This window comes from Sus scrofa, unplaced genomic scaffold (genome assembly GCF_000003025.6).
Source record: "Sus scrofa isolate TJ Tabasco breed Duroc unplaced genomic scaffold, Sscrofa11.1 Contig1914, whole genome shotgun sequence".
NCBI lineage: Eukaryota > Metazoa > Chordata > Mammalia > Artiodactyla > Suidae > Sus > Sus scrofa.
In genome coordinates, this window is record NW_018084979.1 from 491,764 (window position 1) to 562,538 (window position 70,775).

General features: G+C 55.5%; 1 protein-coding gene and 1 long non-coding RNA gene across 2 annotated transcripts; one reads left to right on the forward strand and one right to left on the reverse strand.

Moving 5' to 3' along the window:
- The first annotated feature begins 12,317 nt into the window (after positions 1 to 12,317).
- On the forward strand, positions 12,318 to 14,424 carry DIO3 (iodothyronine deiodinase 3). Its single transcript, NM_001001625.2, is given in 1 exon segment — positions 12,318 to 14,424. A coding segment is annotated over 1 exon segment (918 nt). The 5' UTR covers positions 12,318 to 12,464; the 3' UTR covers positions 13,383 to 14,424.
- An 8,015-nt stretch (positions 14,425 to 22,439) lies between these two features.
- LOC110258359 lies at positions 22,440 to 43,733 on the reverse strand. Its single transcript, XR_002341113.1, has 2 exons — positions 43,071 to 43,733; positions 22,440 to 22,621 (listed from the first exon to the last, which is right to left on the reverse strand). It is a non-coding gene; the product is annotated as an uncharacterized LOC110258359 (long non-coding RNA).
- Between the last annotated feature and the right edge of the window lie 27,042 nt (positions 43,734 to 70,775).

Genomic DNA, 70,775 nt, shown 5'->3' on the forward strand with positions numbered 1-70,775 from the left:
GCCAGAAGCTGAAGCTCGGATTGGACCCCTAGCCTGGGAACCTCCATATGCCGCAGGTGTGGTCCTAAAAAGACAAAAAAAAAGAAATGAAAGAGAGAGAGAGAGAGGAAGGAAGGAAGAGCCATGTACCCAGCTCAAATTTGGAGCTTCTTTTACTTTCGGAAGAGGAGAGTGAGTACTGGGGGACCACTAGCCGTCTCTGCCGGTAGACCCCCATCGCCCCTCCCTCCCGGGAACTCGGCGACCCAAGGTCACAAATAAAAGGCAAAACACACTACAGGGGGGAGGGGGAGGTCCAGGAGGCCACGTCTGGGCCAGGCCTTGAAGGACAGCTAGGGTTTGGGACGATGAGCTGGAAGGAGTTCCAGAAAGGGAGGGGGTGGTACCAGCGGAGGAAGCGCGCGTGCAGAAACCGCGGCTAGTCGGGAAGCGCGGGAACTCGGAGGCAGAAGACAGGGCCCAGGTCCAGACACGGAGTCCGGCCGAGTGGCCTTGATTGGCGCCTCCTGGAGCGGTGATGGTCCCGGTTCGCAGGCCTGGCGTTCGTGGAGTCGAGGCTGCGATGCTTCCGTGGCCGGTGCACTGGGTCAGGGCCGGGCTGGGGCGGGAGATGAGCTGAAGAGGGAAGCGGAGGCCCCACTTGGAGGCCTGGAAGGCCAGGCCAGGCAGTTTGGACGGGACTCAGGAGCGGCGGGCAGAGCAGCAGGGCAGCAGCCTGAGAGGACAGCAGATTTTCAAGCACGGCTCTGGAAGATGGAGAGGAGGAGGTCAGAAGCGTAGAAGCCCAGCAGGAGGCAGCTGCAAAGTCCCCTCGGCCCCCCAGGTGCCACCCTGCCCAAGCCAGGGAACCCTTCAGTGCTGACCAGGCGTTTGGGAAGACTGCCTGGAGGAGGTGGCCTCGAAGCTCTGCCAGCCAAAGCAGGGAAGGGGGAGGGCTTGCCCTGGAAAGGACCAGCAAAGGAAGGGCAGAGGAGCTGAAGCCGGCCACACCCAGGGCAGCCAGGCCCGGCCCCGCCCCGCCCCCAGAGATGCCCCCACCCAACCCCTCGGAGCAACCTGGGAGCTGGCACTGAGCCTGGAGAGACACCCACATCCCAGCTGACTCTCCCAGCGACCAGCAAGGGAGAGATCCTGCTCCCATTGACGGAAGAGGAAACTGGAGCCCAGAGAGAGCCGACCCCTTCACCGAGGCCACACAGCTGTCATACCCAGAGTCCCCGGCACTCTGGAGCCTTCCTGGGTTCAATGCAACAACCTTCAGAAATCTTCGGACACTGGCGTCCTGGACTCAGGGAGGCTGTTCATCCTGAAAAAGGCCTGAAAATGAAGAACTGCTTTCTCCACGTCGCATCCTCAAAGCATCCCTTGGAAGGCGGGGCGAGAAGGACCCCACTGAACCGAAAGGCAGAGGCCAGAGAGGGCAAGTCCCATGCTCGGGTCACGCAGCGTCGCTGGCCCGCAGGATTTGCATCCAGCTCTCTCTGGCTCCGCGTCTGTTCCCAGGATCCTCGTCCCTCGCGGAGGCTCCCGCCCCTCCCCCGCCCCTGCTCCCCCGCTGTTTTCCTGGCTCTCTCTCAGGGAAGGGAGCGGGCTCGGAGTCTCTGTTTCCCTGGGAGAAATCCATTTTCAGAATCTGGAGGTGTTGAAATGTGTTTTTTCCTCTCCAAAGAGCCCTTCTTGAGGACAGAGGTACCCCGAGAATCCCTCCGGGGCCACCACCAGCCAGGCGGGGCTGCCCATCAGGAGGGCCTGGCCCCAGCAGGACACCAGGGTCTGGGGAGGTGACCAGTGCCTCCCGGTCAGTGGGCGGCTGGGCTGCCCAGGACATGTCCGAAACCTCCAGCCTGACCTCCGGACAGGCCCATGGGCTGGCCCGGGCTCTGGGCGCAAGGCGTCAGAGGGCGAGGGGTGGATTCCATCTCCCCCAGTCCACCCCCTCATCGTCAGCTGGGCGCGTGGTGGACACAGAAGTTCTTGCTGGGAAGGGCATTGCTGTCAGCATCTTCTAACCCACAGAGCTGGCCCCTGGGGAGCACACCGGCATAGGGGTGGAGGACCGAGGGACAGAGGGGCAGGTGTGGAGGGGATGCGGGGGCGTCAGGGAGGAGGGCAAGGGAGAGAGGAAGTGGGGTGAGGGAAGGCGGTTGGGGCCCTCTGTCCCAGCAAACACACACCTGCCGGAGCACTTCCCAGCCTGCAGCTCTCAAAATCCTCTCTAGAACAAGGATCTGGCCTCTCCCTCCCACCCACCCCCCGCCCAGGGCTCCCAGGCCCTCCCCCGAGGTCTCCCTGTCTGGCGCAGGCTTCACCTGCTGAGCACCTACCCCCAGCAGGGCCCAGTGGCAGGCCTGGGGCCTTGGGGAGCAGCCCCTAGAGCCCAATTCCTGAATCGTGGACTCCTGGGCTACCCAAGCTGCCCATGCCCACCCCGGCAACCCACCCCAAGGATACCAAGGGCATGAGAGTGGGCCTGCACGCTCAGGCGCATCCCCACAGGGCGGCCGTGTGTTTACTCTGCCCCCCCCTCCACCCCACAACCAAAGCCATCCCAACAAGTCACTCAGGAACCCCAGCAGAGCTGGTTCACCGTGGGTCCCAGAAGGGCCCTAGGAAGCCAGGTCCCTGTGGCCTGGCGTCTCATCCTCTGCCAGCAGCTTCGGCGTCTTGTCCTGCTGGCCAGAGGAAGCATCGGGTTTACACGGCTTTGTGAGGGCCTCGGTCTGAGGGCATGACCACGCCACCATCTCTGTGGTGCCAGCCCCTGGCCCACTTCCAAGCGGACCTGGAATTCCAGCCCTCGCTGCCCCCAGACCCTGCAGGACAGGGCTGGCAGGGCGGGGGGGTGTCTTCAGAACAGCTGAGCATGCGGCGCTGAATGAATGAGTGAGTGAGGGAGTGAATAAATGAACACACTACCCCACACACCCTCGGAGGACTCTGTGTGGACCCCGACTCTCAGCGTCCACACCACAGCTGAGCCCAGAGGTTCCACCATAAGACCAAGGCGGGGAAACGCACTTCACCCAGTACCCGGCACACAGCAGGGCCTTGATTAAAGTTCCCCAGCGTCTCTGCCCCTCTGACCACAGGCCGAGGAGCCGACGCAGCTGCTACTCTGCTCCTGAGAAACAGCTTAGATTTCCACGGTCCTCTGGTGACTCTCCTGCCCTACCAGGAACCATCCCCCAGGCAGGGAAGGGGGGCCAGGTACAGCCACGGAGGGAGGCCCACGGGCCCTTCTACCCATGGACCTGCCCAGCAGGCCAGATGACAGGCAAATGGCAGGGTCACCAGAGTCACAGAGGGAGATACACACCTCTGCACCCACCACCCGCAGCAAGGGGCCTGCAGAAGCTTCCGGAAAGAGACGAATATCAGAAAGGGGCTAGGCCTGCCTCCAAGACTCCCCCCATCTCTGTCTCTGTCTTGATGGTTCACCCTCGCCCTTAATATCTCTCTCTCCCCTTGCGACCCCTTGACCCCTGGCCCTGGGCTGGAAGTTCCTTTACAAATCACTGAGTCCAGGGAGCTCCCACTGTGGCTCAGCAGTAACAAACTGCTCAGTGGGTTAAGGATCCAGTGTTCCTAGGAGCGGTGGTGTCGGTCGCAGACACGGCCTGGACCCTGCATTGCTTGGCCGTGGCGCAGGCCAGCAGCTACAGCTCAGATTCAACCCCTCGCCTGGGAATTTCCATGTGTCGCAGGTGCGGCCCTAAAAAGAAAAAACAAACAAACAAACCTCTGAGTCCATCCCCCTGGCGAGGTGAGAACAGAAGACCCGCGGGATCAGGAAGGTACCGCAAGTCACAGGCAGGTTGGTGGCCAAGCAGGAAGCAGGGCTGTTCCCCCAGAGGACCTGCCAGGCGCATCGGCGAGCCCGCGGTGCCATGTGGACCACGGACAGCCGTCCTCTGAGAAGCGTGAGGCCTCTCCCTCCCTGTCCCTGAAGCTGGCCAGTCCTCCAGCCTCCAGGGTGGCTGTGGCACGGGAGGGGCGAGGGGGGACCCGAGACTCAAAAGAAATGTGTCTTCCCTCCAGCCTGGGCTTCCGAGTCAGACAGGCTGTACCCAGTCCAGCTCAGCCACCGGCTCCTGGGTGACCTTGGGCCAGGCTCCAGGAGGGCAAAGGTGAGGGGGCAACCACTGCCAGAGCCCTCAGCTCCAGTCCTGGCTCCACCCCGGGGGCAGATGGTCCTTCAGGCTACCCCGTGCCCAGTAGCTCTCAGCCCCACTCCCACCTGGGTGCTGGACCGACGGGATACGAGCAGACCCAGAACGCGCAGCGGCTTCCAATGGGCTCATGCACCAGGACTGCTTCCTCTCGTGCCTCTGACTCACCCATCCCTGTCCCCGTGGGATAGGTCCGCGGGAGTATGAGAGCAGAGCCGCCAGCCTAGGTGAGCGCACACCAGGCCTCACGCAGGCACGCCAGGGAGCACACCAAGATCAGCAGGGCTGCCACAGCCCACAGCACGTGTGGGACACTGCCCCTTGCTGTGGGGTTATTTACCACCCGCCATTGCGGTGGCCCTGTAGGGCCACAGAGCCTCACCTACCAGGAGTGCCACCTGCTCTGGGAGGCCCCAGGGCACCCCACAAGCTGCTGAGGCTCCGAGAGGCCAAGGGCTGGCTCAAGGTCATCCTTGAGTGGGTTCGCCTCCAAAAGCTCCCCTGGAACCTGCCCCGACAGGTGCTGGCCGGGCCGCAGGTAAGTCCGTCCCTGCCTGCCCTCAAGAGCCCGGGCTTGTGAGGGAGACGCAGGAGCCAGAGCTCCAGGTTTCAGCATATAAGGGGATAGGCAGCCGGACTGCACCCCGAAGGTAAGATTGGTTCTGCAGCCCCAGAACAGGGCAGCACCGGGGGGGCTTCTTGGCGGGGGGATCGGCAGGAACGAGGGAACTCTCTCCTGGTCCACTCTGGCCACACGGCCACCACCACTGCCTTTCACAGCGCAGCAAACCCTGCGACACCACCAGGGCCAGCAAACCGCCAGAGCTGACCTGCCACCAACCTCCTTCCATGAGACCCGTCAGACCCAAGCAAAGGAAAAGGCTTCAGCTACAGACAGCTGCTGCTTCTCCCGCCACGGTGGCTACGGCCTCCCAGGCTCTCCGGAACCCTGCAAGCAGAGGCCACCAGCACCCTGCCTCGTGGACGACCAACCACGGCTCAGAGAGGGTCGGGAATGCGCCCAGGGCCACACAGCCTCTAGGAGGCCGAAACAGAATGGGAACCAAGTCTGTGAGATTCTGCAGGTCAAGCACCCCCTCAGATAGAAAGCCTGGTCCTTACAGGATGGTCCCAGCCAGCAGGCATCCACACCCTGGCACAGCCCAAAGGCCCTGGGAACACCAGCCCCAGAGAGGTGTTTGCACTGAAACAGCTGCCAGAGAGCTTTAGGCTCTGTGTCTGCAGCTACAGAGCCTTTGGCCCTGTGGCCCTGGCTGTGCAGGCTGTCCCGCTCAGGACCCTTAGCCCAGCCCTCGGCCTGCTCCGTGCGGGGTCAGCTGGCTTCTGCCCCAAATGGATGCGCGGCGGCCTTTATCCCTCCCACCACTTTCCCTCCAGCGCAGCAGGGGCGTCCATCTTTCCCCCCGGACAGTGTGGACTTCCACAAGCCAAGGATGCTGAGGCTGACACCTCTGTCCCCAGTCCTCAGACCCACGGGCACCGCCAACTCAGGGCTGCCCGGAGGACCAGGGCAGACCTCCTCTTGCCAGGGCTCCCATGCAGTTGAGAGGCCAGGTCACCACATCCCCTGGTCCCCCCGACTCCCTCCCCCCCAGGGAGGCCCCTTCTGCCCCAGGGCACCTCACTGGACATCGCCCCTTAATTAGCAACTGGGAGCTCAGGAGCCAGATAGCAGCCACGTGTCCTCAGGCTAGCTGAGCCTCGGTTTTCTCATCCGTGAAATGGCGGTAATAAAAGTTCCTACCTCATTAAAAGGTGGCGCAGAGAGTTCAGGTAACTTGCCAGAGGTCGCACAGCTTGTAGAGTGACACACACACAGGGGCAGCTGTGCCACAGCTCTGCCTTCCCCGAGGCTTCGTGTGTCCCACCAGTTCCAGAAGGTCTCGCAGAAGAACAAGAGGCTTTTCCAGGAACACGCTTACCCCTCCCAGGGTCCTGGCCACCTGGCCAGGCCAGGGGGCTCCCGGAGGGCAGACGACGTGCCTGAGCCCCTGGGCACCCAGAACCCCCTGAGAGCCTGGTATGACCAGGGCTTGGGCAGGGGTGGGGCCTCCAAAAGAACAAACGATTCAGAAGATGCCCTCACACGAGGCAGCCAGGGCTGTGAGGAGCCATCACTTGTGAACCCACTGCTGCCCTCACCACCCTCTGGCCATCGCTGGGCCCTCGGCCGGGCCGGGCCGGGACCTCTCTCCGTCCTGAGCTCCTCTGTGCCACCAGCCACGAGCCTCGGGCATAGATTTGCACGCAGCCCTGGGCCATCTGCACCTCAGGGACCCCAGATTCAGACGGGAGCGGGGGGGCCGGGACCCACACGGCCACACGCATAGTCACACGTTTTGCACAGCTGGATGGTCATGTCTTTTGTCTTCTGGACGTTAGGAATCACAGCCGATCACGTTTTCCCACCAGGATGCTCGGGGCCAGATCCGGGATGGGTCCCGGCCCAGGCAGAGGGTGCTGGCTCCCCGGGGGTCTGGGTCCATCTTCTTGGTTTCACTTTTTCTTCTCACTCATGGCTCCCTCGCTCTTCCGACTTCCCACGTCAGCACGAGGGAGGGAATAAATAGACACACACACGCACACAGACACACACGAACACACAAGTACACCAGGCATTGCTGGACATAAATAATACGGTGAATGCAACACACTCGCGTCATCAGGGTCCCCTCGGCAGAGAAAGCTGACGCTCAGAGAAGCAAAGTGATTGGCGGCGCCGTCTGCAGGCTGGTCACACGTCACCTTTTCCCAGGGAGGGAAAGGCAATGGACAGGACGCACTGACCCCAGCCAGCTCCAGGGCCCAGAACAGCGCCTGCCCCCCGAGGGACCGGCCCAGTATCCGCACGCCCCTCCAGCTCCAGACAGGCCCCGGGCACCCGTGGGCAGCCTCCCATACCGGGTCTGGCTGAGCACCAGGGAGCAAGGAGGATGCCCCTTTGTGTCTGCGCTCAGGGCAGGAACAAGTCAGAGCCCAGGCGGGGTTTGAGAGGCAGGGAAAGACCAAAGGTAAGACCCCAGAGCCGTGGCCAGAATGTGGCAGGTGAAAGAAAGGTGGGAAGCAGGTAATGAGGACACGAGGCCAGAGGCACGTTCTGGCCTCGAGAGGGGGGTCTCACCAGCCCCAGAGCAGCATGCACAGCAGGGCCTATAGGACTCCCTAGAACCTTCTGGAATGGTGGAGGAATAGCCCTGGGAAGGCATTGGAGAGCAGCCACCCTAAACCCTGGCAGGGAAGATGAGGCCCGAGGGAGGGGCAGGACATGCCCAGGTCACATGGCAAGGAGCCAGGGTGTCACCTCTGGGCCTCCTCTCCTTGGCTGGGCGCCCCAGGCCTCCTCCAGCCCTGGAATGCTGCCACCACTCCTGCTCCGTCCAGGCCGCGGGGCCCCAACACGCTCTCCTGGCCTGGCTCCCAGGCTGCCCAACCACCCCAAAGCCCCATCATCCACTCCAGGGAGGGTGCCCAGCTGGGGTGGGCCACGTGACGACGGTGGACACCCGCTGTGTGAAGGCTGCCCCGAAGACCGGAGCAGACCTGCTGAGGGTCCATCCGCTCAACAGAGCCAAGCCAGGGTCAAGAGGGAGCAGGTCAGAGGAGAGATGCGGAAAAAAGAAATCATTCCTTTTTTTCTTTCTTTTTTTTTTTTTTTTTTTTTTTGGTTTGCTTTTCAGGGCCACACCTCCGACACATGGAAGTTCCCAGGCTAGGGGTCGAGTCAGAGCTACAGCTGCCTGCCTACACCACAGCCACAGCAACACGGGATCCAAGCCATGTCTGCCACCTACACCACAGCTCACAGCAACACCAGATCCTTAACCCACTGAGCGAGACCAGGGATCAAACCCACGTCCTCACAGATATTAGTCAGGTTCTTAACCCACTGAGCTACGATGGGGACTCCCAAAGAAATCATTCTTGAAACAAGAAAAGGGTGGGCACCTCCCAGAGAGGGCCCAGGTAGCTGCTTCTCCTGGGAAGGGACACAGACTGGCCAACAGCCAGGGGATGGGTGGATCCATCAGATGCCACACCCAAGGTCTGCCCACCACCCCAGGTCCTCCAAGTCCTCCCTTGGCCTGGCCGCCAACACGCCCTCCCTGCTCACGGCTGCCTGCCAGCGTACAAGGGGGCAGATTGAAATATCCTGCCATTCACCTGGAACGAGTTTTCCATAGTCCACACTGCACTCATGGCCTCATCTCACAAAGGTTTATGGGGCTCCCCCAGGGTGCTGGTACAGGCTGGTCGTGGCAGGGGATCCCAGTGGGGCCAGCCTGGGAGAAGCGGGGCCAGAGCAGCAGCCAACATAGAAACACATCCCTGCTGAGGCTGCAGCCACAGGACGCGAGAGGGCACAGGCGGCCGGAAGGAGGGCTCTGCTCCCTGGCGGGACCGGCCGCTGCACCCAGGCCAAGGTGAAGGCAGAGGAGCAGAAGAAGTAACAGTCACCAGGTGAGGGAGAAGGGCAGAGGGAACACCACGAGCGGAGGCTCAGAGGCAGGACTGTGCCTGGAGTTGTCCCGAGTATCAAGAAGCCAGTGGAGGGGTCGGAAAGACAGTCAGTAGCCAAGGCAAGCAGAGGCCCAGGGAACCAGGTCCCTAGGAGGCTGGCCCAGGGCACAGCCAGGACCCACCTGTCGCTCTCCGACACTCTTTAACAGGTATCCTAGTTACCCCTTCTTCTCCCTGAAATGCCAGGAGGCCCTCCTGCAAGGTGGTCCCTCCTGTAGGGTGGCCCCGATGGGGAGTCTCAGCATTAATCTCTCTGGCACTAGAAGTTTCTTTCCCTGGAGGGAGCCAGAGGCTGTGCCCACTGCTCTCCTGCCCACCAAGCCCCACACAGGGCAATGTCAGGGAGGGTCTGAGCCAAGCCCCCCCTTTCTAGGGACACAGCCCCAGGAGCATGGGCTGCCAAGGCCCCAGCCACCTGCCTCTCTCCCAGCCCCTGTCCAAGTCGCTCCTGGACACCAAATGGACCCAGTTCAATTCGTCCTTCCCTTTCTTTCCCCTGCCCGCCCCCTGCTGAGCCGTGGGAGGGCAGCCAGTAAGGAGGCAGGCCTAGCACAGCCCAGTGGCATGGGCACAGCCCCAGCTCCCAAGGCCCAGTGCTCCCCAAGCCCCAGCGGGGGGTCTTGGCCTTGGGCAAGGACAGGTCAGGACAGGATGCAAAGCTGGTAGGAGAGGCCAGGTGGAAGGTAAGTGAGGTTCAGCCCTGGGGAGGGGGGCAGAGGCTGCTCGAGAGGAAAGAGGGGTTAGGAGAGGGAAGGGAGGGACAGAGCACCGGAGGGAGAATCACCACGCCACCGCCGCTGCCACCACCACCACCACCGGGGTCTGCGGAGGGAGAATCACCACGCCACCGCCGCTGCCACCACCACCACCACCACCACCGGGGTCTGCGTCCCAAGAACCAGTCCCGCCCACACTTTGCATCTGTCCTCACCTGCAGGGGTCTGTGGGAGCCAGGCCGTCCTGAGTGCCTCGTCCAATGTTGTGGAATTCCAAGCCGTGGGGTGTAGCCTGTCAGCCCAAGGAACAGAAGCACATGCACCAGAGCAGCTGACAGCCCTGGGGGCGAGCACTGCTCTCCTGAGCCTCCCTGGGGCCGGAGGGCAGGCGGGTCAGCAGTGCGGCTGGGCTGCCCAGAGGGGCCGGAGGGACCAGTTTCCCCTCGGCCCCAGGCCCCTCTTTCCAGACACCAGCACCATCACCACCGCTGCCGCCTCTAGATCCCAGGCAGCTGGAAAGGCTCTCCCAGGCCCGGCTTTCCCATTTTCTGAGACTAAATGCGGGGAGGGGGCGGGAGGTCTGGCCTTGTCCCAGGCCGATACAGGTGGGGGCAGGGCACAGGTCCAAGGACCCCCTCCCCCTCCAGAAACCAAAGAATCAGGGCTTGACAGTTGGTCCAACCAAAGTGGGGACTCCTTCTGGCGGGGCCCAAGAGGGGCAACCTCAGGCCTTCAAAACGCCCCTCAGAGACGAACCACGTAGAAGGCACCTCTCCACTCCCCTCCCCCAAGAATACAAGGCAAGGAAACAACCGCTGCTAACTCAGAGACGCGCTGTGGGGGCGGGGAGCTGGAAAAGGGGACCCCCCCCCCCCGCCAGCCAGGTTTGGTTCTGGCGCGTTCCCTAACCCACCTGAGGACCCTCACCCACGGCGGTGAGGGCGGCGTGTCCGCGCTGAGAAGAGTGAGGGTGAGGCTGCCTTTCCTCTGGGTGGGAAGCTCCTGGGCTCCGCAGCCCCCACCGCCACGGCCCCAGGCAGCAGAAATCGCCTGGCCGGGAGAAAGGAAAACGGGTCTACCTGCACGCCCCCGGCCTTCCTTCCACTCGGGGTCTTGACCTGCTGGAGCCGCCGTCCCAGGTGGGAGCTCTCGGGGCGGAAGGTCCCTCCAGGGCCGCGAAAACCGGAGCGGGAGATTTCTGCCCGAGCCGGGCATCCACCCCCGCGCCCGCGGGGCCCGCCGGGTCCCGGGTGGGGGCTTCTTGCCCGGAGGTTGAGTCCTCCCGACTTGCTCCCCCGCCGCCGCCGAGAGCGGCGCCCTCGCCCGGATCCGACCCAGCGAGCTCCCACCTCCGCCCGGGGCGCCAGCGCCTTCTCCGTCCCGGGAAGAAGTTGGGCGGCTGGTCCCCGGGGCGGGTGGCGCACGGGACGCAGGCGGCGGTGGCGCTGGACTCGGGCTCAGCCCCTGCCGCCCTAGACAAGTCCCCGCGACCGCGAGGGCGCCCCGGGCGTCTCGACTCCCCGGGGCACAAATAGCGCGCGACCAGGTCCGGCTTCGGCCCACCTTGCCCCCCGGGTGGCGGGTTTTTGTCTGGGGCGTCTCCCGGCTTCGGGGACCCCAGGTCAAGGCACTCCCCGCCCCGCCGCCCCAAGCCGCCGGCCCCAGGCCGCGCGCGGCGACGGATCAGAAGATCTCGGACGCGGCCGCAGGACCGACCAGAGCCCCACAGAGTTGAGGACTTGCCCCGCACCCCTAAAAGCCTGCACACATCCCCCGTTGAGAGTACGCACTTCTCGCGTCCGAGCGCCTCCGCGGTGAGTCGAGCCGCAGCGCTCCGGGTCGGCGAAGGTGGCTCGGCTCGGGCGCTCCAGTCTCGACGTTCCCGGGGCAGAGAGCAACGTCCGGGGACGCACGGGACGGGTGCGCCTGGCGGCCGGGGCTGCGCCGGGCGAGGCGAGCGGCGAGAGGGGAGCGCTCCGGCGTTCAGGCAACAGCTACCCCTAGTGGGAGAGCCGCCCGGGGCCGCCGCCGCCCCGCGCCCGCCGCCCCGCGCCCGGCGCCCGCGGCGCCCAGTACCCGCAGCGCTCCGGGTCGGCTGGGGCGCAGGCACCGCGCGGCTCTCCCCGGCCCTCCGCGTCGCCGGCGCCAGACGCTCACCGGCCCGCGGGCCCTGCCCCCCCCGCACCTCCCCGCTGGGCCCCGGAGGCCGCTGACCCGAGAACCGCGGCGCCGAGCCGGGCGAGATGGGACGGGGCGGGCGCGGCCGGGACTGCGCGCTGCGGCCTGGGGCGGCGGCGGGGGACACCGAGCGCGGTGTGCGTGGCGGGGCGGTGCGGGGGGCGGCCGTGTGCGAGGCGCGAGTGTGAGCGCGCGCGGGAGGCGAGCGGGCGGGCGGGCTCCGGGAGGCGAGCGGCGCCCGCGGGCGAACGCGGCAGGCGGCGGGGGCCCAAAGTTGCCTCCTCGCGGGCCCGCGCCCCCGGCGGGAGGGAGCCGGGGCCAGCGAAGCGGCGGCCGCGGACCCGGGCTCCCGCGGCACCTGGGCAGCGGCCCCGCAAGAGCAGCAGCGGCGGGGGCGGCGTTGGCGGCGGCGCGCGGGAAGCGAACCGGAGCTGCGGCGCGGCGCGGCGCGGCGGCCGCCGGGGAGCTCAGCTCAGGTGCGCGGCAAGAGGGGCGCGGGCCGGGGCCAGGCCGCTGGGACCGGGGCGGCGCGGCGCTTGCGCTAGCCGGAGGTCCTCCGCCGCGGACGCCGGGGGCCCCCGCTCCAGCCGCCCGTCCGGGGCCGCCGCCGAGGCCCGGGTCTCCGGCCCCGAGAGCGGGCTCCCGGGCCGCGCCCCGCCCCCGCCGGCCCCCCGGCCGGGCCGCCCCGCCCTCCGGCCGCCGGTGCCCGCCCTCGGCCCACGATCTCTAAGGCCTCGGCGGAGCCGCCGGGTGATCCCCCCCGGCCTCGAGTTGCAAGGGGGCGGGCTCGGGCCGGAGGTGGAGTCTCCCGCCAATTGAAGCCTCGGCTATAAAGCGAGCTCCCCGCACAGCCGAAGCCCAGATGCCTGGCCAGGCCGGCCGGCGGCGGTTGGTGGGGGGGGGCTGTAGAGGGTCCCAGGGGCCCCTGGGGGGCGCCGCCACCATGCTCCGCTCCCTGCTGCTTCACTCTCTGAGGCTCTGCGCCCAGACCGCCTCGTGCCTCGTGCTCTTCCCGCGTTTCCTCGGCACGGCCTGCATGCTCTGGTTGCTCGACTTCCTGTGCATCCGCAAGCATTTACTGGGCCGCCGGCGTCGGGGTGAGCCTGAAACTGAAGTGGAGCTCAACAGTGATGGCGACGAGGTGCCCCCCGACGACCCGCCTATCTGCGTGTCTGACGACAACCGCCTGTGCACCCTGGCGTCGCTGAGGGCGGTGTGGCACGGCCAGAAGCTGGATTTCTTCAAGCAGGCTCACGAAGGCGGGCCAGCGCCCAACTCCGAGGTGGTCTTGCCCGACGGCTTCCAGAACCAGCACATCCTCGATTACGCTCGAGGAAACCGCCCGCTGGTGCTCAATTTCGGAAGCTGCACCTGACCACCGTTCATGGCGCGAATGAGCGCCTTCCAGCGCCTGGTCACCAAGTACCAGCGCGACGTCGACTTCCTCATCATCTACATTGAGGAAGCGCACCCCTCCGACGGCTGGGTCACCACAGACTCTCCCTACAGCATCCCGCAGCACCGAAGCCTGGAGGACCGAGTCAGCGCGGCGCGAGTGCTGCAGCAGGGTGCGCCCGAATGCTCTCTCGTCCTAGACACCATGGCCAACTCCAGCAGCTCCGCCTATGGCGCCTACTTCGAGCGCCTCTATGTCATCCAGAGTGGCACCATTATGTACCAGGGCGGCCGCGGCCCCGATGGCTACCAGGTCTCCGAGCTGCGTACCTGGCTGGAGCGCTACGATCAGCAGCTGCACGGCCCTCAGCCCCGTCGAGTGTAAACAACTGCTGGACAGTTGACTGAACTTGGTGGGCTCTGCCTTCGAGCTTTCTAAGCCCACGTGCAAACGCCCCAAACGAAGTCAGGCTTGGCGAGGGCCCAGTGACACAGCTGTGCTGAGCCATGGATCGCAGGCAGAGTCTGCCCCCTCGGCCAAGCCACCTGAAGATTCTCCTCCGCCTCCCCGGGGCTCTGCTTCAGTGACTGTCCCTCACCTGTGTTGCCTGGCTCACTCTAAGTCCCCTTCTGGCTGCAGAGGCAGCGCCACCCTTGCTTGTGTGCCCTGGACTTGTCCTTGCACAGGCCCCTGCCACGCGCTCTCCCCAGCGTGCCCTTAGCCAGGCGCATTGGCCCCGCGCAGAGAGACTTTGGCCGCAGCCGCGCGCCCTGGGCGCAGCTAGGTTACAGCACCGCGTCTGGCTCACCCTAGTTGCCTGGCACCCACACCTGTCGCTCGTCCGGAGGCGATGCCCTGCTGCTTTTGTGTCTACTTCTTGTCCCTGAGTTGGGGGAGGAGGCTTGGAATGGGGAAGGGTGGGTGGGCAGGGTTACGTTCCCCCCCCTCATTTGGGATGCTCACGAGCCCCACTGCTGATGACGAGCTGTCTCTAACTGGTCTTGACCACGAGCCGGTTCTGAATTGCAGGAGACTCGAAGCAGCGCCCAAACCGAGAGGGGAAAGTGCTCTGGGTTTCCTTAATGAAACCACATCAACGGGGTGGGAGAGGGAGGTTGGGGGACTGTTGGGGGACAGAGGGAGACAGCTTGGGAGGTATTGGCGAGGTTCGCAGCGCCCCGGGGAGAAGGAAGGGGCTAGGGCTCCAGGGACAGGGGGTTTGGGTGGTGGAGCCCGGAGAGGAGAGATGGGGGGAAGAGCCTGGGAACCCGGAGTGAGGGGTCTCTCAGGCAGAGCTGCCGATTGCGGGGCCGGAAGGTGGGGGGCCCCTGATTTGAAGGCCGTTTAGTGAGTGTTTTGCTGGAAATATTCCCTGTGTATAAACTTCTTTTACACTACAATAATAAAGGCTTGAAGTAAATTGCTTTCGGGTTGCCTTTGGTCCCTTTATTTTTTTCTTCCCTCTGAATAGCGGCAGGAATTAACCACAAATCTCTCCCTCGCGTCCCCATAGTGACCCTGGGGGTGGGGGTGGGGGCGGTGGAGAGAAGGAGCCTAGCTAGCAGGGGCGCGGGAGGGAAGGAAGAGGGGAGGGGGGTCTGTGGCCGTGCCCAGGATGTCCACGAGCACGCACGCACCCGGGGTGGGGAACGTGGGGTCGCCAGAAGAGCGAAGCGGAGCCCTGCGGGGTCCTGGAGAGAGGCGGGAGAGGCAGCGGGGCCCGCACTTGCCGCCGCGCGCGCGCGCGCGCACAGACACACACGCACACGGTTACAGCTGCCCGGGCGGCCGCCCATCCAACTTCTCCCAGCGATTGTCAGCGGAGGGGAGGGGGCGATGCGGGGGAGGGCCAGGGGGCTTTGGACCCGGGTGTCTGGGCTCCCGCCCACCTCGGGCGCCTCAGCACACCTGGCTCCTCCCCAACCCCATTCCAGCACCTTGCTCCTCCCTCGCCCCCTTCCCGAACCTGCAAAATTGTCTCCTCCCACCCCCCAACCCCCGCTTGGTGGCTGGGGTCCCCGGGAGGCGCTACTAGAAAAGCGCAAGGTGGCGGAGGGAGGGGCGAGGGGGGAGGGACAGCCGGCCTGCAGCGCCATCACACTCGCAGCAGCTCCTGCTGCGGGGCGGGGGTGGCACGGAGTGCGGCCCCCGCCCAGGACACCCCCTCCTCTTGCCTCTCCTCCGCTTCCCCAAGTTCGAGCCAAACCTCATCACCACCCCCAACGTGCTCGGGGCTGGGAAGCGGAGGAGAGCGAGGTGGATGAGCCGAGAGAGACCAGAAACAGGGGGGCGGCCGTTGCCGGACCTGGGCTGGGAGAAGAGGGGTCCTGGTGTTTGGTACCCATCCCCGGCCCGCAGTCCAGGCCAGGCGCTCCCTCGCGATCCGCGCCCTCTTTTTCTCCTGCTGATTCCCTAGGTGAGGACCGCCCCGGGAGCGCGAGATCAGCTCCCATCTCCCTCTGCTAGTGACACCTTGAGCAGAGAGGGGGTGGGGGGAGACCGAGAAAGAAGCGCCGAGGCGGAAGTCCGTGCATCAGGAGGCTGGGGAGCCCGGCAGCCGAACTTCCCCGGCCTGGGAACCCGGGGCCGGACGAGACCCCGGATGGGGGTGGGAGGGGTGGGGGCGGTGTCGGCGAGCGCCGGGGTGTGAGGGCGCGTGCACTGGAGGGGGCTGGTCTGCCGGGATGAGTCTGGGCACCAGCAGGCTGGTTGGAGGAGAGAGGCCCTGCTCCACCAACGCCGCCTCCGATTCCACGCCCAGCCCCCACGCCGCTCCTGCGTGAAACTTTTTGGAACTGACACCCTGAGCTGGGGATTTTTTTTTTTTTTTGCTTTAAAAGTATTTAAATTGAAAAAATTACTTTTAAGAAGAAAAAAAAAATTGGCACAGATGGTATTTCTGCATCTCTTCCCATCCCCCCCCCTCCCGCGCGCTTCTTCTCACCCCGAAACCCCCAAGAGTACTGAGCCAGCAGCGGGGATGCGGCCGGGCGCCCAGGAGGGCGCCGCCAGAGCTCTGGCCCGCGCTGCTCTGCTCGGCTGGGGGCTTGGTGGCGGGGAGGAAACAGAGGCAGGCCCGGGGCAGCGGGACGCCGCCGCGGGGGAGGGAGGGCACTGCACGCTCCGGCCACAGCCGGACCTGGTCCTCCCGTTGGGGATCTCTTTGGACGCGCTGAGCGCCCTGCCCTCCCCGCAGAGCTTGCCCCCTGGGAGCCTCCTCCGGCTGCCCGGCCCGAAACTCGGAGAGCTCGGCGCTGGGCCGTGCGGCTCCCGCCCCAGCCGGCGCAGCCGGGCGCTCCCTGCTCCAGGGGAGCTCAGCCCTCCTCCACCCCTTCCTCCTTGCTCTTCTCCGGCCTGTCTCCCGTCCTCCCTTTCACCTTTCCTTTTCCTTCTCGCTCTTCCTGTGCTCTCTTTCTCTTGTTGCTTTCTCCCCCTCCCCCTTTTCCTTTCAAACCGCCCCTTCTTGTAAAAAGAATGCATGCTCATTGCGGGGAAGCAGAAAAGTCCGAGAAGAAAATAAAATCACCCCAAGGTAACCTCAGGGTGCCTGCGCTTTCTAACTTGCCTTTCCCATGTACCCAACTTGTAAAACGAGCAGGACCCGCCTTTTACAGGCTGGCATTAAATGTGACTCCCCCGCACCCCTCTTTCCAAGCACCCCCTATTTCCATGTCAATACATATCGAATGACTCCGGGCCACGTCTTCCAACAGAAGGCCAGGGACGGCTCCATGGGTGCCCCAGGGGCAGTGGATGCTTCACTGTTATAAACGTTCTTGTCACTCTTCAGGGAGCACCCTGTGCCCACAACTCTGTGCCCCTTTCCCCTGCGGGCACATTTTTTTAGAGAGAGATTTACTACATCAAGACACATGCACGTCTCTAAGCTGTGTCTGTTTCACCACACTTTGCCAAACTGCCCTCCAGAAAAGCTATTTGATGTTATTGTTTTGTATTTTCCCAGTGCTTTCTCTCTTCCTTATATTTAACTGAAAAAGATGAAGATAACACACAAATGCATTTTCGATATTAAATTTTAAATACAGGAGAGCATAGATAGCAGACATCCCACCCCCTGCTTAGAGCAGGGGTTTTCAAACGGCCCTTCCGATCCCAGTGGAGGGTCATGGAATCCACTTAACAGATCAAGTCAAGCATTTTGTAGAACTGAAATGGAATAACACAATATAAACACCAATGTACATGTTGCCTAGTGAAACCATAGTTTCCTGAAACCTTTGTTTATTTGCGCGCATGTGTGTGTGCGCGCGCACGCACACACGCGTGTGCTGGTGCCCAAGCAAGTGGCTGATGTGAAACAGCGTTCTCCTGAGGGATCCAAAATGTTTGGAAATGTGTGAAAGCTACCACCGCGTGTCCGCAGCCTTTCCTGGTCCAGACAGTCCCTGGGGGCTCTTTCCTTCCACACGGATTTTTACCTATCGATAACCCTCCCTGAGCACGTTCTCAGATTGCGTTTCCCATCATGGGGGTGGCACTGCAGTGTCTGATGATCCCCCGCCCCCGCCCCCAGACACTTTTCATGCCACTCCCTATCCTGGCATCCTCCACCCATCCATACAGCTAGTCTGAGCAGCTCTGTGCCTGCAGGCAACTTTGTGCCAGGCACCTTCTGGGTGTCGGAGCCCCCACCCCCTGGAGGAACTCATCTCCCCTCTCCAGGGATGCTCAGAGCAGAGGGGGGGTGCAACACAGCCTTTCTAATTACCATCAGCAGCAGCCTCATCATCTCAAGGTACATGTCATCTTAGCACGAGGTTTAGCCTTAAGCAGGGAGGGGGCATGAAAAGAGTTTCTACAGAAGGGCTTATTTGCCCTCTTGAAGGCACAGGCGCCTCCCCCAGGGAGACAGGGAAGGAAGGGCCTCCTTGGCAGAGGGCACTGCCAGTACAGGTTGTATTCAGAAAACAAGGAGCCTCCAGGGCGGCTGCAAAGCAAGAGGGTGGTGAGGAGGTGGTGGAGGAAGACAGGCAGACAGGAGTGCTGAGCCTGGCTTGGGAGCCCTGGGTACCAGCCTGTGGTCTCCGCTGAGCCTCATGGGTGGGAGCCTCGAACTGGAAAGGGGGGAGCTCGGGGGGAGGGGGGAAGGAGGATGGGATGCCTGGGGTCGGGGTGACTAGGCATGTCCACCCACCCACAATGACAGAAGGGTACAGGCGCGCTTTCAGGGGGCAAGCTGGCATCTTCGCCTTTGGCCCAGTGACTGTCCCCTGGGTATCTACCTGAAGGAAATCATCAGTTGGGCAAAGGGACAGGTAGGTAGGTAGGTACCTGTTTATGCGATGCAGAGAAGTAACATTCTCAACTGTGAGACTACCCCCACGTGGCACAGTGGGAAGTGACATCTGAGTGCTTGAGCCAGGCGGCCAGGCGCTGGGCACAGTGCTTCCTGGGTCCTCCTAACACCCCTCTTAGATGGGGATGCTCATTGGCCCCATTCCCATGATGAAGACACTGAGACTTGGCGCCGTGGCTAAGCTGGGCCGAGGGGCTGTGGGCTGAGCTGTGTCCTCCTCCAAAATGCGTATGTTGCTGTCGTAACCCCTCGTCCCTCAGAATGTGGCCTTGTGGGAGATGGGATCTTGAAAGAGGTAATAAGTCGGTACAAGGTCAGAGGGTGGACCCTAATCCAATGTGACTGGTGTCCCTAAATGAAGAGATAAGGACACAGGCACAAGGGAAGGCCAGGTGAGGACAGAGGAGGAGACGGCGGCCTCCAAGCCAAGGAGAGGCCTCAGGAGAAACCAACTCAGCAGATACCTCAACCTCAGCCTCCCAGCCTCCAGAACTGTGAGAACCAGTTCCCCTTGCTTAAGCCACCTGCTGTGCGGTACTTTGTGACAGCAGCGCTACCAAGGGATATACAAGGTCACGGGCTAGAAAGTAGCAAAACCTAGAGGCAGGGAGGTGAGGGCAGAGGGAGGTTCTGGCTGGAGCAGGTGCATTCTGGACCAGAAAGCCTCCCTGACCCTAGAGTCCGGGGTTTACCATCAGGCCACACAGCGTCCCTCTCACGGTGGCCAAAATGATCAGGGCCCTTGAGTCTCCCCCACACAGGCCATTTCATCCTTCTGTTCTTACAGGAACGAGCAGCTCCTAGGCCAGTGGGTCTGAACTGGGCCGTGAGCGCGCGTGCTCTTTTTTAATATCTGCAAAGAAACACGCATGCAGCTCTGGAAAAATCTACCCCGAGGAATTCACAGTAGCTGTCTCTGTGTGGGCGGGATTATGAGTGTTTTCTTACTTTCTTCTTGTTGCTTGTCTGGAGCCTGTGATTTTTCTGTAGTGAACGTATATTGCTCTTATGACAGAAAAATAAGACGAAAAGCCGCAGAACCAGCGGCTGTGGCAAGTAGCAAAAACTGGAGGCAGGGAGTGAGGGCAGAGGGAGGTTCTAGCTGGAGCAGGTGCATTCTGGACCAGATCCAGGGGTGGGAGGTGGGGCCATTGGGGGTGGCACTGTGATAAGAGATGCTGGGAAGGGAGAAAGGGGATGGGGCTGCAGAAGAGAAGAAAGGACACCAATTCAGTGTGATTTGCAGATAAACAACGAGTATCTTTGTAGTATAAGGATGACCCAAATCGTGCATGAATATACTCATACTAAGAAAACATTATTCATTGTTTATCTGAAATTCAAATTTAACTGGACCTCCAGAGTTGTTTGCTTTTCTAAATTTGGCAATCCTAAGAGAGGGGGTGGCCCAGGGGCGGCCCCAGAGCTCTAAGGACCACAGGTGGGAAAGGTGAAGCCAGAGTCTCTAAGACCTTGAGTTCCATCTTCCAGAGGCAGTTGGGTTTCTGTGGCCAGACAGAGGCCCCCAGACTTCCCTGAGACAATCCGGTGACCTGGAGCCAAGGAAGAAGCAACCATCAGCCCTACCAGCTGCAGGATTTGCAGGGCCCAGTGCAGAGTAAAAATGCAAATGCCTTGGTTTGAAAAGCAGGGGGCGCGAGTTCCCCGGTGGCTCAGCAAGTCAAGGATTCAGCTCGTGTCACTGCTGCAGCATGGGTCGCTGCTGTGGCTCAGGTTCAGTCCCTGGCCCGGAAACGTCTGCATGTTACAGGCGCAACCAAAAATAAAAAAAAAAATTTTTTTTAATTTTTTTAAAAGCAGGGGGCAGGAGTTCCCACTGTGGCACAGTGGGTTAAGAATCCTACTGCAGCAGCTTAGGTCACTTCAGAGGTATAAATTCAATCCCCAGCCCAGCTCAGTGGGTGCTGGAGTTCCCATGGTGGCTCAGCAGGTTAAGAACCCGACATAGTGTCTGTGAGGATGCAGGTTCGATCCCAAGTCACGCTCAGTGGGTTACGGATCCAGTGTTGCCATGAGCTGCAACGCAGGTCACAAATGCAGCTTGAATCCAGTGTTGCTGTGGCTGTGGGTAGGCCAGCAGCTACAGCTCTGATTTGACCCCTAGCCCAGGAACTTCCGTGTGCCTCAGGTGGTTCTGTTAAAAAAAAAAAAAAAAAAAAAAAAAAAAAAAAAACAAGATCCAGTGTTTCCACAGCTGCAGGGTAGGTCACAGCTGTGGCTCAGGTTCAACCCCTGGCCCAGGAACTTCCATATGCTAGAGGTATGGCCATAAAATTATTAAAAATAAATACATGTTTTAAAAAGCAGGGTGCAGGAGTTCCCGTGGTGGCACAGAGGAAAAGAATCCAACTAGGAACCATGAGGTTGTGGGTTCAATCCCCGGCCTTGCTCAGTGGGTTAAGGATTTGGCGTTGCCATGAGCTGTGGTGTAGGTCGCAGACATGGCTTGGATCTGGCGTGGCTGTGGCTGTGGCTGTGGTGGAGGCTGGCAGCTACAGCTCCGATTCAACCCCTGGCCTGGGAACCTCCACATGCCGCTGGTGCAGCCTTTTTCTAAAAAGACCAAAAAAATTTTTTTTTAATTTTTAAAAATAAAATAAAAAACAGGGTGCAAAGTGCCAGCAATAGTACAAAACATAACACTTTTCCTTTCTTCCCAGTTACCTCAACTTGTGGTGTTTGTCATTTAATGTCATTATAAATAAAGAACGATTAGCATTCTGAATTATGTGTTTGTCTGGGTTCTCCGGAGAAACAGAGCCGACGGAACGGAGAGGGGGAGTTTCTGTAAGGAACTGGCTCGTGTGCAGATGGAGGCCGAGAAGGCCAAGATGTGCTGTGGGCAAACCAGAGACCCAGGAGAACCAGGGGCATATGTTTCCACGTGCAAACACCCGAGACCCAGAGAGCTGATGGTCAGAGGCCCAGACTGAGTCTGAGTCCGAAGGCTGAAGAAGACCGACATCCAGCCCTGAGACTGGCAGGCAGAGAGCCAAGCCTCTCCCTCCGTTTGACCCTGGCCAGGCCCTCAACTGATTGCACGAGGCCCACCCACATCAGGGAGGGCATCTGCCTTAGTCAGACCCCAAGGTTAAGCTCATCCAGAAGCATCCCCCAGACTCACCCAGAATCAGGTCTGACCAAATGCCCAGACACCCCACAGCCCACTTGCCCTGACTCGTAAAGTGGACCACTTCGAATTATGAGCATGAATTTGACCAGGCATCTTTCCAGGTTTAAATGCAAGTGTAAGTGCCTTTCAGCCACAGGCGGGATCGCTGAAAGGACGCAATCTGTACTTCCTAGCTCGCACCCACCCCTATATTTCATTCTCACCAACATAGCGGGAACACTGCACAAAACTGGCTCGGCCGTTTTCATCTCACTTCGTGGTGCAGGTTTGACGCCACTGACGCTGGGGCCAAGGAAGGCGGGGCGAGGGGGAAGCAGCTGTGGGGACCCCCTCATCCCCTCTCCTGCGAATCACCATTTTCAGGGCAAGCAGTCCAACGGCGTCCAAACGCACGTCCACACCTCAGGCTCACGCAGAGTCCCGCTCAGCTCCCACGTGATTCGGAGCCACTGATGTCCTCTGCTCCCAGCATCGTGAACGCGCGCAGGGCACCGCGCGGCGCAGTCTCCCGCCGCCTCCGCTCCGCGCATGCTCCCTTGTCCCCTTCGACCTCACTTGCAAAACGTAAGGCAAAGCCGAAAATTACTAAGAATTTCAATCTGAACCATTTTTTAGATTCCACGTGTGAGTAATATCGCATGGTATTTGTCTTTCCCTGTGTGACCCACTTAGTATAAAAATCTCCAAGTCCATCCCTGTTGTGGCAAATGGCATTACTTCCTTCTATTTTATGGCTGAGTAGTATGTCATTTTGTATCTATTTATCTCCATTTAGAGAGAGAGAGAGAGATGCCACATCTTCTTTGTCCGTTCCTCTCTGCTGATGGACACTTAGGTGGCTCCCAGGTCTTGGCTGTTAGAAACAGTGCTGCCATTAACACAGGGGTGCATGTATCTTTTCAAATGAGAGTTTCCGTCTTTTCTGGATATATGCCCAGGAGTGGGATTGCTGGATCAGATGGCAACTCTATTTTTAGGTTTTGAAGGACCCGCCACACTCTCCTCCATGGCGGCTGCACCAATGTACATTCCCACCCGCAGTGTAGGAGGCTTCCCTTTTCTCCGCACCCTCTCCAGCATTTGCTACGCGTAGACTTTTGAAGGATGGCCATCCTGCCTGGTGCGAGGTACCTCATTGTAGGTATCACCTATCTGCAAAACAGAAACAGACTCATAGAAAATAAACTCATGGTTTCCAAAGGGAAAAGGAAAGGGGGGAGGATAAATGGGGAGTTTGGAATCACCAGATACACACAACTACATGGAAAATAGAGAAACAAGGACTTACTGTAGAGCTCAGGGAACTGTGGTCAATATCTTACAATAACCTATAATGGAAAAGAACTGGAAAAAAGAATAACTATATTTCACTCTGCTGTGCACCTGAACCTAACACAACATTGGAAATCAACTATACTTCAATTTTTTCTTTTGATACTCGAAGCATATGGACGTTGCCAGGCTAGGGGTCGAATCAGAGCTGCAGCTCCCAGCCTACGCCACAGCCATGGCAACACTGGATCCGAGCTGCACCTGCAAACCACGCTGCGGCTTGACGCAACGCCAGATCCTTCACCCACTGAGCAAGAACAAAGAGTCAACGTGGGTCCTCACAGAGACAACATCGGGTCCATACCCCCCTGGGCCACAACAGGAACCCCCTATACTTCAATTTTTTTTAAAAGAATGTCAAGGCCGTGACTGCCAAACACTGAATCCAGCAGGGGTCCTGTATGGTTGCCCAGGAGGCAAACCCAGGAAGCTGACCCCGACGTCAGGCCCAAGGGCCCCGAGACCACTTGGGCCAGCCTCCTTGTCACAGCCCAGCCCAGGCCAGCACACCCACACAGGCATGCACTCAGACACGAGCCCTGGGTCCCGGGAGTGGGGTTGGCGCCTCTGCTCAGCAAGGCAGACCAACTTCCGGGTGCTCCCAGTTCTCTGGGGAGCAGCTCGGCGATGTCAGGTGATGTCCTCAGTACGTACACTTTTGGCCCCCAAAGCCCTGGCCTGGCTCTTCCCCCTGCACTTGGGTGCCTCTCGGGGGACAATTCCCACTGGCTGTGTGCTCGCCCTGGGCCAGCAGCGTGAGGCTGGAAAGTGAATGCTTGCCATCATGTGGGCTAGGACCCTGCTGGCTCAGGGAGGCGGCAGCCCGAGGCCCAGCCCTTTGGGTGCATGGGGAGGTGCCAGACAGAGGGAGGAATGCGTGCAAAGGCCAGGAAGCGCCACAGCCCGTCTGGCAGCCAGAGATGCAGTGCAGGTGTGTGTGAGCCTCAGCCCTCACTCTCCAGACCCTCAGGAGCCCCCAGCGCCCATCAGGCCCGACCACAGCACCAGGGAGGCCTGGTCCCACTCTCCCAGAGCAATCAGGCTAGTTGGAGAAATAGAAACCAACAGGAGAGAAAGCCAGGGCGGTGGGCAGCCCAAGGCAGGAAGTCCAGGAGAGCTGCCTGGAGGAGGTGTACCAGGTGTACCAGGAAGGACTGAGAGCCCGGCTGGGAGCTCAGGGCCTCAGGGATGGAAAGAATGATGTGTGTGGAGCCTTGGCAGTGAGAACATTCCAGCAGGTTTGGACAAGGGCAATAAAGTCCATGAGGCCAGGAAGGGGCGGGCTGGGGTCAAAGTGAAACTGGAAGCTAATGCTTTCCCGGGAGAGGCAGGAAAGCGCCCTGCTGGGAGCGAGGGGAGGGGCAAGCCTCGGTCCAGGTCCAGGGCTAGTGGCTGCTATCTTTGGAAATACATCCTGGCACAGCCAGGGTAAGAGGACGGAGCAACGAAGAAAATGATCACAAAAAAGTTAGACAACAGCTGGGGACAGACAGACAGACCGCAGAACAGAGACCTCAGACCTCAGGGAGACGCTGGTGCCCATGTGGGAAGGCGACACAGGACAGGGAAGTCTACAGTCAGTGGCTGGGGCCAGCGAGCCGGAAATTACATGGTATCCTTGCCCCACACTTACTCAGAAAGAAGTTGCCGGTGGGGTAGAGAAAGCACACAGGGGAGTTCCCATCCTGGCTCAGGGGTAATGAACCCAACTAGGATCCATGAGAATGCAGGTTCCATCCCTGGCCTCGCTCAGTGGCTTGAGGATCCTGCATTGCCATGAGCTGTGGTGTAGGTCACAGCTGTGGTGTAGGCGCTCAGATCCCACGTTGCTGTGGCTGTGGTGTAGACTGGCAGCTGCAGCTCCTGTTCTACCCCTGGCCCAGGAACTTCCAAATGCTGCACGTGAGGCTCAGGAAGGAAGGGAGGGGAGGAGGGAGGAAGGAAAGAAGGAGGGAAACAGGGAGTTCCCTGGTAGCTTAGCGGGTTAAAGATCCTGCATCTTCACTGCTGTGGCCCAGGAAATTTTGCATGCCATGGGAGCCGCCAACAAAAGAAAAAGAAAAAAAGAAAATAAACAGTCACAACTTTTGGAAGAATATGTCTCTGCCATAATGAGATACCACCTCACACCCATTAGCATGGCTGTTATTTTTTTAAAAAAAGAAGAAAGTAGCAAGTGTTGGTGAGGATGCGGGGAAACTGGAATCCTCGTGCTCTGCTGGAGGGAAGCAAATGGAGCAGCCACGGTGGGAAACAGTTTGGCACGGCCTCCAAAAAGGAAATGCAAAATTATTCGATGCTGCAGTTCCGCTTCCGGGTACACATTCGAGAGAACTGAAAGTGGGGATCGGAAGATATTAACACACGCACGTCCACAGCAGCGCTACTCACAGCAGCCGAAAGGTGGAAGCAACCTAGAGCCGCCGGATGGAGGGATGAATAAACAAATTGTGGTCAAGGAGTTCCCGTCGTGGCTCAGCGTTAACGAACCCGACCAGGATCCATGACGATGTGTGTTCGATCCCTAGCCTCGATCAGTGGGTTAAGGATCTGGCATTGCCGTGGCTGTGGTGTAGGCCAGCAGCTGCAGCTCCAATTCGACCCCAAGCCTGGGAACCTCCATATGCCGTGGGTGTGGCCCTAAAAAATACCTTAAAAAAAAGAAGAAGAAAAAAAAAAGTGATCTATACTAAAACGGAATATTACTCCGCCTCCAGAAGGAAGGCTATTCTGCCCCCGGCCACAGCGTGGGTGGACCTCGGGGACCTCATGCTGAGTGAAATCAGCCAGGCACAAAAGGACAAACGTTTATGATTCCGCTCACATGAGATCCCTAGAGAAGCCAGAATCGGAGACAGAAAAGAAAATGCTGGGTCCAGGGCTGGGGGAAGGGACGCACTGCCGCTGCAGCCCACTGGCCCGCAGCCGGCCTGGGTTTGCCACCTTCCGACTCCCCCCTGTGGGCTCCGCGGACGGGTTTGGCCAACAGGAGGCCCCCGCAGGAGTCCGGAGGGTGGAAGAGGCTGAGGGGCATCACAGCCGCCCTGGGTGGGCCTTTTCTCCATCAGCTCTCCCTCTCCCCACAACCTCAAGGCTTAGGGGTGGCAGTGGCTCCCCCAGTGGCCAGCCTGGGTACCACATGCTCCGTTCCTTGTTGGTTTCTTTGCACCTGGGTAGAGTCCTCTTATCCAGCTCTCCACAAATCCTGCATTTGAGGGTGTAGCTGCTTCCTGCTGGCTCCCTAGCTGCTTTTTTTTAAAAAGGGCAAAGCGGAGACTGAAGCGTATTTGTGGCACAGAGAGCCATCAGAAGAACTTAGACCATGAACTTCCACACACAGGACAGAGAGCGTAAACCAGGAATTGCCCAAAGTGGACAGGAGGACAGCAGAGCCCACAGGAAGCCACCCACCTCCCGTGGTGTCCACATCCTAACCCCAGACCCTGTGAATAATCCCCCTTACGTGGTGACCGGGACTCCGCAGGGGTGACAAAGTTAAGGACCTCGAGGTTGGGAAGGTGATCCTGGAACCAGTGGCATTACGAGGTCCCCACAAACGGATGGGAAGAGAGAGAGATTGGAAGCTGCGGTGCTGCTGGCTTGGAAGAGGGAGGAAGGGCCGTGAGCAAGGATGCATTGTCTCCAGAAACTTGCAAAGAAAAAGGGGGAGAAAAGGACTCTCCCCTCCGTCTCCAGAAGGAGCACAGCCCTGCCAGCAGCTTGACTTCAGCCCAGTGAGACCCAAGTCAGACTCCAGAACTGTCAGGAAACGAAGCTGCTTGATGTTAGGCCACTAGCTGGTGGTACGACGTCGCAGCAGCAAAAGGAAAGCGCTGCACCTTCGCTGGGAATCAGGGAAGTCAAGGCCAGCGACAAAGCCCAGGCACTGCCCTCCTACATGGGCACACATCAGGGCACCCATACGGAGAACCTGGGGTCGCCCTCTCCCCTGGTGGGCGGATCCAGCAGGAGGGTGCGGGAGAAACTGACAGCTTCACATGAACTGGAGGCACTCGCACCCAGGACCCAGGGAAGCCGCCTGGAGCCCTACAGCCAGGTCCGCAGAGGCGGCCCCAGGACACCCCTGCTGCGGCCCCTCCCACTCTGGCTCCCTCCACCTCTCACTGGCTTTAACCAGCAGCAGGGACAGGCCTGGACCGGAGGGAGACCTGGGGGCCCAGGGCCACCAGGTTGGGGGCAAGCTACCCGGCAGAGAGGGAGAGAGGCCTGACCAACCCAGTGGCCCAGCCACTATCAGGCTACGGGAGGGACACTAAGCCAGACCAGCAGAAGGACCGCCGGGCAGGGCCCAGTCTACCCTGCCCCGACCCCCACCTCGGAGGCAGAGAAATAAGAAACCACACCTAGACGTAGAGAGCAGACGTGTGGCTGCTAAGGGGGAGGGGGAGGGAGCGGGGTAGGGAAGTTCGGGGTTAGCAGATGTGAACTGTCACATTTAGAAGGGACAAGCAATGAGGTCCTGCGGTGTAGCACAGGGAACTGTATCCAGTCACTTGCGATAGAACATGAAAGATAATATGAGAAAAAGGATGTGTATATATTTGTCTAACTGGGTCACTCTGCTGTACAGCAGAAACTGACAGAACATTGTAAATCGACTAGAATAAAAAAATTTTCAAAGAAAGAAAACCCTTGTTTTAAGCACTACAGCTGGGTGCCCTCCTGGCACTATTAGGTAAAGAGACTACCTGGATGGGGACCTCCCCCCACCCCACAAGCACCGGGTGGTCCCCCAGCTGATAATGATGCTCAGGGCTAGTGGGTTACGGAGAAACGGAGCCCTGACCGCAGCTGGAAGGAGCCAGCCTGGCGCACACGTCTCCCCAGGGGCAAACCTCAGGAACACAGTGCGGCTCCATGCTTCCAGAATACCTGAAGAGGTAAATCCAGAGACGGAAAGCAGATTAGATGAGTGGCTGTCGGGGAGCGGGGGAGGGGGGTTATGGGAGGGAGGCTAACAGGTCTAGGGTCTCCTTTGGGGGTGATGAAATGTTTGAGAACTAGAGACAGTGTCTGCAGGACTCTGTGACAGCGCTAAATGCCGCTCAAGTGTGCACTTTAGAAGGGTTCATTTCTATCACGTGAATTTTACCCCAATTAAAAAAAATTATGTGGCGTGAAAAAAGCACGTTGCAGAAGGACGTGCACAAGACCACACCGGGTGTGTGAGAAGTGCCCAGATCTTCTGCGGTACACTTAGGGCCGTGCACACCTGCTCACAGTGGGGAGGCAGAAACGGACCAGAGAGATGGACGTGAAGCTGAAAAGGGGGCGTCCTCTGGGGGCGTGAGCGTTGGAGGAGCACAGGCCATATTGCATGTTGATTTCCCGTTAAAAAATCAAAAACAAATGTTGCTATGCGTTGAATCTGAGTAGTGGCCATGGTTGTGGTTATATTTTTCTCTTTTCCTGTAGGCTTGAAATATTTCGTCATTGAACTTGAGAAGCAGAGCGCACCCCTCCTCCCCCTCTGACCATACTTCACCTCCCAAAAAAGTGCAATGAGAAGCACAACCTCAGCATCCTGGAGGCTCTGACGGGGTCCCGGGGCCTCTGGGGGAAAGCGTTGACTGGCTGCCGGATCCTGGCCCCGAACCGCTGGCCACCTCCCGAGAGAATCTTTGCAGCAACAACTGAAGCCTTGACTGCCACTCCCACTTCGCAGATGGGGAGACGGAGGCACGGAAGTGACATTACCCGGCGCAGCAAGAGACACAACGGGGACCCGCCTCCGGCCGTGGGGCTCCCAGGGATGAGCCGAACTGCACTGAACGCTTAGCCTGACGAAGGTCCTGGGACACGGTCTCCGTCAAGTCCCAGTGACAGCGGGCTGGGCTGCCCCCGCAAGCCCGAGGGCCAGCACTTCCTTTCTAGAATGTGAACCACTCTCCCCAAACCCACCACCACGGGCCTGGTTTCTACAGCTTCCGGCCCCCGTCCTCGGATGAGCCAATGGAAAGGGCAATTGGAGGTAAGTCCCCACAACCACGGGGGGCCCCCGGGCAGGGGGGCTCCATGGCCACCCTTGTCACTCATCCCACGCACATGTGGGTAAGGAGGAGTTTCAAGCCACTTCTCTGAAGCCAGGTGGAAGGCCTCTGCATTGCTACAGCCGCCCGGGGCCGGGGGGGTCCACCCAGAGAAAAGGCTTCTGGGGCTCAGGACCCCAGCAGGGATGCGCTAGGGGTGAGGCCCCCGGGACAGCTGCACAAGCTCTGAATGAGAAGTACAGGCGCACCAGGTTGCAATCTCCCAGACCTCGGTTCTCCTCCTCCGTGAAGTGGGGTGGTAGTGCCCACCCCACTGCGTGTGTCAGGATTGCACAAGCTTGGTGCCCGTCAAAGGCCTGAGGCTCAGGGAGTGCTGGCTGGTGGTGACATTTCTAGACTTGGCAACAAGTAAGCAAAGAGAGGCTTGGGCTGGCGCCTCAGCCTCCTGCCGCCACTGACATCAGCGTGGCGAGCTCCTGCCTTTCCTGGACTCAGTGCCCCCACCTGCACAAGGGGTGGAACAGACACCCTGGGGCCAGAGGAAGTGACATCCCTCCCCCTGGATTGGGTGCCCCAGGACCCCCGCAGAACCCCCCAGCTGGAAACACATGCTCTTGGTGGAGAGCCTGATGCCTGGGCAGCTCCTGGAGAGCTGGGTCCCGGAGCACAAGTTTCCTTGTTTAGGAGAAGCGCCACAGATCCCCGAGCCAGGGCCCAGGCAACCCGAGGGCTGGCCCCCATCAGCAAATATCCACAGAGCCCCGAGGAGCAGGCCTTCTGCAGCGGGGCCTTAGCCCCGAGGCTCAGGCTGCCAGGGAGCAGCAGAGAGGGGATTTGAACTTGGGGCTGTGGGCCGCCCAAGGCCAGCCTCTCTCTCCGCTTTGAGTCACCACAGCACACAGGCTGCCCTGTGACTGATGACCAGTGTAACCAGGGTGGTTTTCCTTCCTGTGCCTCCGTTTCCTGAGATTCCCCAGGATTTTTCTTCTCGTAAAAAGTGTATCTTATGCGTAAAAAAGTGTTTTCTTTCTTTCTTTTGTTGCTGTTTTATTTGTTTTATTTTTTAGGGCCACATTTGCATCATATGGAAGTTCCCAGGCTAGGGGTCGAATGAGAGCTGCAGCTGCCAGGCTGCACCACAGCCACAGCGACACCAGATCCGAGCCCCATCTGCTACCTACACTGCAGCTCGCAGCACCACCGGATCCTTAACCCACGGACCGAGGCCAGGGATTGAATCTGCATCTCACGGACACTATATAGGGTTCTTAACCTGCTGAGCCACAACAGGAACTCCAAAAAGTATGGTCTTTGTTAAAATAAGAATAATGATAATAATAGCACCTACCTCGTGGGGTTATTGTGAGCACTGATGGAGCTGAGGCGGACTGACAGTGCCTGGGCACCGCAATGGCTGTAGCTATTGTCCCGCTATTAGGGTCCCTGCTCACTCAGGGCCCCCTCCCCCCCACTTCGAATAAATCTCATCTCTCCTCAGGGAGATCTGATTTGAACAATATGGCCCAGGTCTAAAAGCTTCCGGATTTCAGAAGTGTGTGCGATTGCCATGACACCCCTAGAAAATAAATCATCTGCAGAAGGAGTCTTTCTCTTTTTTTATCACCTCCCATTCTTTCAGAAACTGCACAGGCCACTTGAGAAGGAAAAGCAGCCCCTGGGTATCAGCAAATAATTCCTCGAGTTATAAATAGCCTTGATGCCTGAGCAGAAAGCGGCTCTGCGAGAAATGTATGTAAGCCCCACCGCTCGCAAAGGCTGCCCCAGTCTGAGAGCTGAGCGGCAGGGTCACGCAGAGGCTGGGATGCAGCCCGGGTTCCTGGACCCCCACGCCAACCCCCACCCATGCGGCTCCCATCACAGAGAACAGATCTGCGGTGGCCAAGGGGGAGGGAGTGGGATGGACGGGCAGCCGGGGGTTAGCAGAGGCAAAGCAGTATACACACGACAGATAAACCACCAGGTCCTGCTGTGTGGCACAGGGACTACATTCAGGGCCCTGTGACGAGCCATCACGGAAAAATATAAAAAAGAATGTGTGAGATAAATGTGGAATGGTATATACATCCCTGGATGTGTGCGTATGTACACACGCAGGTGAGATTATGCAAATGTGCAGGTATAACTGAATCCCTTTGCTGTACACCTGAAACTAACACAACGCGGTCCATCAACTACACTTCGATTTCCAAAAAATAGATGGGATGTTTTAAGGCAGGGGGGCAGCTCAGGGGCTGCCACCTCACCCAGGGGCTGCATCCCTCCAGAGGGCTGGCACACGGCGAGCCTGATGATGGGAGTGGGGGTGACATTCCTCAGAATTTGGGGCTTTCAAGGACCCATCACGGGGGTTCTGACCCCTTGCCGATGGGCGTAAAAGGCTTTTCTTTACGTACCAGCTTTGTTTCCACGTGCCTGTCTTCGTGGAGACAGGTACCCCTCATCAGTAAACAAACAAGCCTGGGAGTTTCTCCGGCACGGAGACACTCCGAGACACAGTGGGGCGAGGAGTCTGGCGGGAGGGCCTGGAGCAACTGTGACTCAGGGAGGAGAGAGTCTGGCAGGAAGGCCTGGGGCGACTCCTGCAGCAGCAGTTTTCTCGGTCTGTCCACCCTTTGCCTCGTTGGTAAACCGCTCAGGGTCAGCCCGGTCCTGCTCACATTTCCAGGGTGTCTGTCCCTGGCCAAATCCAGCTGGAGGGGCTGGCAGGCACGGCTGCCTTAGAAGGGGACATGCAGAGAAGCCTCTGTCAGAGAGGTCTTCACCCGGAGCCCAGGTGGGCCAGCCCTGGGGGCTTTGCCCCAAGGGACAGTCAGGGAACACCTCTTGGAGATGTAGAAGGACTAGAGAGGACGGGAAACAGGCTGCAGTTCATGGGGGGGGGTACATTTGGGGGGGCAGGAGATGGGGAGCATATCTGAGTTGTTCAGAGATCAGTTCAAATCTAGGCTCCCCTACTTGTGGCTGTGTGGCCTCAGGAAAATGACTTAACCTCTCTGTGCTTTGACTTCTCTGAGAATTGGGGTTGGAAGCAGCACCTGGCTGCCAGGTTATAGGCCTGTGTGGCACATGGGGCTTGTGTAACCTGTGCCCACTAAAGGCTGCCAGCTGTCACCATGGTGGAGGGCCTGCCTTGGCCTCTTAGCAAGATGTTCCAACATCTCAATGGGGTTTTAGCAAAACCCACTAGAAGATTCCGGGCTGCAGAGAAGAGCAGTGCTGGGAGTCTGGAAGGTATCAGCCTGGGGGCCCCGTGTGCCTTGGCGAAGCCTGGAAGTTTGGGGAAACTGAGTCAGGGAAAGCCAGGGTTCCAAGACCTCTGTGAGATGAGCTGGGATTCACAGGCCCTGAGGAGAGAGGGCCTAGGACCCAGCGATCCTGGCACTGACTGAGCCGTGGGGGTGGGGCAGCAGAAGCAGGCCCTCACAGGACTGCCAGACAGCTGAAGGCAGAGGCTTCTGGAACCAAGGGCTGCCACCCCACCTGCACCCCCAAACTCACCCTCGTCCTTGTCCCAAACAGCCCTGCTCTGTGGCCTAGGGGACTTTCAGCTGTGTACAGCATGGCTTCTTGTTCTCAAGAAGTTCAGAAACAGGAGTTCCCATTGTGTCTCAGTGGCTTGAGGACTAGTATCCATGAGGATGAGGGTTCAATCCCCAGCCTTGCTCAAGTAGGTTAAGGATCCAGCATTGCCATGAGCCGTGGTGTAGGTCACAAATGTGGCTCGGATCCCCTGCTGTTGTGACTGTGGTGTAGGCCGGCAGCTATAACTCCGATTGGACCCCTAGCCTGGGAACCTCCATATGCTACGAGTTTGGCCCTAATAAATAAATTAATTAATTAATTAAAAAAGAAAGAAAGAAGTTCAGAAACAGCCCCCAGCTGCCTGCAGGGTGCAGAGAACTCTGGTTTTTTGTTTGCTTTTTGCTTGCTTGCTTGCGTTTTTAGGGCCACACCTGAGGGATATGGAGGTTCCCAGGCTAGGGGTCGAATCAAAGCTACAGCTGCCAGCCTACACCACAGTCACAGCAACGCAGGATCCAAGCCGATGCAGCGACCTACACCACAGTTCATGCAACACCAGATCCTTAACCCACTGAGCAAGGCCAGGGATCAAACCCGCAACCTCATGGTTCCTAGCCAGATGCATTTCCGCTGCAACACGATGGGAACTCCCCAGAACCCTGGTTCTTGAGACGTGAGTGGACCTGAGCCCTGAAGGGAGTCTGTTTGGTGTGGAGCTGACACACGGGAGGCTGTGAGGGCGCCGTGGTCCACGGGGCTTCTGAGGCTTCACCCCTGCTCGAGGTGTGCCTTCTCACCGCCAGGCATGGAGACACACACACACACACACACACATAAATAAGCAGGTGTGCGCACACAGGAGAATCTACCCCAAGATCCAGGGGCACACACGTGCACACACACCCTCATGCACACATGTGCACATGTCTGCACACACAGCCCCAGGCTCCCACGCTCAGTGTCCTCCAAGGATGACAGGCCTGGAAGGTCACCAGCACCCGACCCCAACAGGGGAGGCAGCCCCCACCACATGCTCAGCTGATGCACTGAGCCACCCCCAGGAACTATTTGCACAACACACGGGGCACCCCCTGGGGGTGTGAGGTGCTAAGACCCTGGGGACCCCGGAGCCCTGTTTCCTAAGGTCATAACCGCAGAGTCCAATCACACTTCAAACAGCCTCCCTGGGAGTTTCCTGAGTCTGCCTGTGTTTTTCAATCCTGAATCTCATAAATAACCCCTTGATTTCCCTCCCTCATCCTGGAATTTACTCCTGGGAGAACTCCCCGCTGGATTAGGAGCCTGGACCTGGGTGGGCAGGGGCCAATCTGCCCAGGCCCTGCTCCCCCTCCCTCACCTGCCCTCCGAAACAGAGCCTGGGAGTATCTGGGTGAGGTTCCTGGGCCCTGAGCCAGCAAACCAAACCCTCACCTGGCCCCCTTTGAGAGTTGCTAGGGTTCGGGATGTAGGTGAGGGGACGTGCCTTCCTTGACTAGAGGCCAAGTGTCGGGCTTCCTTGGAAGAAACACAGCCAGGTCTGAATACCTGCTTCCCCAAATCAGACAGCCTGGCTCAGGAACTTCCTCTCATCTGTCCCACCATCCAAAATCCACCATTTATTCACCCTCTCACCCATCCACCCATCCATCCATCCATCCATCCATCTGTCCATCCACCCACCCATCCATCCATCCATCCATCCATCTGTCCATCCAGACATCCATCTACCCACCCATCCATCCATTTGTCCATCCGTCCATCTGTCTATCCATTCACCCATCCACCCACCCACCCATCCAGCCATCCAGCCACCCATCTGTCCATCCATCCATCCACCCACTCAATTCAAGGATTCAGTTGGCTGGAGTGGGGAAGACAATCAACTCCACAAGTATTTCAGTGACCCCCTGTTGTGGGTTGGGCCCTGGAACTGAAGTCCTTAGCAAGACCAGTGTGGTACCCCTCCCTCCCAAGCCACGGATGTCACCCAGACTCTTCGACTCCCCTGGGCTTCAATTTTCCAGATCCCTGGAGAGGGGTGGGCTGCACTTCCAGCATCTGAGCAGTTCTACAAGAGTCAGCAAAGAACTGGGATTCCTCTTACATAAGTACAATTGGTATATCTTGGGGACCCCATTGGCACAGCCAAACCCCTCCACACACAGCCCTGGTTCCCAGAGAAGAACCATTTCACAACTTCCCGAAACGCGACAGAGCCGTCAAAGGGTGGTGACCTCGCTGGTAAGTTGTGAAACACACAGCTCGGTTATGTTTGATGCCGCAGAGAACATGACAGCTGTTATCACTGAGAGCAGTTTGGGCCTCAAGTCACAGCTGACTCCCATTCAGATGGGTTTTGGGACAGCCAGGTGCGGTGGGGGGTGCCCCAGGATGAGGGGTGGGCACTGCAGGAGCGGAGGTGGGGGACCCAGGACCTTTACCTCTCCCTGCTCTCCCCCTAGTGTCCCACGCAGGCTGAACGGAGCCCCAGAGAGAGGAGGGAGAGAGGAAATATCTTCTGGAAGGACTGGAGGGAGGAGAGAGTTTCCCAGAAGCCCCGAGCAGGACCAGTCGCCCGCAGGGTGGTCAGGGGGTGGTGATGATTTAGTCCGTGGAGGGTGGGCCAGCTGGGGGGTGGCCATTACAGACACCTTCGAGAAATCTACAGCTACCTCCCCCCAAAATCCCATATTTTAATTGACCCTTTGGAAGAGGACATAAAGGTTTTCCTTTTTCCCCTCCCCACCTTTATGAATGAACCCCTTTTCCTGGAGGAAAAGCAGGCAGTGTGGCTCAAGGAGGCTGATCCCAGACAAGGCCCATGACCCAAGCCCAGCCTTCCTTCCATTCTTCCCACGGATTTGCTATATGGACCTGTGGGAAGTCTCGCTTCTTTAGCTATAATCTCAAACTGTAACAAAAAATATATATATATAGAATTTTAAGGCCTTCTTGTCCCCTCTGTGCAGAGAGCCAACACTGGGGATGGAAAGAGAGAGAAACTGAGCCCAGTGACACAGGTCGAGCTCCTGGATTCAGCTGTTCCTGAAGCCAGACTGATCATGGACTTTCCTGTTTGGGAAGCCACTTTTTTTGTTGTTATTGTTTAAACTAGTATGAGCTGTGTTTCTGTTGTTGGCAATAAGAGTCTGTCTTATACGTTATGGCTGTGCTTATTCAGACGTAAGGCACTTACTGGGTCCCTGTCACATTCCAAGGTCCATGCTGGGCACGGAGACAGAGGCCAGTGAGACCCCCTTTGCCTCATGCCAACCGTTACACTCCTTTTCCTCTCACAGAGTGGGGGGCAGCTAACAGCTCTGGCACTGCTCTTATGCTAAGAAATAATCTTGACACATTTCATCCGTTTTCTCATTATTTGCTATGGCGCCAAAGCCAGTGAGCTTGCTGTCCAGTGGGGTGAGCAAGCACCCAAACCAGCAGCAGCAAAGCCTCATTCACAGCAAGCCGTACTCACAGCATCCCTGTAGGACCAGCCAGTGAGAAGGGCTCAGCTAGTAGACCGGTGTGGATGGATGGCCAGGAGGTGCCCAGGGCATCAAAGTGCAAAGAGAAAACAGAACCAGAAATGGCAATGAAGGAGCTCCCCTCGTGGCACAGCGGAAACAATCCAACTAGGAACCATAAGGTTGCGGGTTGGATCTCTGGCCTCCCTCAGTGGGTTAAGGATCCAGCGTTGCTGTGAGCTGTGGTGTAAGCCAGCGGCTACAGCTCTGATTGGACCCCGAGCGTGGGAACCTCCATATGCCGCGGGTGCAGCCCTAGAAAAGACAAAAAAAGAAATGGAAATGAATATCAAAGGAACAACAAAGTTGCATAAAATCCATGACCAGTATTACAAAATCTGTACCATCTCAGCTCTCTCGATACACATATGCCTGGGTGTGAAGTGTGTGTACCCGGAGAAAAAAGATGAAGAGGAAACACGAGGAAGCATCAACTGGAAAAACTGCAGAAAATTTTACTTTCTGCACTCTGTATTTTCCAAATTTTCTATGAGAAAGAAAGTGCTTTTTAATTTCCCTCTTTTTTTTTTTTTTTTTTTTTTTTTTTTTGGCTGTACCCACAGCATGCAAAACTTCCCAGGCCAGGGATCAAAACCGCACCACAGCTTTCACTACCAGAGCCACAGCAGTGACAAGCCAGATCCTTACCCCGCTGCACCACCAGGGAACTCCAGAGAACCAGTGCTTTTTTAAAAAATTAAAAATAAAGCAGCATAACTACATACAATAGCCAAGACTTGGAAACAACCTAATGCCCACTGACAGAGGAGTGGATAAAGAAGATGTGGTCCATATACACAATGGAATATTACTCAGCCACTAAAAGGAAAGAAATAAGAGCATTTGCAGCCACATGGATGGACCTAAAAATGATCCTGCTAAGTGAAGTCAGCCAGACGGTGAGACACCAACATCAAATTTTTGGAAATGCCATAAAATTTGGTTGTAATGATCATTGTATAAATATAAACATAATTGGGTAATTGAAAAATGCTATAATAAAAACAATTTTTTTAAAAGCAAAAATAAATAAATAAATAAATAAAGCAGCATAGCATGGGGCCCACAGTATGGGAGCAACCTGGGCAACACGCCCCCAGGTCACCTCTTATCCACAACAACAACTGACGTCACAAGCCCCACACAGGCCTCATCTCGCCTACTCTGGGGCCCCTGAAGGCACCTCCCCTCAGTACAGAGCCCCCCCACTCCACATTGTCTCTTCCTGGCCCTGCCCTGCCCTTTCTCCCAGGAAACCCACTTGGCATCTTGTGTGCCAACTGGAGTTCAGGGCAGTTAACACCCTGGGGGTGACCTCTGACCACAACAGGTCAAAGCCAGGACTTGCTCCCCTTGCTGGGGGCCCACAACCATAAGGTGTTGGCACAGTTTCCTGGAGGACCCCATGGGCCCTAGCAGCCAGCCCCCAAGTGGGGGTCCCCTCCCTCCTGTTTGACCCCCACCCCACTCCCATCCCTGGCCCTTCCCCTGTAAAGCCTGGTACCCAAGCCCTGCCTCAGGCTCTGTGCTGGGGCCCTGCTCCAAGCATGGATCCCACCACCCCATCCTAAGCTGTGTCAAGGAGTCTCTCCCCCTGGCTGTGCCCAGGCCATCCCTGGTCCCTGGAAGGAACCCATGCCCATTTCTCCTCTGCAGCTGCAGAAGGGCCTGGAACAAGTTCAAAAGGGAAAGGCCCTCCCATCCTCCTAGGAGTCATCTTGTGCCCAGCACATGTGATGGGGTGACTTTTAGCCACCGGCTTCCACCAAGCTGGGGGGACCATGAATGGGGCCTCTGGGTCCACAGGCCCATTCAGGCCAAGAAGAAGCATCTGAGCTAATGCATCAAAGTGAGTAGAAACCTTCAGAGCAAAAGCCTCGGGGGTGGAGGAGGGTGGCATGGGCCTGCCTTAGCCCCACTGGGCCCATTCCAGGAGCCACTGGCCTGGGACCTGCAGGTGGGGAAAGGGGCTGAGGGAGATAAGGTGACAGTCTGAAGATGGGGTCAGTGATGGGGCCAGTGATGGAGCCAAAGACTTTGAGCATTTTCTTGCCAGCACCTGGAGCTCCAAACAGGCCTATTCTCATTCTGTGAAGACTGTCTTTGGTAATTTGATAGGGATTGCATCGAATCTATAGACAGCCTTGGCTAGTATAGTCATTTTGACAATATTGATTCTTACAATCCAAGAGCCTGGCGTATCTTTCCATCTGTTTGTGTCATCTTTGATTTCCTTCATTTAATGTTTTATAGTGTTATAGTGTTCAGAGTATAGGTTTTTGTCTCTTTGGGTAGGTTTATTCCTAGGTATTTTACTCTTTTTGATGCGATTGTAAATGGATCGGTTTCTCTGATTTCTCTTTCTGATTGTTTATTAGTATATAGAAATACAGTTGATTTCAATGCAATCCCTATCAAATTGCCAAAGACATTCTTCACAGAACTAGAACGGAATATTTTAAAATTTGTGTGGAAACACAAGAGACCCCGAATAGCCAAAACAATATTGAAAAAGAAAAAAAATCGAAAATGGAAGAATTAAGCTTCCTAACCTTAGACAATACTGCAAAGCCACAGTCATCAAAGCAGTATGGAGAGTTTCTGTTGTGGCACAGCAGAAACGAATCTGACTAGTATCCATGAGGATGTGGGTTTGATCCCTGGCCTCATTCAGTGGGTCCAAGATCCAGCGTTGCCATGAGCTGCGGTGTAGGTCTCAGAGCAGCTCGGATTTGACATTGCTGTGGCTGTGGTGTAGACTGGCAGCTGCAGCTCCAATTCAACCCCTAGCCTGGGAACCTCCAAATGATGCAGGTATGGCCCTAAAGAGAAAAAAAAAATCACAGTATGGTACTGGCACAAAAACAGAAATATAGACCAATAGAATAGGATAGAAGGCCCAGATATAAACCCAAGTACCTATGGTCAACTAATCTATGACAAAGGAGGACAGACTATACAGTAGAAGAAAGATAGTTTCTTCAAGAAATGCTTCTGGGAAAACTGGAAAGCTACATGTAAAAGAATGAAAGTAGAACACTATCTAACCTCATATACAAAACTAAACTCAAAATGGATTAAAGACCTAAATATAAGGCCAGACACTGTAAAAGTCCTAGAGGAGAAGGCTCTTTCACACAAGTCACAGCAACATCTTGTTTGATCCACCTCCTAGAATAATGACAATAAAGACACAAACCAAGGGGATCTAATCAAACTCGAAAGTTTTTGCACAGCAAAGGAAACCATTAAAAAAACAAAAAGCCAACCCACAGAATGGGAGAAAATCTTTGCCAGTGATGCAACGGACAAGGGCCCAATCTCCAAAATATACAAACAACTCATGCAACTCAATAACAAAAAAAAAAACAAAAAACAAAAAAAAATTGAAAAATGGGCAGAAGACCTAAATAGACACTTCTCCAAAGAAGACATATGGATGGCCAACAGGCATAAGAAAAAGTGCTCAGTATCACTAAATGTTAGAGAAATGCAAATCAAAACTGCAATGAGACACCACCTCACACCAGTCAGAATGGCCCTCATTAACAATCCAACAAATAGCAAATGTCGGAGAGGGTGTGGAGAAAAGGGAACCCTCCTCTACTGTTGGTGGGAAGGTAAATTGGTAAAACTACTGTGGAAAACAGTATGGAAGTTCCTCAGAAAAGTAAATATAGAACTACCACATGATCCACCAATTCCACTCCTGGGCATATATCTGGACAAAACTGTCATTGAAAAAGACACATGCACCCCTACGTTCATAACAGTGCTATTCACAATAGCCAAGACATGGAAACAACCTAAATGTCCATCAATGGATGAATGGATTAATAAGATGTGGTACATATATACAATGGAATATTACTCAGCCATGAAAAAGACAAACAAATGCCATTTGCAGCAACATGAATGGATCTAGAGACTCTCATATTAAGTGAAGTAAGCCAGAAAGAAAAAAACAAATACCATATTATATCACTTGTTTGTGGAATCTAAAATATGGAACAGATGATCATACTTAAAACAAACAACAAAAAAAAAAAACCAGAAACAGATCATGGCCAAGAAGAGCAGGCAAGGTTCCCAAGGGGGGAAGGGAGGGAATGGGATGGATGGCCATTTGGGGGGGGTTTCTGGATGCAAACGGTTTTGTCTGGAAGGATGGGCAATGGGATCCTACTGCACAGCACAGGGAAATGTGTGTGATTGGGTCACTTTGCTGTACAACAGAACTCGATGAAATATTGTAAATCAGCTATACTTTAATAATAATAATAAAATAATATTTTTCAAAATAGCCCTGGAGGGAGTTCCCTGGTGGCTCAGTGGTTAAGGATCAGTATTGTCACTGCAATGGCTCTGTTTGCTGCTGTGGGGCAAGTTCAATCCCTAGCCCAGCCATAAAGGAAAAAAAGAAAAAGAATGAAAGAGAAAAGCAGGCCTGGAGGAGCTGCAGGCAGAAGGCAGGGCGTCCGTGGAGTTCAAAAGAATCCGTGAAGGATTACCCAGATTGGGGCGGGCACTGAGCTCAGTAATGTGGCTGCTTTAGGTAATGGGGATTTATCATTTTCCAAGAACGCTAATACGAGAAACGTGCTTGCTGCTAAAACCCTTCTCCTTGCTGTTGAATTGTGCTAAGCGTTGCCAGAGGCCTCTGTGCCTGGAGCAGCGTTTCGGGGCTGCTGTAAATACCCCTTGTCCCTGTACGGTCAGCTGCGAGAAGAGACCGTGGGTGCTGCTGGGCTTTGTTAGGTGTGCGGGTCGCTCGGATTCAGACGAATGCTCGGCAGCTTCCAGGGGGCGCGGTGGGATTGGGAGGCCGGGAGCTGGCCCGCCTTCCGACCGAGCCTCGCCAGCCCTGCAGCCCTGGCAGATGACTCAGCCTCAGGCAAGAGCATCATCCCCTCCCATCTTTATGGCCTGGAACCTCGGGTCGCCCCCCACCCCCGGCCTCAGCTTCCTCTTCTGTAAAACGGGGGTAGTCATCTCAACAGAAGCCAGAAGGGAAAGAGCGGTCGTGGCAAAAAGGCCTCCCCCTTCGGAGGTTGGCAGCGGCTGCAGGACGCCGCTGGGCTGTCTGGGCACCTCTGCAGCTGCCCCACCTCAGACCTGGGCCCCCATCCCCTCCTGGCCTTGATCCAGCACCGGGGGCAGGGCCCTCTGTCTTTCTGTCTTTCTCCCTCTCCCTTGTTTTTCTTTGAACCTCAGCTGCAAAAGGTCAAGTTCACAGGCTTCCTAGGCTCCTGGCGCATGGCCACCCCGCGTCCCCACTCAGGGGCTGGGCTCACCACTGGGCGTCCAGGCCCTCTCCTCCCCACCCCCCACAGGGGGCAGCCCGGCCTGGGCGTTGCCTGGGCGTTGCCTGGGCACCGATCGACCGCACGTGCTCGTGCAGACTGGTTCTCTATGTTTTGTCTGCATGTCACGTCAATTTACATAAACAGCACCGTGCAGTCGCTCACGTGCTTCCTCTTAACTTTTTCCATTCGGCTCGGTGTTTGGAAGGTCTGAGCTGCTCTGTCTATGTGGTTCCAGCCGCAGCTCGGTTTCCATGGGGCGTGTGTTATACACCGGCTCCTGCCCGACCAACACCTCTGGATACGCCCGGTGCCATGGGGCAGCTCAGGCCACCCCTGGGCCATTTCCAGGGTCACCGCACACGGGGCGGGCACGAGGGCCATGGGCCCGGCACCTCCCCAGAAGGGCTGCGCCAGCCTGCGGGCCCACAAGAAGGCCGGAGCCAGCTGCATCGCATGTCCCCGCCAATGCCAACCTTCTCTGTGCACGAGGAACACGTGCCAGTTCAACAGAAGTCACAGTTACGCCAGCTAACACTTCCGAGAGCCGGCCCGGTCGGCATCTCATGTGAAGGGCACACCAGCCCTGGAAGGCGGGCACTTTGGTGACTCCACTTCACAGCCGAGGAAACTGAGGTTTGGAAAGGCGAGGGCCTTGGGCAATGCTTCTCTGGTCCCCAAGTCAGAGACAATGAGGGCCGGGAAGAGAGGTGACCTGCCAAGGCCACTGGTGGCAGCTCCACAGCTAGGACAGCACCCAGCAGTCACCTGCCTGCCCCAGGCCGCCTCACTGCCCCCTGAACACACACCCAGGCCTGGCAAGGAGGGAAGGGGTCCATTTTAAAGCCTAGAAAGGGCAATGCCAGACCCAGAGCTGTGGGCTTCAGCCTCTGTGCAGGCTCCTATCTGCCCACACCCACCCCCTGAAAGCGGTGGCCCAGCGCTTACGCCCCTTTCCCATCTCAGGTAAAGAAATTACACACTCCCCATGCAAACCCAGGCAGGGAGCAAGGCATGGCATCCTTTCCTTCTTAGAGTGTTGGCACCGGCTGTGGGCTGGAAACTATCTCGAGACTTCTCACGCATTTTCGCAGTGGGATGGGCATTATTAGCCCCAGGTGACCGGTGAAGCTGCAGAGACTTGCCTGGGGTCGCACAGAGGGGGGGCCCTGGGAGGGTCGGGATGGGCCACCGAGTGTCTGCAGCCAAGTCAGCTCGCCTCCCTCCAGGACCCACACAGGGGCTAATAAGCAGGTGCCTGACCTGGAGCGGAGGGAAGCACTGGGTGGGGCTGGGGAGGCAGCAACTGATCCAGGGGAGGAGGTCAGCCCGCAGGTCGGCTGCACCAGGGGCCGCATCGGGGACCCAGAGGCCAGATCCCCAGACAGGCTCCCAGGTCTCATCCTTGACCCCTCAGAGGACCCAGTGTGCCGTCCCCAAGATGCCAATATTCCAACATCCAGACCACAGGTCCCAGGCTTCCACCCGCCACGGGAGGCCCAAACACCTCCACAGGGAGCTTTTCCTGACCTGGGACTCCAAGGACAAAACCAGCTCGAGTTTGGGGGTCTTTCCAAACAGCCTGAGGCTGGGGATGGACATCGGTCTCAAGGATGTGACCAGGGACATCTGCAAAGAGAGGGGACCCCAGGCACCTGAGGGCTGTGCAGAGCCCGCCCTGACTCGGCCTCCGTGGGTGGAAGCCTTGTGGCAGGAAGGGCGGGATCTCAGTTTCCCCACCTGTAACTGGGGGATGCCTGCACCTGTTCCAGGTGAAGCGTGCAGCAGAATCATGCAGGTGACAGAGCAGAGCCCAGAGTGAATGTTCAGTGTTGGGCCAGCAGCATTTACCGAGCGCCCCCTCTGTGCCAGGCCCCACACTCACCGCTGGGGAAACAGGTGACAAGCCCACCAGGACGCCTGTGTGCGCAGAGAGCCGAGGTCAGGCCCACAGATGGAAACAGAACCTACAACTCCGTACAGACGCGGGGCGGACCGCTGCCCGCAGTGTGAGCGGGGACAGGCTGGGCAGCGCAGGCCAGGTGACCTGGTGGGGAGGGGTGTGCAGAGGGAGGAGTGTGACAGAGGCAGGGGCAGGAGAGGAGAGAGTGTGTCTGGGGGACGGCCATACATGGAGAGGTCCCAGGGGACACAGGTGGAGCCTGTGGTGCTACGTGCTGGGGTCTCACAGCAGAGCCACTGCAATGTGCTGTCCCCACAGTCCTCCCACGGAGGACCACCACCCTCCCGCGGGCAGTGTGGTCAGCAAGAGCCTCCAGCCACGCCCTCTGCCCACCTCACCCAGGCCACGTCTCCCGGCAGCCCATCTGGGCCGCCTCTCCATCTGAGCCCACTTCCTCCTCCTCCTTCGCACAGGTGTCGACCCCGAGGACGGTCTTGTACCCACGTCCAGCTTGGCATCTACTTCCAGAAGCCACCCCGAGACAGCTGGCACCAGGCACGGCCCCCGAAAGCAGCGAGGTGAGGGGCTCAGCCCCCCACCCGCGCCGAGGCCCCCGGCAAGCGGCAGGGGCGTGGTGGCGTGGGAGTGAAGCGGTCACTGGGAGGGGCAGCCGTGGGAGGGAGGCTCTGGTGTGTGTCGTGGCTCACGCATCTGAGACACGTGGGGGACACAGGAGGAGACTGGGAGCAGCGGTCGTTGCTAAGCACCACGGTGCTCCCTGGAAAGGTGACAACAGCGGGCGATGGAAAGCCCATGTGAAGCCCAGGGGCCCCTCTGAGGCGCTCCGCTCCCTGAGAGCAGAACAGAGAAAGCACAGACCAAGCCCAAGGCCCAGCAGTCTGAGCGGCTCAAGTTCAAGGAAGACTGAACCCCACCAAGGACGGGCTGTCACGCCCAGGGTGGGAGAACAGGGCCCCTGAGCCACGGGAGGGGGGCAGATGCTCTGAAGCGTCTCACTCCCTAGAGACTCGGCCGCAGAGCCCCCACGGGAAGAGCGTTCAGCACAGGGAGACAACGCAGAGGCTGCCAGCCCCCTCGAGGCAACCCGCCCCCTGTCCCCAGCCCCCAGGGCTGGGAGCTGTGGGGTCTGAGAGGGAGGAAGGGAGCTGTGGCCCAGAGGGACCGCCAGAGGCAGCTGAGGCCCACGTGGCACCTGTCCAATCAGACATGCATGGCTGTCTGGGAGGAGCCGGCTCCTTCTCCAGGACACGGGACTAACCCCGGCAAGGCCCCCAGGAGACGCTGCAGACACACTCAGGAGGGCTCTCAGGGGCCCGAACCCGTTGAAGCCGACATGCCAGGGCGGCTGTGGCAGATGGTGACGAAGGGACTCAAAGGCATGGGGACACAGGCACCTGGCGTGGGCACACCATCAGGCCAGAGGCATCAGGTGACTCCGCTCCACAGAAAGGTCTAGAGGCCACACGGCTCTGAAGGCACCGGCATCACTGCAGCGTCCGTGCCGGCCCGTCCTCCAGGAGGACGCCCACCCACCACCGGCCCTGGGGAGGGGGACCCAGGCAATGAAGGGGGGCAGCGCTTCTCCACCAGCAGCCAGGGCTCCGTGACCATCGCCAGGACCCGCCAGGTCGGAGGGCAGCCGCACACCCGGGCCCACAGGGCGTTCCGACCCAAGGGGCAGAATTCTCAGAACAGACAAGGGCGTGTCTCAGGTTGTGCCAGTGGAAGAAACCAAAGCATAGATGAAGCAAAGGCGAGGCGGGTCCCAGCAGCAAAAAGCCACTACCTGCCGTGCCCAATTCCCACTCCTGACTCAGTCTCTAGAGGCAGAACTCACTGACTAAAGAGGAGGCTGAGTCCCGAGGAGAAAGGACCCTGCAATGTGACAGCTACACATGGTAATACCATCCTCAGTGCCCCTCCAAAGAGACCTGGGGCCACTGACTCAGGAAGCAATGGGGGAGGGGACACTCCAATAGCTGGAGGACTGCTGGACATGGGGCCCCAGCTGGCCTGGGCTCCAGGGACAGGAAAACATCATCACAGCCCCCAGGAGATCAGGGCGCACGGAGGCCAGGTACCAAGTGCAGGCCTGTCCGAGGTCCAGTTTTCATGAAGCCAGGGGGTCTGCCGCCCCACGGAGAAGGGATTTCTCTGATCCCCGGATGAACAGCTGGAGTCACAGGCTTAGCAACTGGTGCACCTCCCGCCCTGGGTCCTGGGCTGTGGGGTGAGAGCCATGGAGGGGGACGGCCCCCTGCGGGGCTTTGAAACGGACCCCTCCTTGGCCAACATCACGCGTCAGAAACAGCATGACATCCCAGGAAAGGGGACGGCAGAGGTGAGGGCCACCTTTAAAGAGACAAAGGGTGCATGTTGGTAACTGGTTAATTCGCCAGTCTGGCCGGAGCCGAAACTTAAGCATCCTGGCAGACGAGGTAAACCATCACAGGCTCGCTAAGGGACAGCCTGGGTCGCAGGGCTGTGCCGACGGGGTCTTTGCTAGAGCAAATTAACAGGGTCCCTGGGCCCTGTACGCAGCCACCCCCAGCAAATGCACCCTCTTCTATCCCAGGCAAAAAGGAGGCTCAGAAACAGCACGCATCCACATGGAACGAACAGCAGTATAGACCTACAGTCCCCAGGGCGGGGCCAGCTCTCCTGCCCTCTGTCCTCACACAGCCCAGAGAGCCTGAGTCTTGGCCCGCAGAGCATCTTGGCATCCAGTTGATTGGGCCGGAGAAGCAAGACAGATCCAGCCGAGGAAAGGCCTGGGTGAGATGCATGCGCTCCGGAGGGCGGGAGGGACGGCAGAGGCTGCCCCAGCCAGAGGCACTCCGGGCCCCCCCTTTAAAGTAAAAATCAAACTGTCGCTGCATACATCTCCTACCATGGAGAAGGGTACCCCCTGCCTGCCGGGTTCAGGCCCCGGAGCAGCCCTCCCCGCCCTGCCCACCCCGAAGGACCCTGCTCCAGCCCACATCCTGGCTGGAGCCAAAGGCAGCCAGCTGGGAGTAGGGCCAGGGCCAGGGGACCCTCTGCCGGTATCGAGACCACATGGTTCAGAAGCTGCCCCTGCTCTGTGGGAACAGCCCGCTCAGGGCATCCTGGGGGCACCAGCTCAGAGGCGGCCTCCATGAAGACACACCCTTTGGGTGGCGCTATCTGCCCATCGGGGAGAGCACACGCAAGGGGGGGCTGCAGGTGGGGCTCCCTGACCCTCTTGGGAACTCGCGCTCCCCTTTCCCCCAACTCTGGGCTCCACGGGGCTGGAGAACGTCATTCTGCGAAGAGACAACCCTTCTCAGAAGGGGCCCCACTGATGAAAGTCAACGGCTGCTGCTGGACAGAATGACCTGTCCGAGGAGTGACTGATTGACAGGAAGAGGCGAGTCACGGGTACACAGCGGGGGTAGGAAGGCAGGACTTCCTTGTCCCACGGTGACCAACCCCGGGCTCCTCCCTCATGGCAGAGGGTCCACACGATGCCTCCAGGTCTGGCACTGAAGCCGCAGCGCTGACAGCGGAGTGGGAGGCGGGGTTCAGCCGATTCAGGGGGGAGGGTGTCGGTCGAGGCGCCAAGACCGGTTGTGGCATCTAGTGGTTTCCTCACGGGGCTCCTCCTTGGGAAGAGAGAGAGATCGCCCGAATTCTGCTGGAGCTGCCCCCGCGTGCATTCAGAGGAGGGGGTCTGAGTGGTGGGTGGACCACGGTGGGCCCGGGCCCCTTCCCAGGAGGACTGGTCCTGGGGAGGAGGGTAGCCATCAGAGCCCCAGCACCAGCGGGCAGACGCTGCTGGTCCGGCCTGGCATCCCTGAGCTGCCTCTGCTGGGGTGAAGGAGAGCGAGCAGGCATTCTAGGGACCCTCTAGCAGGCTTTGTCCACCTGCATCTCGGCCCGGCCTCTGCCTTCACAGCTACCCATTCTCCAGGAAAAACTCTCACCCCGGGATATGGTGCACACCCCCGCACTGGGGTCGGCCAGAGTCAACGGGAGGATGGGGCCAGTATCCTATTTTCCAGGGTATATGCCTCGGGCTCCGCAGTGGGGCCCAAGAAAAACAAAATACGGGCGGCCAAGGGGGGAAGCGGCTGCAGAGTGAGGCTCAGAGCTGGACCTCGGACCTCCGCCCGGTGCCCCCAACCCCAAGGCACCTCCCAACCCCAAGGCGCCTCCCAACACAAGGACATTCTCCACCCACTTCTGCCCCCCGGACACCTCCCCACCTCTAGGGGCCCAGCTCTTCCACATCCCACCGGAAAGCAGCTGCCAGTGCCCCACTTGAGGGAATTTAAGGTCAGAGGAGACAGCTCATGTGTGGGGTCGCAGATTCCCTCACACCCAGAAAGCAGCCCTTTGCTCTTCCGTGCAGCCACAGCTTTAGGGTTGTCTGAGCTCATGGGCGCCCTGAGATCTTTGCCAAAACCAAGGCCAAAAAGTGCCCAACCGCCCCATCTCATAAAACAAGACACCTCCAATGGGAAAATCTTTCAGGCTCCAAGCCATCCCAGCCTTTCCAGAAAGCTGGGCTGCCCTCATTGCCAGGGTTCCAGAGACCTGGGGAGTGGGGAGTCCTGCCCACAAGCGGGTGCCCAGCCACAAGGAGAAGCCTGAGGGCACTGAGGGAGGCTGGGGGAAGAGGTTGTCCAGTGGCCCAGATGGGAGCCCAGCCATCAACACCTGAGATGAGAGAGGGAATCCGGGGTGCAAAGTAGGAAACAAGAGAGGACACTGTTTCGTGCTCCCCAGAGGCTTGTGCTGCAGCCCCAGCTGGACCTCGCAGCGCTGCCTCTCGGGGAGTGGGTGGAGGGAGTAAGACCCAGCCTCTCGGACCACGAGCGTTCCTGAGTCTGATCCCCCCATCCCATCTCTAAGAGCTACAGGTGCTCATGATGGAGGCAGCTCCCTGGGGGTCCACGCCTGGAGTGTGACTTTCCTAAATCTCAACATCGGGGCAACAGCCCCTGGCCAGCCTCTTCTGCACAGGACCCTCCCTTCCTCTGATCCTCAAAAGCATTCAAGAAAGGGACAAAATTTTCCCCATCTCGTGGCTAAGCAGACAAAGCTCACCTACTGTGTCCCCAAGCCCCTGTGAAGTCAGAAAGACAGACTAATAAGAATAAAGATGAAGGAAAAGAAATGAGAGCAGAAAGTCAATAAGAGTACAATTCCTAAAACCGGACTCCAGTTTTGGTGCTGAGCTCCCCAGCAGCAAAGGCAAAAAAAGATATGCAGTCTGTTTTAAATGTATTCTGTCCAGGGGATGGCGTCAGGGTCTCAAGAGAAGCTGTAACTTGCCCGTGGTCCCCCAGCCCTGCAGTGCAAAGGATACAACATAGTCCAGTGTCAGGAGTCCCAGGCACTTGTCAGCTGTTTGTTTCACCCCCACAACTGTGTCAGGCTCTGCACCAGTGCAGGCAAGTCACACAAAAACCTCCTACTCCTGCATGTCCCCAGGCTGCTGTCTCATCACCTGGAGAACTGCATCCCAGCTGCTGGCTCAGACCAGATGTGTGGACACTTCCGGGCTGGAACAGAAAATGGGAAAAGCTGTGCTGGGGATTCCACGCTGAGTAATGAGGAGAGCTCTGTCTGCTGCTGACTGAGGGCTTCTATGCTTTAAGCACCTGGAGCTGATGAGGCCGGCAGAGGACCCAGAGTCAAGTTCCCTGGCAGTCACTTGACTCTGTTGGGCAGCCAAGGGAACCAGGGGGCTTAGCTCAAGCCTGTCACTATCCGCCCTGCTTTGGGGACTCTGCCCCAGGAAACAATCCATAAAATGAGAATTTAAAAAAAAATCACAGGGACCACAGAGTAACTGGGAAATTATCACAGCCCAGCCCCAGGGGGTGGGCACCCAGTAAGCCCTGGACCCCCACCCAGAGAGTGACTCTCGAATGACTCACATGCGCCCTGTGATACAAGAGGATGTGTATGCGAGAAAGTTGTTGGGAAAGGACAGCGCAATGGTGCAGCCCCAGAGAACTTGGCAGTAAATGATCTCCTGCCCAACTCATCCAGCCCAAGAGGAACTCACCGCTCCTGCCCTCACCACCCCAATCTGCTCCTCTGCCCACATTCCTTCTCTCTGGCAGAGACTTGAGTTCTTTTCTCCCCTGCATTACAGAAACCCTGATTTTTGCTGGGCACATGCCCCACCCAGGAAAAAAAAAAGACTACAGTTCCCAGCATTCCTTGCAGCCACATGTGGCCATGTGACTAATTTCTAGCCAGTGGGATGTGAGCAGAGTGAACTCTATGTTCCACTTCCAGGTTATGCTCTTAAAGGGGCAGCTGGATCTGTTCCTTTCCCTTCCTCCTCCCCTCACTCTGGCGTATGCAGACTTGATAGATGCCACTTGGAGCCACGCAGGTGAGGGCAAGATGCCAGGGATGGCCGGGGCCATGACGAAGCACAGCGAGCCCTGCCACCGGACTCCTGTGGGAGAGAAATCAGAGTCCACCCTATTTAGCAGCAGCTATTCTGAATCTGTCACACGCAGCCCAACCTATGTCCCAACTAAGAAACCATCCCACCTGGAGGCCACTCTGACCCTCATCCCCAGGCTAGTACCTGGGGGTCACAGCAGTGAAGTCCCATCCCTTGAAAATAACCACAGCTGCCAGTCCTGCGAGCTTCTCCTCACCTGTGTCTCTTCACAGACAACCCAGAAAAGACGGCACCCTGACTCCAGATCTGCGGTTGAAAGAAGCTGAGACTCAGAGCAGTTACGCACCTTGCCGAGATCACACGGCGAGAGACCCAGAGAGCCAGCATTCGGAGATGGTGGGAATGGAAAACCCATTCTCCTGGTGTCTCCCTCCCGCCTCGCCCTCAAATCCATGCCCTCCTGGTTGCCCGGGGCCTGGGGACCACGTCCCCTACCCCCGTCTCATGGCCTCTGCTCTCATTCCTGCAAGGCAGCCTCCACGCCTCAGGCAAAATGACCTTTCAAAGGCAATCTGAGGGCATCGCTGCCCTGATTAAGCTTGCTATGGCTCCCACTGCCTCAGGGCAAAGGCAGCTGCTCTCCCCTGAGGACGTCTAAAGCCCCTGTAGCCTGGCCCAGATCCGCCATCCCAAAGCCACCCTGGCCCATGCTGACTAGGTCCTTCCCACCCCTGCCGTCCCCAACTTCTCCTGCCAGACACCAAGGGCGCCTCCTGTGCCCAGAGGGGGAGGGACAGGGGCTGCCCCGCCCACTTCACAAGAGACGGAGCCTCCAGTGGTTGGGCAGCTCACCCGAGGACCCACAGTCAGGGGTCTCTGGAGCTGGAACTCAAACCCAGCCATCCATCTTGCGAGCCTCTCTGCTTCCCGTGGCATTGAGTTCAGGGGCGAGCAAAGCCCGGAGATGACACAGGATCCCTTGCACCTGGTGGGGGGCTGGGGGCCGGGAGGGCTGAAGCTGGGACCGCACACCCCTGGCTGAGTCCCATCTCACCCCTGCTTCCCTGACTCCTTCGACAGTGCTCTGGCCCCAGTAAATTATGGCTCTGCCCCTGGAACCAGGCTGCCCCTCCCTCCTGCACAAATTTGGTCTGAGTCCCATCAGCTCTTGGAGTCTCCGCTTCCCCTCCCACCCACAAGGGGGCCTGGGCAGGTGCCTGTGGGGGCTGGTGCCCCCCGCCCCCCCCACCCCGGCCCGCATCCCTGGGGCCTCCTGAAGGGGGAGGCAGTCCAGGCAGGGCACTGTGTGGTGGTGCTTGGGGCTGGCGGGGTCCTGCAGTCTCCCCACTCAGCGTTAAGCTCCAGGTAGGGCCTCTAACCCCGAGGGTGCCTCCACTTGCTGGGCAGAGGGCTCCTGCTCAGACCTGCAGTCTACCCCACTGCGCAAGCCACAAACAGTGGATCAGCCTGTCCTGGCCATGAGCTCCAGGCACCCCACCCCACCCCCACATGAGAGCCCCCCAGGAGGGAGAGCCTGTGCCAAGGGCCTCTGGGAGCCAGTCCTGGGGCAGACCCCTGACTCCCCAGCCTCTGCCGGGGGAGGGGGCTTCAGGAGGCACAGACCATACCCGTTGCCGGCTTCTCCCTGAAGCTCAGGGTCCTTGGGAGCCCCCCACCCCCTGGGCCTCAGTTTCCCCAGCTGTGGCACAGGCAGAGCAGTTCCTGCCCACCCAAGAATGAAGGTTTGGAAGTGCCCTGGGGTCTGAGCAGGCTCCGTCCCAGCACCCACCTCCCAAGGGCGGCATCTTCACCCCTTCCCACCACGCTCACCCTCGCAGACGACCTCGGGGAAGGACCTAAGGCAGGAAGCAGGACCAAGAGCGCCCCCTGGCCCCCAGGCCCCGGGAGAGCAAGGGGAGCGGGCTGGGGGCAGGTGCCCACTGGAGCCGACCTTCCAGGAAAGTACAGGGAAGGGGGACGTGTGGGCCCTTGAAAGTCTTCCTCGAAGCTGTCTTGTCGGAGGAGGCTCAGCGATAACGAATCTGACCGGTATCCGTGAGGATGCGGGTTTGATCCTGGAACCCGCTCGGGAGGTTAAGGATCTGGCATTGCCATGAGCTGTGGTTTGGGTCGCAGATGCAGCTTGGATCCCACGTCGCTATGGCTGTGGTGTAGGCCGGCAGCCGTAGCTCTGATTCGACCCCTAGCCTAGGAACCTCCATATGCAGCAGGTGTGGTCCCAAAAAGAAAAAAAAAAAAAGCTGTGCCGTCTCCTTGAGATGCTGGGGGTTCAGAGGTCACTACAGTGGCGCCCCTGGGACTCCTGAGGGGTGGGAGCTCCAGGTGGGATCCCGGCTCTGCGGCTCAGTTGCTGGATGTGCCCTCTGTCCTCTGAGCTGCTGTCCACACACACACACACACACACACACACACACACACACACACACCCGCCAGACACTGGGCCGTCACCCCTTCCCCTGCCCACAGCTCCAGGAACCAGCTGTGCTCTGCAGGCCTCAGCAGGTGGCACCTCGGCTTTCAGCTGGGCTAGATCTGCTCCCTAACTCTCCACCCTCACCCCAGCCCTGGGCCTGACCCAGGGCCACCGAAACAAGTCGCATCAGCTTGTCCCTGGAGGTTTAAGCGCTCCCGGCTTCACCAACGTCCCCCTCCCCCACCCCGACGTCTATCAGAAACCCTCCCCTGGCAAGTTTAGCATCTCTTTCCAGGACCGTGTTCCAGATTGCTCACGGTGAAGTTAGCTCTGTGGCTCTCATTTCAGTCAGAAAACATGAACCCAAGTGATCAGTGAAAGCAACGTTCAGCAGAGAAGGCGCGAGACTCTGCAACCGGTGGGCTTCCTGCTGAAACTCACTGCAGGATGTGTGTCCCCAGAGCCAGTGGGCCTTTGAAAATCTTAATGTGCTTGATTCTACAAACAATGACCACAAGCTCGGAAGGCCCTGCCACACTCCCACACGCATCCTCCGGGCAAGCAAGAAAACATGAAAATCGATTCAAAGCTAAAAGGGGACAGTGGGGTGTGGCTGGTGATGATGGGCCCGAAAGAACGGTCCCGGTGCCTCCGCAGTGGGAACAGCAGGGGCAAAGGTCAGGGGTCAGGGGTCAGAGCTCTGCTGTGTCAGCCAAGAGGCAGGTGAAGGGCAGGGGTTGGGAGGAGGCTGAAAATGCTGGGCCTCCGTAGGAGGGCCACCGGCACGTCTGCAGAGCGGCCTTCTCATCCTCGGAGCAGGGACAGTGGACGGGGGGCTTCTGGGTGGGCGTGGGGTGCTGACATCTGCAGGAGGAATGGCTCCGCTGGAGACGACAGAGGCCAAGGCCGAGATCAGCCCCACCTCTTGACACCTCTGGCTCATGCAGATAGCCACCCCCGGGGGTGCAGGGGACCAGGGGTCCCTGGAGCTGAGCCCAGAGCCCTCCCCTCAGCAGGAAAATGGGGGGGGGGGGCGAAGACCCTCAGTGGGCCCGCGCTCTCCTACCTCTCAAAGGCGGTGGTGCCCCACGCCCGGCTTCCTCCCCCAAACTTCGCTGCTGCTCTGGCCCAGGCAGGACCTCACTGCTGTGGCTTGACCACCCCCCCACCCTAGGCCCAGGAAGTGGGGGACAGCTGTACTGGCCTCAGGTCTGGTCACACAGAGAGGCCAGAGCCGCGTGTCATGGAACTGAGGTGTCCGGGGTGCCCAGGATGCAGGGCCACCCCCCCACCCCCCCACCCCCCGTCCAGCCAGGCCGGCTCCTCCACTCCCCGCCTCCTCGGCCTCTGATCACCTGCTAAGGGCAAGTGACCCTCGGACAGTCCCCCAAAGGCCTCCCTCCCACCCCCACGGCCCACCTCCAGCAGCCTCCCCCCTCCTAGCCCCTGGCTACCCCCGGCTCCTCAGACCCATCCCAACCTGTTCCCTCCATATCCCCCCACCACCGCCCCCTTGGCCAGCAGCTCCATCTGCCCAATACTCTGAGCCAGAGGCCTGGGAACAGCCCTGACGCCTCCGCAGTCCGCATGCCAAGTCACAGGCTCGTGCTTGTTCTCCCGCCTTCCACGCCACCACAACCCTCCCTGGACCTGAAGACAACCTCGGTCGGGCCATGTCTGCTCCCCACTCTGACTGTCCGGCCTGTAGCCAAAACCTTCACCTCACTGTGCTTCTGCTCAAGAACCATCCATGGCTCCCTACTGCCCACAGGATCACATCCTTGCTCCTAGCCTGCCTTTCCGGCTGTCTCTCTTGCCGCTGTCTCTCACGTATTGCTGAGAAACTTGACTTGTACATCACTCTCTGCACACACTTGTCAGGCTGGTCCCACAGCCCAGAATCCCTGTCACCAACACCCCCCCACACACACACACACACAAAGCCGGACAAGGTGGCTCCCTCCTCATGAGTCTCACAGGTCTCGCTACACTCGGTTCTGACATTTGTATAAGTGCTGAGAACTCAGGTTCACTGTATAAATGGTAACTCTTACTGATCACTCATTTTTCCAGGGGGTGTCCAGTCTTTGGAGAGCCAGGACATTAATCACTGGTCAGTTTTCAATGTTTCAAGGATACTTGCTTCATCTGTCACTTACCTGATACATTTGCCTGTGACACGGATTTTCAGAGTTCTCAATCAGATCGGGAAATTAAAATCAGTGTGATCAACATGTTAGGAGCTCTAACGGAGAAAGTAGAAAACATACAATCACCTATCGCTAATGTAAGCAGAGAGGTGGACACTCTAAGCACCAAAAGGCAATGCTAGACGTCAGAAACCCTGTAGCGGAAATGAAGAATGCCTCTGATGGCATTCTTCATCGCTAGACTGGACGTGGCCAAGGAAAGTTATCGAGCTTGGAAAATGCAGCGATAGAAACCACCCAAGTTGAAATCCAAAGAAAAAGAACGAAGCAAAGAGAGAACAGGAATTCTCTCGTGATGCAGCAGGATAAGGATCTGGCATTGTCACTGCAGCAGCTCGGGTCACTGCAGTGGCACGGGTTCAATCCCTGGCCCAGGAACGTCTGAATGCCGTGGGTGTGGCAAAGGGAGGGAGAGGGGGAAGAGGCCATCCCGAACTGTGCAAGTCTCAAAGCTGTAACATGCCCCTGGCTGCAATATGACAAGGAGAAGAGAAGATGAAAAAGAAATATTTCAGGTAACAATGGCTGGAAACGTCCCCAAATTAATGTCAGATAGCAAACCACAGACCTAAGAAGTTCAGAAAACATCAAGCAAGAAAAATAACCCAAAGATCGATACCTCGGCACATCACATCCAAGCTAGAGAAAAAGGGCAACTTTTAAAAGAAGCAAGAGAACAAAGACACCTTCACCTAGAGAGGAAAGAGGGTTAGAATTACATCAGACTCCTCTTCAGCACACAAGTGAAAAGAGACTGAAGTGAAATATTTGTTTTTAAAGAAAAAGCCCGCCAACCTATGACTGTATCTCCAGCAAAGATATCCTTCGAAAATGAAGGAGAAACAAGGAGTTCCCACTGTGGTACAGCAGAAACGAATCCGACTATTAACCAGGAGGTTGCAGGTTCGATCCCTGGCCTCGCGCAGTGGGTTAAGGATCCAGCATTGCCGTGAGCTGTGGTGTAGGTCGCAGATGTGGCTCAGATCTGGCATTGCTGTGGCTGTGGTGTAGGCCGGCAACTGTAGCTCTGGTTAGACCCCTAGCCTGGGAATTTCCATACACTGCAAGTAGGGCCCTAAAAAGACAAAAAAAAAAACAAAAAAAACAAACAAAACAAAAAAAACTGGAGAAGTTGGAAAAAGAGGGGAGGAAAAAAGAAACAAAGAGTATAATGAAAAGAAGAGTGACAAATACGTAGATATTAATCCATCTCTATCAATAGCCATTTTAAATATGAATGCTCTAAATATACCAATTAAAGAGTAGATAAAAGAAATGAGACCCAACTCTACGTTATCAGCAAGAAAACTCCTTTACCCCACTTTAAATATAGCAACAAAAATATAGATTAAAAGCCAAGGAATGGAAAAAGATATACCATGCCGACACAAATTTGTTTTTTTTTTTAAAAAGCTAAAGTCACTTTATTTTTACTTATTTATTTTATGAATAAAGCACACAATTTATGCGCTGAGTTGTGAGGACATAAAGTAGCTTTATCAATTGCATACAAGGCAGACTTCGGAGCAAGGAAAATTATCAGAGATAAAGAGAGACATTGCATAACGATAAGGGGGTCACTTCTCCAAGAAGATCTAATAACCTGTAATGTGTATGCACATAACAACAAAACAAACAGACATGTATAAACAGGAACTGACAGAACGAAAATAAACAGATGTGGACGTCAACACCCCTCTTTCAGTAGCGGATAGATGAAGCCTACAGAAAAGCAGTAAGAATATAGTTGACCTGGGAGTTCCTGTCAAGGCTCAGCTGAAATGAATCTGACTAGCATCCATAAGAACACAGGTTCGATCCCTGGCCTCATTCGGTGGGTTAAGGATCTGGCGTTGCTGTGAGCTGTGGTGTAGGCCAGCAGCTGTAGCTCCGATTGGACCCCTAGCCTAGGAACCTCCGTGTACCGTGGGTGTGGCCCTAAAAAGACAAAAAAAAAAAATTAATAATAATAATGTAGTCTCCCTGAACAGCACTATCAATCAACTTGATCGAATCGATATTTCTAGAATATTTCAACAACAGCAGAACACACCCTTGTCTCAAGCTCACAGGAAACATTCAGCAGACAGACCACATTTGGGACCATAAACCACACCTTAATAAATTTAAAAGAATAGAAGTCATATAAGCTTTCATCTTGGCCACGATGAAATTAAACAAGAAATCAATAATAGAAAGATAAGTGGAAAGTACAAAAATAGTTGGAGATTAAACAACAACATCTAAATAATACGAGTTGAGTGAGAAATCTCAAGTGAAATTTTAAAATATTTTTAACTAAATGAAAATGAAAATACAACTTCCAAAATATGTGGGATGCAGTAAAAATAATGCTTAGAGAGAAACACGTAGCATCAAATGCATGCAATGTAAAAGCAAAATCTAAAATCAATGATCTAAGCATCCATCTGATGAAACTTGAGAAAGAAGAACAATTTAAGCCTAAAACAAGCACAAGAAAAAAAATAACAGAAATTAGAACAGAAATCAATGGCATCAGAACCAGGGAAGCGGTAGAGAAAATCAGTGAAACCAAAAGCTGGTTCTTTAGAAAGATCGATATGATTGATAACCTCCAGCAAAGCTAACTAAGAAAAGACGACGGAAGACACAAGCTGCTAACGGCAGAAATGAGAGCAAGAGTTATCACAGCTGATGTCATGGATGGTAAGAGGATAAGAATAATAAGGAATACGGAAAATTCTACATCATAAACGTGAGAACTTGGGTGAAATGGACCAATTCCTTGAAAGATGCAGCTACCAAAATGCATCTGCATAGGCCTGTTCTTATGTGTCAGTTACATCTCAGCAAAGCCGAAGACCATTAACTAGGCCTATTCTACAGACTTGCCTATTAAAGAAATTGAATCAGCAGTCAGTGATCTTCGGAAAAAGAAAGCACCAGGCCCAGATGCTTCCACCGTTGAATTCTATCAAACACGAAAGGAAGAAATGACACCAACCCTCTACAGTCTCTCCCAGAAAGTGGAAGCAGAGGGCAGACTTCCTAACCCATCTATGAGGTCAGCATCACCCTAACCCCCAACCAAATAAATGTAAGAAAGGAAAACTACAGACCAGTATGTTTCGTCAACACAAAGGTAAAAATCTCCAATAAAATATTATCAAATTGAGTCCAGTAATACGGAAAAGAGTTATATGCCCTGATCAAGTGACATTTACTCCAGGTATACAAGAGTGGTTCAATTAATGGAAATCAACCGAAATTGAAAATCAATTCATGTCAGCCACCACATCAACCGGCTAGAGAAGAAAAATTATAGGACCAATTTAATTGACGTAGAAAAGGCATCTGGCAAGATCCAACACCCATTTCTGATTTCTAAAAAATTCTCCGCAAACTAGGAATAGAGAGGGACTTCCTCAAACTGATAAAGAACATCTACCCAAAAAAAAAGTCTTTTTTAAAACAGTTAACACAATTCTTAAGAGTGAGAAATTGATGCTTTCTAAGATTAGGAAGAAGGCAAGGATCCCTCTCACACCTATTCAACATCGTACTGGCAGTCCCTGCCATTGCTCTAAGAAAAGGAAATAAAAACATACAGACTGGGAAGTAAGAAATAAAACTGTCTTCGTTCATAGTTATCGTAATTCTCTCTAAAGAAAAGCCCAAAGAATTCACACACACACACACACACACACACCTGGAATTAGAAGCAATTATTGCAAGGTCAAATGATACCATTTTAATAAACAAAAGTCATTTGCTTTCCTTATGAAAGCAAGAACAGTTGGAATTTGAAGTTAAAAACATGACCTCATTTATAATAATACCAAAAATGAAATACTTAGGCATATATCTAACAAAATATGTTCAGGATCTATATGCCGAAAACTAGAGAACTCTGATGAAAGACATCAAAGACCATCTAAATAAATTGTGGCTATTCTGTGTTAAAGGATTAAAAGACTCACTATTTCGAGATGTCCATTCTTCCCACCTCTATCGATTCAGCACAATCCAAACCAAAATCCTAGGAAGCTATTTTGCAAGTACTGTGGCAATGGTGCTAACATTTATATGAAAACACAAAAAGACCCAGAATAGCCAAAGCAAATGGGGAAGAAGAAGAATGACGCTGGAGAACAGATACTGCCTGACATGGAGACCAAGACAGCCCGGTGTTAGAGAAGGAGCAGGCAAACATATCCACAGAACAGGGTGGGACAGGACAGGAGAGAATAGAACACAACAGAGCAGAGCCCAGAAACAGACTCACGCAGATTTGGTCAACTGACTTTGGACAGAGGAGCAAGGGCAACGCAATGGAGAAAGTCGCGCACCAAATGGTGCAAAAGGAGAACTGAAGAGTCACGTGTTTAAAAAAAAACCATCAGTTAGTAAAAGAATGTACACGTGGGGAGTTCCCGTCGTGGCGCAGTGGTTAACGAATCCGACTAGGAACCATGAGGTTGCGGGTTCGATCCCTGCCCTTGCTCAGTGGGTTAACGATCCGGTGTTGCCGTGAGCTGTGGTGTAGGTTGCAGACGCGGCTCGGATCCCGAGTTGCTGTGGCTCTGGTGTAGGCCGGTGGCTACAGCTCCAATTCAACCCCTAGCCTGGGAACCTCCATATGCCGCGGGAGCGGCCCAAGAAATAGCAACAATAACAACAACAACAACAACAACAACAACAAAAAAGACAAAAGACAAAAAAAAAAAAAAAAAAAAAAAAGAATGTACACGTGTATCTATAGATACACCTGAAGAAGAAGGCTGTCTTGGTCTTGATGTCAGGCAATATCTGTTCTCTAGCATCATCCTTCTTAGGTTACTTTCCTGAACAACAGAAATTGGCACAACATTGTAAATCAGCTATAATTTAAACATACAAAACAAAACAAAACATCCCATTCTCCGTCAATATTTTAATGACTGTATACTATTGCTTTACATGAGATATTTCATAACTTTTTTCACTGTACCGGTGAAATTATCTTTTAAAATAAACAACTGTTCATTTCAAAAAAAAAACAAAAATAGATTTTACACCTTTCACAAAACTTAACTCAAAATCTACCCTTGATGCGACATGATAAGAATGGCAGGTGATCTCTGGTCTTCCTCCCAAAACCCGTAACTCCAGTATCATCGTCAGGAAAACATCAGACAAATCCCAGCTAAGGATGGCTCTACAAGATATCTGACCAGTACTCCTCAAAAGTACCAAGATCGGAGTTCCCGTCGTGGCGCAGTGGTTAACGAATCCGACTAGGAACCATGAGGTTGCGGGTTCGATCCCTGGCCTTGCTCAGTGGGTTAAGGATCCAGCATTGCCGTGAGCTGTGGTGTAGGCTGCAGACACGACTCGAATCCTGTGTTGCTGTGGCTGGGGTGTAGGCCAGCGGCTACAACTCCGATTAGACCCCTAGCCTGGGAATCTCCATATGCCACGAGAGCAACCCTAGAAATGGCAAAAAGACACGCACACAAAAAAAGTACCAAGATCAGAAGTTCCCTTGTGGTGCAGCAGGTTAAGGATATGGCAGTGCTACAGCTGTGGCTCAGATTAAATCCCTGACCTGGGACCGTCCATATACCATAGGTGCGGCCAAAACAGCAATGACAACAAAAAGCTTCAAGATCAAAAGAAACAAGGAAAGTCTGAGACACTCTCACAGCCGAGAGGAGCCCAAGGATACCTGAAAAGTAAGCGGGATGGGATTCAGGAACAGAAAGACACCAGCTGAAAACTGTCGGCGTCTGAGTGATCCATAGCCACTAGTTAATAGCGATGTGAAAACACTGGTTCATTCATTGTAACAGAAGGGAAGAGTGAGTGACCTCGAAACAGACCCACGGAAGTTATCCAATCCGAAGGGCAGAGAGACATGGGATTGAAACGTAATGCAGAGCTTCTGCGACCCACGGGGTGATTACCAGAAGGCCAAGCCATCAACGTAGCTGGAGTCACCAAAAAAAGAAGGAAGAGAAAATGAGGAAGAATAGCTAAAGAAACAAGGCTCAAGATTTTCCAAATGTGGTGAAAGGCGATAATTTCAGGATTCAAGAAGCTCGGCAGACCCCAAGCAGAATGGAAAAAAAAAAAAAAAAAAAGTGCCTAAGCACACAATAGCTGAATTGCTGAACACCAAAAATAAAAGAGAAAATCATAAAAGCGACCAGAGGAAAGCACAATTATGTACAATAGAACAATTCAAATGATTACTGATTTCTCATCAGAAACTATAGCGATGAGACGGCAAGAGGCAGCAGACAGAATAACACCTTTAAAATGCCGAAAGAAAAAAAAAATTTCAAGTCGGAACTCAGATATAAATCCAAAGAAAATATCCTTCTAGATTGTAGGGGAAATAAAAACATGTTCAGGTCAAAGACCTAAGAGCATTCACGGCCATCATACCTGCCCTGCCAGAGAGTCTAAAAGAAGGGAAATGACACCAGATGGAAACTTCCACCTTCAGGAAGAAATAAAGGGCCCCAGAAACGATTCATAGCTGGTCATTATTTTTTAAACCCTCTTATTTCTTAGGAGTAGCTAAGACTTATTAAAGCAGAGCTCATTTTCCTGTGGGGTTTGTGATATCTTTTGATACAGTACATATATCAACTAACGACAACCCAAAGCGTGAGGAGGTACAGCTACCGTGCAAGAGTTCTAGATGTTATATGAAGTGGTACATGCTTCCATGTAGACTGCTAAAAGGTAAGAATCTAACTCCTAGAAAAACTACTACAGTTTTTTTTGTTTGTTTTTTTAATATAAGAAGGTATAACTAGGAGTTCCCGTCGTGGCTCCGTGGAAACGAATCTGACTAGCATCCATGAGGACACAGGTTCCATGAGATCCCTGGCCTCGCTCGGTGGGTTAAGGATCCGGAGTCGCTGTGAGCTGTGGGGTAGGTCGCAGACACAGCTCGGGTCTGACGTTGCTGTGGCTGTGGCTGTGGCCAGCGGCTGCAGCTCTGATTCAACCCCTAGCCTGGGAACCTCCACATGCCGTGGGTGCGGCCCTAAAAAACAAAACAAAAAACAAAAAAAAGAAAAAGAAGAAAAGAAAGTATAACTAAAAATGCCAATAGATAAGTTAAAATAAATCCCTAAAAGATATTCACGTTATCTAAAAGAAAGACAGAAAAGAAACTCAGAGAAACCAAAAACAAAGATGACAATCAGAAAACGAATAATAAAATGAGAGACATAAATGTATTTAACCACCAAAATTAAAATGCAGAAATTGTCAGCATGGATAAAAATGTGAGAACCAACTATCAGCGTCTACTACAAGTGTGATTCTTTAAATATAGACACATAGGAGTTCCCGTCGTGGCTCAGTGGTTAACGAACCCAACTAGTATCCATAAGGATGCAGGTTCGATCCCTGGCCTCGCTCAGTGGGTTCAGGATCTGTGTTGCTATGAGCTGTGGTGTAGGTCGCAGATGTGGCTAGGACCTGGCTTTGCTGTGGCTGTGGTGTAGGCTGGTAGCTACAGCTCCGATTCAACCCCTAGCCTGGGAACCTCCATATGCCACAGGTGCGGCCCTAAAAAGACAAAAGACACACACACACACACACACACACAAAAGACACATAGTGGTTGAATGTAAGTGGATGTGAACAGACAGAGGGGGGGAACAGTAATAATTATAAGAAGGCTGAAGTCATTACATTAATATCAGATAAAGGAGAACTCAAGACCAAAGGTTTTCTTAGAAACAGTTAAGACCAATTCATAGAGAGAAAAGGACCAATTCATTAGGAAACCATAACAAACACAAATGTGTGTTCATATAATAATGAAACTTCAAAACAGTTAAGCACAAGGTGACAGAATTAAAGGGAGAGGTAGATAAGTCTTGAATCACATTAGATATTTCAGGTCCACTCTGTCAGTGATAGAACAAGAGATAAAAAAATAAATGCATCCGTAAATGACAGAGATGATCTGAACAGTATGATCGACCGCCTTGACCTCGGTGTTATGTATGGAATCCTACATCCAACCACTGCAGAGTCAGCGTCAACACTCTTTTCAAGGGCGTTCACCCAGACAGACCACAGACTGAGCGATAACATGAAGTTCAACAAATTTAAAAGGACTGAGATCAGATGGCATCTATCTCACACTAATGGAATTAAACCTAATAACAATATAAGACCTAGGAATTAAATGATACCTTTCTAAATAATTAACAGATCAAAGAAATCATAAGAAGTGAATAATAACGAAAATACAATATATAAAAATCTATGAGACGCAACTGAAAGAGTCCTTAGAGGCAAATGCATGGCTTTAAATGCTTAAAAAGAAAAGAAGAAAAGCATAAAAGCAGTGACCTAAGGTGATGCTCTAAGAAGCTGAAAAAAGACGGGAAAAAGACAGCGAAGTGGCAGGAAAGCTGTCATAAAAGGCAGAAATCAACGAAGTAGAAAGCAAGAGAGAAAATTAACAGAGGCAAAAGCTGGTTCTTTGAAAAGATGAACAAAGTTGACAAGGAGACTGATCACGACAGAGAGAGAAAATACAAATTACCAGTACTAGAAATTAAAAAAGAGATTATCGTTCCAGATTCTGCGGATAGTTGTACGCCAACAAATTCAACAACTTAGATGAAATGAGAAAATTCCTTGAAAAATGCAACTTGCCAAAATTAACACAAGATGAAATAGAAGATCTAAATAGCCCTCTAGGGGTTACTCTAGGCCCAGATGTTTTCATTGGTGAATTATATGCAACACTGAAGGAAGAAATACAAAAGTCATAAAAAATTTTTCAGAAAATAGAGAATACATGGAACACTGCTTATGGAGCAAGAGGCATAATCTTAATACCAAACCCTAATAGGGGCTGTTGCAAAAAGGAGAGAAAATTATAAACCAGTATCTCTCATGAAACTATAGACACATAAATTCTTAACAAGATATTAGCAAATAGAATCCAATAATATATAAAGAAGGCTTGGGGTGGGGGGTGTTATCCTAGGAGTATATATGTTTGTTTTAACTCTTTAAAGCCTGTGTAGTTTACTTTATTAAAAGAAGAAAGGTGACACTTTGAAACATACGATCAGGAGTTCCCGTTGTGGTGCAGCGGAAACATACCCACCTAGTATCCATGAGGACCCAGGTTCGATCCCTGGCCTTGCTCAGTGGGTTGGGGGTCCAGCGTTGCCATGAGCTGTGGCGTAGGTTGCAGAGGTGGCCCAGATCTGGCGTTGCTGTGGCTCTGGTGTAGGCTGGCAACTGCAGCTCCAATTGGACCCCTAGCCTGGGAACCTTCATATGCCATGGGTGCAGCCTTAAAAAGCAAAAAAAAAATTAAATACATACATACATCAAGAAATAAAACATACAATCAGGAGTTCCCGTTGTGGCGCAGTGGTTAACGAATCCGACTAGGAACCATGAGGTTGCGGGTTCGGTCCCTGCCCTTGCTCAGTGGGTTAACGATCCGGTGTTGCCGTGAGCTGTGGCGTAGGTTGCAGACGCGGCTTGGATCCCGAGTTGCTGTGGCTCTGGCGTAGGCTGGTGGCTACAGCTCCAATTCGACCCCTCGCCTGGGAACCTCCATATGCCGTGGGAGCAGCCCAAGAAATAGCAAAAAAGACAAAAAGTAAAGAAAGAAAACATACAATCAATTCCACACATACCTGATAAGAGTCATAGGAAATCAAGAGTAAAGGGAATCGTCCGAGCTCTGATCTGAGAAAAACACATGCTAACATCATCCTTGCTGCAGAAATATTGCCACCTCCCCCGAGAGGCGAACAAGGAAAGCATGCTCGCGCTCACCGTCCCATCCAACATCAGGCTGGAGGTCCTGGCACTGCAAGAAAAATGCCACGCAGCGACTGGAGAGGAGAAGCGCCACCAGCCGTCGGCAAGATGCTTGTTTCTCCAACGTGGCATGTTCCCTCTGAGCGAATGAGCAGGAGACTCCCGAAGGCCGACACCCAAGGCTGAGGCTCGCCGGAGGCTGAAGCTTGGTCCAGGCGGGAAACCTTGGGGCAGAACAAACTGTCAGGGCCAGGAAGTCAAGCTCCTTGACCACAATGGGGAGGAGGGAGCCCCCGCCCCTTTGTCCCCTCACTCAGGGCGACAGGTCTGGGGACACACGGAGAGGAAAGGGCAGAACCCTGGGGAGAGGAGTGCTCCCTCAGGGACCCAAGGGCATCCCACTTGCCAGCTGGGTGAAGGAGCCAGGTGGGCAGTGGGCAGCTGAGAGAGAAGCCCCACTAAGGGCTTGCGGAAGACACGGTGCCCCTGCCTGTGGGTCTGGGCTTGTTCCCAGTGTCCAGAGCAGGCTGGGCACTCAGCCACTGGGGCCACTGGGCCTAAGGGCTGCGGAGTAGGGGTGCAGGACAGACCCAGCCCAGAGAGAGCTGTGAGTTTGAATCAAATGGTCCTACCCCCACCTCCCGATACACACAGCTGTTCCCGTGTGAGGTTGGGCATCTCTGGACACCCCTGCTCCCCTATAAGTGTTCTCAAAAGCTGGGTGCTTGAAAATCAGAGGCAGATGCCGAGGCCAGTAACTTCAAAGAAGCTGGAAACGGGGGGTGGCAGAGCTGGTAGCCTGAGGCTGGGACTTGAGGTGGCTGAGGGACCCCAGGAGTTTAGAGGCAAAGACACAGCTTCTGGGGAGGTGAGAGCGAGAGTCCGATAAACCCCATGGAGGGTTCCAGGCCCAGGCCACACTCCTGGGCCTTGGGCCACCCCACATCGGCCCTCCTCCCGGGTGCCTTCCGAGTTCCTGGGGCCACAGCCCACTTCCTCTAGATCTGTCAGCTGCCCCTCTTCATCCCTGGACGGACTTGAGCCAGTGCGAGCCACGGGGTGCACTGCGTGCGTCCAAAGGATCCCTCAGCCTGGGCTTGAGATGGGAGCTGGGGGTCAAGGGCCTGGGGTGAGCTGCCCTTGAGACGGCTTGTTTGCCCCCAAAAGAGCAGGTGGTGGTGGCCGTGATGGCCTCATTCCTGTCCAAGGTCCTGGGATGTGAAACACCCAAGGGGGGGGGGCCCGGGCCCAAGAGCAGAAGGAGGGTGCACAGGCCCCCCGCCCCCCATGACTTGGATGGGAGACCTGAGGCCGCGACCCCCGGGGATGTCATCTGACAAATGGTCGGAATCTTGTCAATCCAGGAAACGGCCCCGGTCAGGCTCCAGAGGCGTAAACCAGTGTCTGGGGCAGCCCACTGCTGTCCGCAGAGGCCTCCGGGGGAAGCGGGCAGGGAGCGGGGTGCTGGTCCGAACAAGGCCTGGAGGCACACCTGGGTTTCTGGCCTTTCCATCCTGCCCCATGTCCTCAAAGACTGAAAGTCCCCATCGCTGAGCACATGGACGACCCATTCAGCTGTTAACACTTTAGCTAGAATTAGCTTCTCAGACAAGCCAGTCCCCAGCTGGGCTCTGAGACACAGGGCCTGAAAGAGAAGAGCCAAAGTCCCCAGTCAGGACTGAGGTCGCTTGAAAAAATGGTTTTAAGTGTTCCTGTGTCCTCCCCAAACCCCTCCCTGAATACCTGTTCCCCCCCACCCCCCATCTGTCTCAGCTGCTGAAATTCCTCACTGGGACTTTAGGAATATTCTCCAGCATTCTCCAGCAGCCCTGGACATGAGTTCCACCACTTGCAGGCTGTGCGACCCCAGCAAATCACTTGCCTTCTCTAAGCTCCCTTAGACTAGCCAACAGCCCTCTACCGAAGGCCTCTGGTCTCAAGGTACCCCAAGCACTACAGAACCTTCCTCAAATACCCCTAAGACCCCTGTGATGTCTGGGACAAGCCAGGGCTCACAGTGCCATCCTGGTGGGATGCTCCAAGCCCATCTCAGGACCCGTGTGGCCTTTGTTCCAATTTCTCCCCATCTGGAGCACGTCCAACCCTCTACCCCACCACCACACCAGGTAAGGTAGACCAGATGTCCCCAACAAACCCTGGGCGTGCCCTGTGTGGGTTGTTCTGGGGCTGTGGCCAGGCCAGGTCTAGGAGGGACGTCCAGCGAGTTGATCACTCCTCCAGGCCCGCACACTCTTTCTCTTGTGGGATCACAGGGAGCTGGACACCAGAACGGGCTGGACACACTCACTTGGGTTGACACTTGTTCATATCCAACACAAGAGGAGCTCACGGCCCAGGGTCCACAGTGTGAGCCCGGGTGCTGGCCCTCCCTCTCGGTTCCAGCCATGGCACCCGAGGGGCCGTGGTGGCAGCAAGCATCTAACCCGGGGCACCTGTGCCGGCAGCCACTCTGTCCAAAGGCTCCATATCACACATCACTGTCGGCTGCAGGATCCCCTCCAAGGACCTCAGAGATGGTGGCCCACGAGACCGATGGGCCCTTCCCATCCAGGGCTCCTGCCCCAGTTGGAAGGGGGGCATCGCGCTCCCCCAGGTCTGTCTCAGGCTGTGCAGAAGGAGGGTTTAACGTCATCTGCCTGAATGGGACGGCTCTTCTCATCCATCCACCCTGGGACATGGGGAAGGCACGGAAAGAGGACATATTCCAGGACTGCAGGGGCTGTGACCTAAAGAGTTCAAGCAGGGACACACTTAGAGGAGGTGCTTACACTGTGTTTTGGCTACCGAGTTCCAAATGGTTCCCTGTGGCCAGAAGACAGACGCGTTCCCGCTTTCCTGCACCCTGCGGGCACGACCCACCCAAGTGAGCATCACCACCAAAGAACAGCAAGAGCCTCTGGGAGAGTGTGGACAGCCCAGCCCACAGGGTCACGAAGGTCAAGGGAGGACAGCATCGCCTGGTCCCCGTCAGCTTAAGAAGACAGCTCTGGGGGCCCGCCATCCAGATGGGCTGTCACAAGGCAAACATGTTCCAGGGAGTCCTGGCTCCTTGAGTCCCGACAGTGTTGCTACGTTTCCTCCAGGTCAAAGAGCTTAAATTCTTGCCTGGAACAGCACGGTTGGCGGCACGGAGCAGGGAGGGATGGACGGTTCCTGGACCTGCGCGGGAAGGGGTGGGCCCTCCACCCCCAGAGGCATCTCCACATGTTTCTCTACGCATCCCTCTCAACCACTCGCAGGCCTGGAAACGGCACATTGTCATCAAATCCCCGGTTTAGACAGAGGCCCCACAAAACACATTCTCCCAGCGCCCGGCTCACACTAAGTATAGCCCTGCTCTCCTCGTCTGAAAAATGGGTGAGCAACACTCCTCCGAGTGTTGTGAGGATTGAGGAAGGAGGAATGCGATGCTGGTTAAAAAAAAAAAAAAAAGGCGTTCAATAAACTCTGTGATGGGGCATTCCTCCAGCTTCCCAAGACGGAGGCCCTGGGCGGGAGGGACACCCCCAGTACCAGTCAGAAAACTTCTGGGGAGTTCCCATCATGACTCAGTGGTTAACGAATCCGACTAGGAACCATGAGGTTGCGGGTTCGATCCCTGCCCTTGCTCAGGGGGTTAAGGATCTGGTGTTGCCGTGAGCTGTGGTGTAGGCTGCAGACTCGGCTCAGATCCCGCCTTGCTGTGGCTGTGGTGTAGGCTGGTGGCTACAGCTCTGATTAGACCCCTAGCCTGGGAATCTCCATATGCCGCAGGAGCGGCCCAAAGAAATAGCAAAAAAAGACAAAAAAGAAAAAAGAAAAGAAAACTTCTGGGAGTTCCCATCATGGCCCAGTGGAAATGAATCTGACTGGTAACCATGAGGACATGGGTTCGACCCCTGGCCTTGCACAGTGGGTTAAGGATCCAGCATTGCTATGAGCTAAGGTGTAGGATGCAGACACAGCTCAAATCTGGCTTTGTGGTGACTGTGGCGTGGGCCGGCAGCTACAGCTCCAGTTGGACCCCTAGCCTGGGAACCTCCATATTCCGCAGGTGCAGCCCTGAAAATAGAGAGAAAGAAAGAGAGAGAGAGAGGGAGGGAAGGAAAGAAGGAAGAAAGAGAATTTCCAAACATTGCGAATCAACTATACTTTAATAAAAATTAAAAAAAAAAAAAAAAAAAACTTCTCACTCCCTCCGACCAATCAAGAGAACCTCATGCTCCCTCCAGTGAATCAGGAGACCTTCACACTCCCTTCAGCCAATCAGGAGAACCTCAACTTCCCTCCAGCCAATCAGGAAACTTTTCCCACCCTCCAGCCCATCCGGGGGACCTCACCCTCCCTCCCGCTGGTCAGGAGACTGCCCCACTTGCCACCTCCACACCTTTGCTCCTGCAGTTCCCCTTCCTAAGATGTCCTTGCTCATTCTTGGCCAAATTCTGCAGCTTTGTCAAGGCCTGGCTCAGCCATGCCCTCCTCTGGGAAGCTCTGTGTCACCCTGAAAGGAAGCGCACTAGCCATCTAGCACTCCCAAGGCCCAGTCAGGCCCCATCCCATGGTCCTTCAAGGTGCTGGCTTAGCCCCAACTGTGAGGCTGGACCTGGACTCAGAGCTCCTTGGCTGTGAGCTGGTGGGCCATCCCCTACCCCTTCTGGGCTCCAGCATCCTTGTGGACACAGAAAGATAAGACCTCTGCCCCCAGGGCTTTGAGAGCTTCAGAGATGAGGAAGTACAGTCTGTCCGCTTCTGAGGACAGGGCTCTTTTAGTGCTATTCTTTCTCTCAGCCCTGCTGTGTGCCAGGCCCAGGGCAGGCCTGAGAACAGCAATCAGACACAGCCCTCAGGTTACCCCTGGGATGAAAATCAACCAGACAATGACATGAAGCGTGAAAAACACGGGAGGCTTGGCAGAGGGCCTGTGGCAGCCAGGGAGGGCTTCCAGGAAGAAGTGACACCTGAGCTCTGTTTTCTTATAAATTAATATTTATCACCAGGACCAAGTGGGATTGATCCCAAGTTCACAAGGATGGTTCAACATATGCAAATCAATTCTTATAATACACAACGTAATAGTCAAAAAACACATGATCATCTCAAGAGATGCAGAAAATGCATTTGACAAAATTCAACATCCATTCATGACTTTAAAAACTCTTACCAAAGTGAGTATAGAAGAAGCATATCTCAACATAATAAAAGCCATTCATTACAAACCAACAGCCAATATAACACTCAGTGGAGAAAAGCTGAAAGCCCCCTGCTAAAATCTGGAAAAAGACAAGGATGCCCACTCTCACTACTTCTATTCAACATAGTATTAGAAGCCCTGGTCACAGCAATCAGACAAATTAAAAAAAGAAAAGAAAAAGAAATTAAAAGTATCCAAATTGGAAGAGAAGAGGTAAAATTGTCACTATATGAAAATGACATGATACTATATACAGAAAACTCTAAGGACGCCACACAGAAACTACATGATCTGATAAACAAATTCAGCAAAGTAGCAGGATACAAGATTAACATTCAGAAATCAGTTGCATTTCTGTATACTAATAATGAAATTTTAGAAAAGAAATATTTGGGGAATTCCCATCATGGCTCAGAGGAAACGAACTGACTAGTATCCATGAGGATGCAGGTTCAATCCCTGGCCTCACTCAGTGGGTTAAGGATCTGGCATTACCATGAGCTGTGGTATAGGTCGCAGACACAGTTCAGATCCATGTTGCTGTGGCTGTGGCGTAGGCCAGCAGCCGCAGCTCCAATTTGACCCCTAGCCTGGGAACTTCCATATGCTGCAGGAGCAGCCCTAAAAAGCATAAATAAGTCAATATAAATAAAATAAATCACACCCCAAACAAATAAGGTACCTAGGAATAGACCTGACCAAGGAGGTGAAAGATTTATATGCTGAGAACAATAAAACATTAACAAAGGGAATTAAAGAGGACTCAAAGAAGTGGAAGAATAGCACATGCTCCTGGGTTGGAAGAATTAATATTGTTAAAATGGCCACACGACCCAAAGCAATCTACAGATGTAATGCAGTCCCTATCAAATTACCCAGGACATTTTTCACAGAACTAGAATAATCCAAAAATTTATACGGAACCATAAAAGACCCAGAGTTGACAAAGCAACCTTGAGGTGGGGGGGAAAACAAAAACAAAAACCAAGCAGGAGGCATAACTCTCCCAGACTTTAGACAGTAGTACAAAGCTACAGTAATTAAGACACTGTCTTACTGGTACAAAAACAGACATACAGATCAATGGAACAGAATAGAGAGCCAGAAATAAACCCAGACACCTACGGTCAATTAATCTTCAACAAAGGCAGCAGGAATATAAAACGGGAAAGAGACAGTCTCTTCAGCAAGTGGTGCTGGGAAAACTGGACAGATGCACGTAAATAATGAAACTGGAACATATCCTCACACCACGCACAAAAGTCAACTCAAAATGACTTGAAGACTTAAGCATAAGACGTGGCACCACAAAACTCCTAGAAGAGAACACAGGCCGAACACTCTCTGACATCAACTGTCCAAATGTTTTCTTAGGTCTGTCTCCCAAGGCAATAGAAATAAAAACAAAATAAACAAATAGGACCTATTGAAACTTACACGCTTTTACACAGCAAAAGAAACCATTAAAGAAAAAAAAAAAAAAAAGGAGTTGCCATTGTGGCCCAGAAGATTAAGAACCCAACTAGCATCCATGAGGCCTTACTCAGTGGGTCAGGGATCCAGCATTCCTGGGAGCTGTGGGGTAGCTCGCATATGCAGCCTGAATCTAGCATTGCTGTGGCTGTGGTGTGGGCCAGCGGCTATGGCTCCAGTT